General features: G+C 53.3%; 1 protein-coding gene across 1 annotated transcript; it reads right to left on the bottom strand.

The window, feature by feature from the left end:
- Positions 1 to 56,775: 56,775 nt before the first annotated feature.
- On the bottom strand, positions 56,776 to 63,362 carry LOC122389164 (uncharacterized protein K02A2.6-like). The gene is made up of 3 exons (XM_043380904.1): positions 63,170 to 63,362; positions 59,854 to 62,647; positions 56,776 to 56,857 (listed from the first exon to the last, which is right to left on the bottom strand). Exons 1-3 carry the CDS (start codon positions 63,360 to 63,362, stop codon positions 56,776 to 56,778), a joined length of 3,069 nt encoding a protein of 1,022 aa, XP_043236839.1.
- Positions 63,363 to 72,089: the final 8,727 nt, after the last annotated feature.

Here is a 72,089-nt window from a genome sequence, read left to right as displayed (position 1 = left end):
TCAACGAATGAAGCTGCCACCCATCTCGTCGGTCCGCGTCTGTGACGCGTCAGATCCATCCATAAACGAGTCAGATTCTCTACACCATGTCCGGGATTCCTCACATATCCGAGACTCTCCCATTTGCCCCCGATGCTGACCTCTCAGCTGAAAATTCGGCGGTCCGGCTCACGAGAGACCGGTCCTCGTCGTGGTCTATACCGTGACCCTGCCGTGATCCTAGCCGCGGTCTCCACATGGCTCCCCACCACACCCCTCCGACTGTCTCTAACAGAGCCCATCCTTACCGCCCAGCTCACGAGTGGCCGACCGGCCTCAGTCAGTCACGCCCAGGTCAGGCCGGGTCACTCGGGCCGAGCCGGGCCGGACCCTCAGCAGGGCAGTGGGCCAGTCCGTGGCCGGACGCACCATTCCCACGGACAGGGACGGCCGGGCGCTAAATAAGGAATGAATCTGCCTCTCCCTCCACGTTTGTTTCATGTCTTAATTAATAGTGTTGATGGAGGTGTTTGATTAGAATGAGCTCGTCACTGATCTTGCAGAGCATACAAAATTATAACATCATGTACGGTATAATATACAATCGGTAGGTATGTGATCTATCACTAAGCAGTAAAAAGTTTATTTATAGATGCGTCACCCAATATTTACTCTCAAATTGTATGGAACATTTATGTGATGCTTCGACATCATTCATGTGCATTATCACACTTCATTTGCTGGTAACAGAGAAAAGCCAATGATTTGAAGAGAAAAATTCGATTTGTTTGATATCGGAATAAACTCTCACAACAAACATCCCATAACTTAGTGCAACACTAGCTCGTTGCAGTATCTTTTCCAAATGATAATTAGGTGTCATAATCAGTCGTCGTTTGTGCTATTTTTACTATCGTTAATTATGATGTGCTCAATGAAAGACCATGGAAATCACATCAAAGTCAAAGTCGAGAAATTATGCCTAGTTTTTCTCACAAAGTGGCTATTGACATACGTGCTTCATCACCCGATGAATGCAAGCGTTAGGTATGATGGGCAGCTTTCTGCCTTCGACCAGTGCCAGGCGCCGGGCGATACTCTGCCTGGTTATCGCCCAGATCCCCAAAACGTCCCTGGTTTAACGTGTTATCCACCACGGTAGCCTTCACCTCACTGCTCGGTATGCAACGGCTGGTAACATCGTCGACGGAAACAGTCACCTTTACCGATCTAAACTTGGACATGGTCAGACAATCCCATGCCTGCGCAGTGCGCACGGCCCCACCGCAATGCCACACCACCTGAAGCACACGACAGCGTCCGTCGCCCGTCAGTAATACACAGCTCCTCTCGGCCGGAGCTCATCCAACAAACAGGTCGGCGCCGGGTCGTCGAGGGCGACTTTTTACGGCCCGGAGCCGCCCTTTCTCCGCCTGGCTCTGTCAGCTCATCACCGGACCCAGTTTGCTTTTCCCATTATGCTGCGGCCGCTTTATGTGTGGTGCGTGCGTGCGGCCGGTTTCGTTGCGCTACGCACAGCGCTCGTGACTGTCCGGCGGTGATGGCCCGGCGTCGGTGACCTGGGGTGACCCGAGACGACCCCGGCCCGGCGCCGCCCGGCCCTCCGGCGCTGCCATTGGCCGCCGGGCTGTCCGCCGGCAGACCAGAGCCGGAGAAAGTGGCGACTGACTGACGCCTCGCCGCCGGCGGCGCCGTAACGTCGGTACCTAGCCGGTACTGTGAATTATGGACCCAGAGGTCAGGATGATTTGGAGTTGAAAGCTATCGCTTTATTGGAAATGAAACAGAGGCATGCTCGCTAGCATATGTCGCGGAGGCGCGGAAGGAGAGACGACTGAGCGGGCCGAGGCTTGTATTGCAACTGTGGTTCTGATTCTGATTCGCCAGTGCCTGTGCGTTATATGCAGGGTGGTTGCACAATCAAGGACCGGTCCGCCGACCCGCCGGGTCGGTGGACGGTGCCGACACGTGGGGAAAGTGACGGCTATTTCTATGTAACAAAGCTTGAACGTGTACTCTCTTTATCATGATATGGAAGAAGGGAATCGGTCCCACATTATCTTCCCTCCCCCAGGGAAGCGTAGGGAACCGAAGCGATCATAACAAAGAGAGGAAACGTTTAGCTGACGGAGAAAGAAATTTCCATATGAGCGTATCACAAAATGGTATGAACAGATAAGTAAGTTTCGTGACAATTACACCTACTACCGGGCGATCCCTCCGCACTCTTGGCGGGGACCGTCCCTGGGCATCTCCATGGCCCTCGGCATCTCTGGCCGAATATCAATACAATATAATTTCAGTGAATTGACCACGATTAACGTATTTGAATGTTCATACCGACTTCAGAATATGCTCTTTTTATGCTTAGGTACTAGTGTCAAAATGACACGGCAAAGTGCAGGCAAAATTTAAATGCACTTGCAATTTCTCCGTGAATTTTGGGGTGTGCAACCACAATGAAGCGCAACAAACGACAGAACACTGACGAAAACGGATAATGAAACAGTACGGTTTTTGAAACACATCGAAGTTAAAACAAATTTCACAGCACAATTTCACTGTCACTTTTTGACGAAAATACAGCAAAAGTTCATAATGGGTGAATTTTCTTGATTTCGGTGCCAATTTGTCTTGAATTTAGCGTTGAAGTTTTTGTTTTATCTTCTCTCCTCCGAGCTTGAGTCCTTCAGCGAGGTGGTGTCCATCACTCGATGATGCTGAGGAGGACGGCGCGGGCTGATGAGCCGTGCGCTGTCGGCGGGCTCCGTAGTAGTCCAGGGTAGCTGATGACCTTGCCGCAGGGCAGATGGTATTACCGGGCAGAGCCACTCACTGGAGACGGTGATGTCGGACGATGACGAGTCCAGGATGGTCAGCTCCCTAGTCGATGACGTGACGTAGGGGCGATACACCGTCACGGAGCACGGACTAACCAGACTGCGATGTCAGTGCAGATGTAGAGGCTGGGGTCCGTGTTGAGGGGCACAAGTCCCCTCGACCGCCGCTGCCACCATTGTCGCGGAGGCGCGGAAGGAGAGACGACTGAGCGGGCCGAGGCTTGTATTGCAACTGTGGTTCTGATTCTGATTCGCCAGTGCCTGTGCGTTATATGCAGGGTGGTTGCACAATCAAGGACCGGTCCGCCGACCCGCCGGGTCGGTGGACGGTGCCGACACGTGGGGAAAGTGACGGCTATTTCTATGTAACAAAGCTTGAACGTGTACTCTCTTTATCATGATATGGAAGAAGGGAATCGGTCCCACATTATCTTCGGTAAGTGAAAGAGTAGGGGTATCTATCATCTTTGATTTTCTGATTGAGGAGACGTAAATCGGAAACTAATCTATATCCACCTGATGACTTTTTCACCAAAATAATCGGGGCGTTGTATGGAGAAACAGCGGGCTCAATTATACCACTTGCAAGCAACTTATCCACTTCTGATTTGACTATGTCACGGTGAGCGAAAGGTAGTCGATAAGGATGTTTAAATGCAGGAGTCGTATCCGAAAGTTCAATGTGATGCTCATATACGTTAGTAAATTTAATATCTTTTAAATCATTGCCGAAAGCAGAGACGTGTTTTACCAGCATATCGCGTAACTGAGATTGATAGGGCTCTGGGATGTGGTCTATCTTGAAGTCTTTTATGGTAACTTGATTTTCAGAGGAAGTCGCTGCAGAGTGTGCGACATGGTCAAGGTCGGGCTGCACGGAGCCGGGCTCATCAGATGGTGCAGCTGCAGCGGGACTGAATTGCGCAAGACGGACGTTTTTGCGGAGCAGAATCGGTGCATCAGTCACATTGGCAACGCGAATAGACACTTGTGGACGATTGACAAATGCAATAGCACGAGCTACCTGGATTCCAGCCAAAGATTGTTCAACGTGACCCTGAATGAAATACGGAGTTTCACCTGGGGTGAAGTAGCGAGGGAGCTTCATCCGAACGAACATTTCTGAGAATGCTGGAATTTCAACTGACTGTGACACGAAAAGAGGAAACGTTGTCTCATCATCTATGGTAAATGCATTGCTTTCGTCCGTAGCGAACAAGGGATTGTCAGAATCAATCGGGCTAGGGCTATCGGTTGTGCCTAGCAAGAACTTCACTCGTTTCCTACGTTTTGGACTCAGGCGGTTTGTTGACTTGGACCGGATGGATGACGTTGCACAGGGTTGAAGAAATGTAATTGCCATTGTCGCAGGACTGTACATCAACTGATGCTGAATGATGAAGTCGATACCAAGAATGATGTCACATCCAAATGAAAGAGATTTCTCTGTGACGTAGAATTTATGTTTGATAGTACGGTCAAGAATCTGGATATCTATGTCAATTTCACCAACAATGCGAATCGCAGAACCGGTTACACCCCGCTGCCACCATTATGTCGGCCGGTGGAATTGCCGACTTACTTGGAGGTTCGGTGTGCCGATGCGTCCCCAAAGCCGGTCTCGAGCACTCTGTGTATTTGATAATTCACGCACGCTTTTATACAGGATCTTGCACGCACAGCGCGATCATATAAGGAGCGTCATGCGGCAAGCGCATAAGCTTATTCGAGGAACGACGCGGAAACCTCTGCAGAACCGGTCAGTCGTTGAATTAATAACCCGGATCTGCAGCGGGCCGCACGCACCTGAACAAGGCCATACGCGCTTGTAGCAATAGTCCTTTGAGCAAAGCCTTGCGACACATACTTCTGAATCTGAATTGGTCCTGTTTTATTTAATTTATTAAAGACGGCAAATATTTCCCATGTGCTTGAACATTAAATGCCACTCTGTCCTCTCGCGTTTATTGGCTATAAATAAGTCCCCAATATTATATGCACCTCGAAATATATGACAAGACAATGTAATTATGTTAGAGCGGTGATTGGCTTGCAGTGCCTGTCTATGTCGATGAGCGACGTCCAAGATCGAGATATGGCCCGAAGTGGGTTCAACGTCTCAGTGAGTAGCGTGTGAATTGTAAAGTGTGACCGGGCAGACACGAGTCTGATGGGGAGGCAGATGCATATGTGTGACCAGGCGTCAATAACGCGAGCGAGAGGCGATGTCTTCTTTTTTTTGCAGCTGATGATGCAGGTTGGTTACACGTAACCACACGTAATGTACCCAGCAAATATTAATGCTAATGCAAAGGAATCGCGACATCTTGGTTATTCTCGAGTCCCCATGGTCACTAAAGGCTCAGCATCTTTATAACTCAGTCCTGAGTCCACGCCTCAGCCGTTCGCCTGGTTTCCCTGAGGTCTGCTCGCCATTTTTCGCGGTCGGCCGCGCCTGGAGCGCTCCGTTTTCTGCCGTAGGGTCGGCGCCCCTCCCTCCGCTGCCCTCTCCGCCGGCTATTGTGATCGACTCCGGACGCGGTCGCGGTTTAATGCGGAGATTATTTAGCCAGCGGCGTCGGCAGCGGCCGGTCCGGTTCGGCTGCCGAACTGATCGGTAATTGATCGCAAGATGGAGCGAAGGGCGCCGCATGGTCAGCTTCTGCAGATGGCGGCGCTGCTTGGACTTCATGATAGACTCACTGAAGAGGCTGCGATCGCAGGAAATCCTCAAAGAGAGGGAGGAGAGATGAAGAGGGCAGGAATGAGAAAGTAAGAGAGAGAGAGAGAGAGAGAGAGAGAGAGAGAGAGAGAGAGAGAGAGAGAGAGAGAGAGAGAGAGAGAGAGAGAGAGAGAGAGAGAGAGAGAGAGAGAGAGAGAGAGAGAGAGACAGAGACAGAGAGAGAGAGAGAGAGAGAGAGAGAGAGAGAGAGAGAGAGAGAGAGAGAGAGAGAGAGAGAGAGAGAGAGAGAGAGAGAGAGAGAGAGAGAGAGAGAGAGAGAGAGGAGAGAGAGAGAGAGAGAGAGAGAGAGAGATGACTTATTCCACTCTCTCCTTCATCATCCTGCAGTATAAGCACTGTAAGCACACCGTTTGTCCACCGTTAGTTTACCAACCAACCACCGACTGTCCACCGACTGTCCACAGATTGTCTGGTGTCCACTGTCCACCGCCCGTCCGAGGCCATGGTGACGCGGCGTGTCCGGCGCCCGTTCGGGACACAGAACTCGGTAGCACTGACCGCCGCTGCCCGGACCATAGATCATCGCCGATCACGTCTGGGGTTGAGTGGGCCGTAATTTCCGACAATGGTGCGTTTCCGGAGTGGCGCGGTCGGCGACTGGGACCGGTCGTAACTCTCGGCCGGCCACCCATTACGGTCGGCAGGTCATAACGGGCGGGCGAGTGTGAAAATCACTGTCCGCTACTGGTCGGCGATGGCCGGTCGGTCGAGCTGTCATGTGGAACATGCAGTTACTGCCATATGGGCCGCGGTCACAGGCTACTGACATTGCCGTACGGAAAACGGTCACTGCCATATGGACCTCGTCATTGCCGTACGGACTGACATCGCTGTTATGGAAGACTGTCACTGTCACATGGAGTGCATATGTGGTCATTTCGATATACGGACCGCACTCACTGTTATACGGAAGAGGGTCAATGCCATACTGACTGCGATCGTCGCCATACGGACTATGTCACTGCCATTCTGTAAGAACAGACTGCGGCCGCCACCACTATTTGGACTGACGCCAACAATCGAGCAATTTTGATCCTTGCGAGGAGCTTAAATCCTTTAGCAAAGGTGATTGACATAACTTCAGTGTCCAAGCCAGCCAGTAAATTATCTATCTTCTTCCTGTCTTCAGCTCACTGTCCAGTATCTCGCCTGCACTGTCTAGTTTTGTGTCTAAAAATGAGTGTCCAGTATCTCGTCTCACTGTCCAGTGTCCAGTGTCCATTGTTCAGTATCCACTGTCCAGTGCTGCGTCATGATCCACTACCCAGAGTCGGGCCGATCTCCTGTGCCGCTGTCAGCGGGCTAATGGCCGCCGAGGGCGCGGCAGGCGCGTGAGAACGAGCCGACACTGTTTGTGTTGTTCGCATGCTGGTTCGCAACGGATCAGTGGCTGTGTCCCGGCCGGCCGACCCGGCGCGCCGCTCTGTGAGAGGCCGACGTCCGGTCAGAGGGCCGCTGACACTGACCCAGCCACGCACGGAGTGTCTGACACTGACCCGAGCCACGCTCTAAGTATCTGACGCTGACCCGAGCCACGCCCGTCGCACAGGGTATCTGACCGAAAGGAACCGCAGGGAGCTAAAGCGGAGTTTGCTGCAGACTGACTGTAGGAACAGCGATGAGTGAGGGATGCGTGAGGATCAGGTCAGTGTCGGCACAAACATTCGCTGCGGGCCTTTACTGAGAGCTAAGCTGACAGGATCTGAAGGTAGTCGTGTCACGGCCCAGCCGGCCGCCAGCTCTGTATCCAACTCAGTGCAGTGGCCCCTGTAGCTGCTTCTGGCCAGGTCAGCGGTCCCTGTCGGCCGGACACGGCAGCAGTTACCAGCAGCTCACCGAAGCATCATTCATAGTCCGCAGTATGAGCTGTGGGTGTTCCCAGCGGCGACGGCCTAACATGTTACGGTGGTCGCCATCCGTGGCACCAACCGCCGGGTGCCACTGTGTCCCTGTCGTGGAAACTGACCAGCTCGGGTCCATAGACCAGAGAGGAACGAGCGGGCGCGTCGTCTCGGCGGCCGGCGGCCCGTTTGCGGTCGTCCGCCACGGCCGGGCGACCACTCGGAGCGTCGACCAAGCTGCTAAACATGGGAACCGAGTGGCCATTGCATGGGAATGGTGTGCTGCGGCCGGACCTGGCCCGAAAATGTCACGGTGGGTGGGAGCTGAGAGCGGCCGGTGACCTATGGTGGCGGTCATGGAGCGACTGGCGCCTCCGGTCACTGTCCGGACCGTGCCGCCGGTCACAGCGCGACTAGTGGCAGCGGTCACTGTCCGTGTAGTGCCAGCGGTCATAGCGCGACCCGTGTCAGATGCAACTGTCCGAACCGTATCAATGATCACTGCCCCCCCCCTCTTGTGCCCTGGTCATAGCGTGACCCGCGCACCCACAGCTGGTCACCATCCGACCAACACCCGACCCACGCAGACCCAGCCAGTGGTCAAAGCCCACGCGCTCTGAGACTCAGCCCGTGTCACCACGTCGCAGTCCGATCCGAAACAGACGCCCGACGGTCGTGCTCGGTCGCTGCCAAAAGCAACAGGCTAGGCATGATAGTGCACTTTTTATTATTATTACGTCGTGATCAGCAGCACCTCGGGAGCTAGCTCATCGATGACCTAAGGGTTGGAATGTGAAAGCCTTGTACTTACATAAATATTAGTTACTCATCCTGCCGCTTATGTTACAAAGGTTTCTTCGAGTAGAAGCTCACAGGGTCATCGTATGCACTTCGCAAAAAAAGCATGTTGTTTGATCAATAGCATCTTTTAGCAAAATGTAGAGCTGAGCTGTCGAGGACCAGAGCTGCCGACGAGGACATCTGCCCGATGGCGAAGCTGCCCCTCTGTGACATGAGGTGCAGAGCTGTGCGTTGACAAGAACTGAGTCAGGTGACGTGTCGGCGCCGTGCTGAATAAAGCTATTAGTATCTGCGTGACAGTCACCTGGCGTGACGGTTGCGTGCTGCACACCGCCGCGCTGACGGAGAAGTTTGCCGCCAGCCGGAGCTGCGGCCATCACTGCAGGCCAGATCACTGCACAAGACACGGTGCACCGCAGCCAAGCTGTGCACAAATCTCGACGGAGCGACGACTGACTCATCGCGCCGCCGCGTCATCGATTGGAGATTGGCAAGCAAGAGACGTCGGACCTGACTCCAGCCTAACTAAAGAAAGCGACGACTTTGACATTTTCATAAATGTATTAGCCAGACAAGCTCAATGTGCAGAGCCGCGGGTCTTAGCGACAGGGGTCCACAATGGGCCGTCATCATGGCCGTCTTGTGTCCGGGCCCAGCACCCTCGGCTGTCGCCGTTGTCTCGCCCCCGCTGTGACCTACGGGACAGCCGCACTGCCGGATAACACTTGGAGACGAGTTACTGACAGTATCGCACCGGCTCGACATCTCCATTTAAATCTGCAGAGATCTTATCACAGTACTTTCTAGTGTTGCAGCGCGCTGGTAAGATCTGCGCACGCCGCTCGTGTCATGTGCGGACGGCAATGGACCCTCTGGGTGGCTGTGCCCGCTCTTAGCGCGACGGACGTATCGCGGGAGGTCCTCAGCCCAGAGCTGGTCTCGGGTCGGGTCGTGTCAACAAGGCACGCTCGGGCCGTACCGTCTGTGGTCAGTACGGTCTGTAGAGCCGCTAGCCCCTATGCCAGTGTAGGTGAGCTTGACGAGGGATTACAGCCAAACCCCGACTCAGCGGCTGGCCTGTCTCGAGTCAGTACACGAGCGATCCGACTGGCCCAGCACCGCAGCTCCCCGTCAGACTTACCGACCCCCTCCAAACCCACCGAGCTCGGTGCCCCCTCCCCTCCCCTCCCTGGCCGCCTCTGTCGGACAGCAGTGCCTGCAGCCGACGTAAGACCGTGATGCATAGCGTATTCCGCTTAAAATTGGATACTGCTGCCTGCAATAAGTCACCGTCTGACGGTAAATCCTGCGCCTGAGACTGGCCCTGACACCACATCGCCAGACGTCTACCGCCGCAGTCGCTGCTACTGCCGCAGCTGCTTCTGCAAAACTGAAAGAGAAGCTTTTTAATCTAGCTCAAAAACGTACTCAACTGAGCCTATCTCGATCCAATACGAGATAAACGATGGTTGCATCAAGAATGCGTCTTTATTTGTTTATGCATAAAACCCGCCATTATAATAAAATGCAATTTTGATAACAAGCGATGCATTACCGGATGTGTGACAGGAGGCTTATAGTACAGTTACATGGTCATTATAGTCGAATCAAGCGGTATATGCGAAAGTTCGCCGTATAATTGCCTTCCGCGGCTATTTCTAACCACGGATTCCCAGCAAACGTCATGGCTGCTGAGAATGGACGCGCGGTGTTTAATTTGCCTGCGATGAGCCGGCGGTCGTGGTGGTCCGGTGGCGGCGACCGCTCCTCCGTGGGTGCTCGTCTGTGACTGGAGCTCGGGGAGGGACCCCGGGACCGAGTGAGGTCTGAGGTCACTTGTTCAGCCTCTTCGTGACATATGAGTCACAGTCGGCCGCTATGTGGATAGATAGGGCCCACCATCGGCCACCCCGTGACAGGCATAAGGTCAAAGACGTTTCGTGACATACCTACAGGGACCATTGCGACTATTCCGTGACATATTACAGGACGCCCGTGATCATCCTGTGACACATACAGAACGACTGTCGACCACTCCGTGACATTCCGTGACTGTCGACCACTCCGTGACATTCTTTGACTGACGACCATAAATGTACAGGGACCAATGTCAATCACTCCTTGAAATATACAAGGACCCGCGACCACTCCGTGAGTCCTGCAGAGTCACTGTCGGCACGCGCGCTGACCAGCCCCTCAGGCGCTCAGCGTATCTTGTGCAGTGTGCAGCAGAGCAAATTACCGTTCCAGCGCGGAAGAAATGAATGCGAAACTGCCGCCTGCTGGCTGTATGTGGAGCAGGTGATGGACTGCTAAATACTCCATTCATAAAAATAATGCGCAATAAGTGGCCTGTTCCTGACGCATGGCGGCGGCAATTTATCCCTAGCTCTCCCACACTGAACCGTTACACATACCTACATATGTTTTAACAACAAATCCACAAAGCGAGGTAAATGAATAAGGTGCCTTAATGCCTTAAAGGTGCCTAATAAGTGCCTTAATATATCAGGTACCTATTTATGTAACGTTTACCTTGAAAAGCATCTATTTATCGTGCAATTGCTTTCTAAAGGTTTCTTTTTGAAAAGGTAGTGCCCATGAAGGACCGACGAATCATTTCGCCACTAACGTAATGGTGAGCACACACAAAACAATAAAAAAAATCATTCAGTAGGTAAAACAAACGAGAAGACAAGTGTGGAAGCCCGAGATGTCTACTGTCCACTACTCCTGTCTAATGTCTGTTGTCAGTTGTCTGCCACCTACCGTCGGTATTTAATTCCGTCATGCACGCTGTCGGTTACCTTCCTTACACCTGAGTCGTGACCAGACGTCTGCCTACCCTATTGGTATGCGTCCTTAGCACCAGTGAAGCAGTTCCCAGCACGGTGGCAGTCTGGTCCGAGCTCGATCGTGCAGTACCAGCCGACGCTCCGTTACTTATTACCAGCATCATGCGGCCTGATGGAACGCGATATACACCGGGCATTGGTTAGAAGCATGATCAGTTGCCAGCTAGCACACATTTTATCTCGTTTTATTTTCTTTGCAGCTGTCTTCAGCCTGTCTTTTCTGTGTGAAGAACACTGATCACATATATCACCGCGTTGGCGGTCTGATTTGTCGGGCCCCGCTCCCCGCCGCCGCGGTCGTGTCTCAATCGGTCGGCCAGGTGCGCAATAGACAGCCAATGGAGGTATTGCCATCATCTGTGTGCACGGCCGGCCCTCGATCGATCATGTCACGTGACAGTCGGCGTGGCTGCCGGCTGCCATTCGTCTTGCGCACGTGACCCGGCCGGCTGGGCGCTGTTGCTCGTTAGTCGGGACCGGTTCCCACGGCTGGGTCGGCCGCGGCGCTGTGCCGAGCCCGTGTCGGTGGCCGGCGACGCTGCTGCCGCCCGCACCACCCGGCCACCGGTCATGGGAGCGAGCACACGGAGCCGACAGACGCCTCCTGACCGCGCCGCCCACTTATAGGCGCAACTTCACAGGAACGACCCGGGCCGGAATGTAGCGGTACCGAAACGCAGCCCAGCCACGTCCGCTCCATCGGCTGCGGGCAAATCACTGCACAGCACCGGGTTCCCACGAATCTGCATGGTTATTTCAGGACACTATTTGCCTTCAGGCGCTTCATGTCCTGCTTTAGCCTCTAGTCCCACATCGGCTGAATCAAATATGTAATTATGTAAATCTATTTCTGTTCACTAGGCGGCTGAAACCGACACAGACGCTAACGTATCTTTACTCCTACTGCTGTTGTTCCACTTAGCTTCTTTCGTTTTACTTGTTTTCTTTTTTTTTCTAAGGAGGTCCCTATACTCCGCGTGGCAAGCTCTTCTACTCCTTGCCCTTACCAAGCTGTTATAGCTAATGCCAAAACACTTGTCGATGTGAAGAAAACGCGGCTGGGGAGGAGATCAACTGAAAACAACGGCTGAGGGATAGGAAGAGACAAACAAACAGCCAGATTAAGCAGCGTCTGACTGTACATACACTATACAGTGTTCAGGTAATGTGTGCGATTCTTTGTTTACCACTGGACGATGACGCTGTACCTCGTGATGCGGCGAACTGTCCTACAAGTCGTGCCACAGAAGCACGGCTGGCTTTGCGTCTCATACAGACAGCTGGCTCTGCAGGGGACCCCCGACAGACGTAGCGCGGCGCAGGCAGGATGACCGTATACCGAATAGACAGCCTTCAGACAGGATAGTCGTATACCGAACAGACAGCTCCTCAGACATGATCGTGGCGACGGGCCGGGCGGGGCGCGCGGCCAGTCGGCTGATTTTATCACAGGCGGATACACGGTCATAACCAGCCTGGTACCGGCGGGTCATCGGCAACCCGCTCGTAATCCCGCTCTATGCGGTGTGCCGCCGAGCTAAAGCCGTCTCCCGCCGAGAGAAAACGTTCCACCTCTCAGCGAGGCCGAAATGTTCAACACACCTATCATATTTTGCTCGAAGTTATGCCTGTTACCTACATGCATTGGCGTGGAAGTGTTATGATGAGCTTTATATTATATGAATTAAAGTGGAGTTGAATGAATTAGAATAAAAATAGCGTAAATTGACTGGATGGCCATCCCCAATCTTTTTATACCGCAGGTCTCACTGGAACCGCGCATTTGTGTGCACTTTTCACCGCATTTTTCCGCTGTTAACCCGCGCCCCACTGGGGGGGGGGGGCTATTTATAGCCCCCCCTCCCGTTTTTCTGCAATAACTTCCGAACCGCTTGACGTATCGACGCCAAACTTTCAGTACCTTCGGCTGCATCAATTTGACACCTTGTGTCAAAATTTGAACTTCGTACCTACCATAGGTCGGCCGGAAATGACGTCAGAGTGACGTCATGTTCGGCCGATTTCGACGCAAAACATTGAACCACGGCAATCGCTCCCAAGAGCTCAGTTTTTAAGCTAGATCCAATTTCTTTGCATGAGAGGACTCAGAATAGACTGCGCTATCAAACTGCTATCTCGGATGTTCGAAATTTTGAAAATTTCGAAAATTTCATATAATAAAATTCAAAATTTATATTTTACATTGTTTTCAAAAAAACTTTGACGACTTTTCGAAAAAAACCGGAATATATGTGATAGAACGCATTATTATGACTAACTCTAGCAAGTTTTAGCTAAATATCTTCACAAATGGCCAAGTTATACGCATTATTGCAAAAAATTAACAATTATTAATTTTTCAAATTAATTTTTCAGCACGAATTTGACATCGTACGCCAATATAAATAGCACCATCGTGTTCCTGAGCTCAAACGGCATCCAATAGACACCTTTTTTGTTGAAAAATTTTAACTTCAAAATTTGACCTTTTTTTACCTGAAAGTGACCTGACCTAAGCTAAATTTGACTCAAAATGACCTCGAATGACACCGACGACATCAAATTCGAAATGTTTGGCCTAAATGGACCATAAAACATATGTCACGTGACCGACGGATGATATAATATTTTCGTGACCTGTGATGACCTGACCTTGACCTGAAAATCAAAGTACAAGTTTGGTACCCTCAGAGTATCTAGAGCATCTGTTTACGAGTGTGTGAACCAAAAATGAGCCTGATATGACTTGTAAGACGGCGGCCAGAGCCCAAAACGTGAAGAAGCCAAAATGCTAATAATTTTTACTTTGACCTGACCTGTGACGTCATCAGTGACCTCGAGGTCAATGAAATTAGGTTTCGCTCGACAGTTTTTCCGGGGCTATCAGACGCCGTTTGAATTTTGACGATCGGCCCAGTAGTTTCGGAGTTAGGAGGGGGGGCTATGAATAGCCCCCCCCCCCCCCCCAGTAGGGCGTGTTATACGCAGACCCCAGTGGGGCGCGGGTTAAGTTACATGGCAGCACGTAACAATCAGTTCCGGAACTCCTGTACGCCGGAGTTGATTTATCGTACGATTTATCGCGGGTGGGCACGATGCGCGTCGCACTGGCGGTGTTGGTCACTGGTGGGACACGCTCCCACCGTCCCCGGTATACCGGGAACCTCCCCGCAATCACGACCGGCCAACGATCATCCACGGCATGAGCGTCCTCGGGAGCCATGGATGGCGCGAGGCCATCTTTCGAGTCACGGCTGGGCGCCGCTTAGCCACTTTCTGAGCCACGGGCTGGCTCAGGGTGCCGCATAGCGACCTTCTGAGTAACGGGAATCGGATTGCGCTTACAAAAATGCGGATTGGCGACAAAATTGCGCCGCTACTGGACATGGTGCACCTCAAATCGACTGCGCCCTCAGTCGACTGTCCTCACCCATGGATAACTAAGTAGTGAGCCTGAACGCATAGGTACTGCACCACCGTCCCAGCAACTTACATGAATATGTCGTATCGTTCAATGCCCTTGGATGAACGCATTCACCAAAAAGAATGTGCATGTATCATCGGAAGGAATTCGTCACCCATCTTCAGATACGATCGTCTAGGAGCATTAAAGCCATTAATCGCTTCCAAAGCCACGGAAAATTGTTTGTGTTGATCTGTCGCTTATGCAGGGGGCCTCAGGCACCAGTGCAGTGCTGGCGCTATACGTAGGTATGTATGTACATACCAAAAATCCGTAACACCTAAGTATTGATTTGTGATTGTACCTATCTCAACAGATCCTCTACGGCCGTGGAACCACGCAACCGAGCGTCTTTCGCCGCAGCGGGAGATCTCACCCGCTCCTCACTCCTCCCCCTCCCGTGTCGTAAACGGCAGCCGCAGTGCTGACGAGCTGGGAAGGGGCCGCCACCGCCCACCACAGCCACTTTATGACCCTTTGTGTCAAACCGACCCCCGCGATCGCTCACGCTTTCTCGGCGGTGATTTACAGCAGAGGCACGATCGGCCCGAGTCTGTCCCGAGAGTCAATAGGGGCTGGCCACCGGAATATAGGAGCGACGCATTGGGAGACAACAGCGCCCGGCGCACGGCTCGGCGGTTAGATTGAGGACCGGCGCAGGGAACAGGAAGGGTCAAAGAGGCTGGAAGTGGACATGAAATGGACAAGAAATTGGAGCGCCTGGTCAGTAGGATAAAGGGAGGTCGGACAGTGACGTCTTACAAAGAAGATGCAGAGGAGAAATGCAAAGGTCTAAAACAGCAGCGGTAGCAGCATTCTCCACTTATACACACACCTAATCAAGTGTAACACCAGCTGTAACCTTCAGCTTCGACACCAGCATTCGGCATGGTGAAAACGGTATGTTCCCCAGCTACAGCTCTAAAGGCTGCAGCAGGTTGCATCTCCAACACATGCACTGCAGTAGCAGTGGCACCCACGCCACATCTGCCACCAACTGGGCGCGGCAGCGGCGGTAGCAGCAGCCCTGGCAGCAACCAGCCTCCAGCTGCCACACAAGCATGAGAAACGGCGATCCAAAGCACCGATAAGCGCCGAACTTGGACGACAAACAATGCACAGATCAACACTAAACACAATTGGTGAAAGGGACGGCCGCCCGGCGCTCCGCCAGGCTATTAGTAAGCGTGTTTTCATCTGTTGAACGGTGCGCAAGAGAACGGGGTTGAATAAAGGTCAGGCTGAAAGCATTCTCTCCCCACGAGATACTAGAGCACGAGACAGGCGTGGGGAGCAGCATTCTCTCGGCATGGGGCATTCACAGCAGGTTAGATGGGGAACGGAGCAGTAGAGGTCTGCACCGGCCGGTTGCAGCCGCGGCTGGCTGCAGCCCCACGGCTGTGGGCCGGGGCGGCTGCAAATATCTCCAAGAACACGGCTACGGCTGTGGCCACGGCTGTGAGATTTCAAGCTCAATCTTAAGTACTCAAATATAAAATTTTAAATCCTTAATCTTACATTCTGATAAGCAGTCTAGCCTGTAAAAATCATGCAAAGGATGCCCAGCAACATTGAAAGTGGTGAAGCCTTTGAAAACCTGTAATGGTTTTACCATTTGCTGTAGGGGAGTTTGCACTCTGGTACAGAATACTAATTATAGGTAGGTACCAATTGTTCCTTCATCATCAAAAGCTTGACAGTTTCAGAAAATGCAACATGTTGCATTGTCACATCCCTCTCAAATCAATCCCACCTGGTCATTAGGAGAGCACCTTACAGCTATTGAAGACAAGCGTTCAATAATTCTTTCGGGTAATAGAAAAAGAAATTACGCCTAGGTAAAAGCAGGTAAAGGCTTCATAAAATATTATCTAAAATAACTCTTAGATGTATTTCTGGATTTTCGGCAAGTCCAATTACATAATACAAAACTGGCGCTTTATGTTCTAACTGGTGTGTGAGTGACCGCTAACAGAAAATGCTGATCAACGAAGCCAATGGAATTAGATTATAAGTGAGCATGAACCTTACTTACGGTTTATTCACATGATGGTGAAAACCCTGAACACGTAATTCACATGACGGTGAAAACCCTGAACACAATATTTCTTACGCGAGCTGTTGACTTTACTAATAAAATGACGTCTTTTTCTGAAAATGTAAAAATTTGATACTTAATCTTTGTTTGAGAGTAAGTTTTTAACTGTGTAGCATTACTTATTTATTAGTTATGATTTTTATGGCTGTTTATAGTTACACAAAACAATTTATTGCCACTTCTTTGCTATTGACGTCATTAAAAACTCGAGTAAAATGTTTGATTGAAAGAGGCAATTTTGGCTCGCACGTCCTTGGGGATTTGAGCGAAGATCATTATTTGGAAAAATCAAAATAGATAAATGTTTTTCTTTCTTGGATGCTCACTAGTGTTTTGATGCCTTGCATATCAAATTAGTTTGAGACTTGCTCAGAAGGCTGCTTCAAGCCTGGCATATCACACCCCAGAAAATATGCAAGGTAAGAAAGAAGCAAGAGTTTTGACTAGACAATCACTGTTTGACAGTCCATCAACTTCAGTTTCATTTTCCATACCTAACATTGATAATTAAAAGCATCAGGGTCTATTATTCTGTCCCACAACCATGCTTCAGGATTTGGCATTAGATGTCTACACTGCTAGTGCTTCTATTCTGGTTCGTTGTTTATGTTTTCTGTTGATGTAGGTACCTACCTACCCATCTTTCTTAACCCCTTGCAAGGGCTTGCGTAGGCATGAGTTGCGCATCAGGCTTCAGGCCTTCTGCCTAAAGCCAGATACACAACCACTTAACCTATGATGCTTCATGAGCTTGAGAATCTATAGCCCATTGCAATGTGCTTTTGGCTATATGTTTCAACTAAAAACAACTTATTATATACTATTTGGTTGCATTTCATTGAAAGTATCCACGGCCGGCTGACGGCTGGCTGCCCACAGTTTGCCACGGCTGTGGGTGGCTGTGGCTGTGGAGCCGCGGCTGCGGGGCGGCTAGGCTGTGGAAAATTGCAGCCGTGCAGAACTCTACGGAGCAGTTTCAGCATTAGTCGAGCAACCATATTTCGATGACATTGACGCTGGCTGTGCTACTTTGGCTCGTTCTGCAACGAACTTATTTTTGTCCTCACCGTCGCGACAGTTGCAAGGCATTTTCGCGCATGTTGTGGATGGTGGCTCATATTGTGTCCAGTGAGCCACCTTTATTCAGCTTTATTCACCTTTATTTCAACCCTTTCGATCCCCAGCATAGTTCACTGTCAGAGGTGTTCGCTGCCCTCTCCGCTCGCCGCCCCGGGCGACGCTCAAAGCTGACCGCTGGCTACTCCTCCCGAAGGACAGCGTCCCCGCCGACACTCGGAGCTCGAACGTGCCGCCGAGCTGCTCCGCAAAAACGCCACAACCGCCGCGGGCGCGCCCTGATCGCCGCTGCGAGGCCTTTTTGTCGCGCGATAATTTGGCGCGACTTCCGGCGGCCGGGGGCTGGGGCCGCGGGGCGCGGGCCCGGCTGGACGAGGGTCACCTGGGGCGGAATCGGCGCCGGCCCGTGGGACACTGCGCCCGGCTGCAATTATCACATCACCAGCACGGCCGGATAGCCGGAGAGCAATCAGGCCGGCCGACAGGTGATTTAAATTGTGAGCGCCGCGCCGGCGGCGGGGGAGGGCCGGTGGGAGCGTCCCGGGCCCGTGCTGACACCCGCTGACAAAAAGGCCGCCCGTGACCTCCGACCGGTGCGCAGGGCGGCAGTGATTGACAGGCCACGCCGGCGGCGGTCAGCACTGACGTGGAGACATGAGGCACAAAAGTAGAGCACCGAGTGGCCTATAATTGAATGGGAATACATACCTATGTCATTTTTTCAATGTTTACGACAGCCACGATTGTTACATTTACTTTGAGCATCATGCATCTTAAATAGGCCTGAAAGTAGTTCCTATAATTATGGGCATCCCTAATTCTTTATAAGCAGTAAGCACGATATGCTGGTACGACGGCAATTTCCTATTCAAGTTAAATCGTTATTTTCTGCTGTAATGCAGTCTCGATAAGATAAGCGATTATGTCGGTGTTCAGAATGTCTAAATACCAACCGATAGATACAAGTCATGGTGTTATATTATTCAGTTATCTACACGATTCTGCGTGACAGCTCCCACTTTGTTCGTTAAACCATTCTGATGGTTATCTGGGACGATGTGTTCACTTTCTCCGGCCCGCCGACTGGTCCATCGCTGCCCCGCGGCTAAGCAGTCGGCCGTGGCGCCCATCACCTGAGGGCGCCGCGCCCATCACCCCTGAGGGCGCCGAGCCCATCCCGGGGCGCCGGCCGCTCGTCCCGGGGCGTCAGCCGCTCGTCCCGGGGCGCCAGCCGCTCGTCCCGGCCAGCGACGGCATGACGCCATTAGCGTACAACCTGTGATGAGCGCGGCTAACTGACCAATCAATCAGTGACCCGGCCTGTCACTGGCGGCCCGTGCATGATGAATGGATCACGGCCGGCCTGCCGGGGCCGTCTGGAGCTGACGGCAGACCGGCACGCACGTCTGTTTGTCTCTCCAGAGGTTCACTACGGCACCGCACAGCACTGCACGGTACCGCATGGCCCGGTTCCCCGCTGACCTGGCCTGACCCCGGCCGGCGCGGCGAAGGCCTGCCGAGTGCACCGCCGCGCCGGCTGCAGCCATTGGTCATCGCCGCTAACTACTCGGGATCATTCGGGATGACTCATTGAGCACGCTGTTCTACTTAATTAAACCTTCACTTGGTGTTACAAGTTATAAAACATATTGTGTAAAATAGGCGTTCCGGTAGCCAATTGCGTAGGTTGTTCTGGGTTAATAATTAATATATATTCAAACTACTTTTGATGAAGGAAATCGTCACTTGACATGAGACGTGACTTCTTACTGAATCCATTACTTTTTCGATGAAGCAGATCACTGATCTCCGGTAGCGATCAGAGGGGTAACAACGTAAACCAGGATTGGGTCCACTGCACTGGGTGGAAGGCCCGGTCTGTGTCACGATAACGAGTCGAGTGCGACCCGATCCGCCCGTGAGACGTGAGCGGTGCACCTCAGAAGTGTCCCCGGCTCAGGAGTTACGGCGTCGATCCGCCCGCATGGTGCATGTCGCTCATCGACTGTCATCTGCCCCGCCTTCGAGTCAGAGTCTGCTCATCCTTGAGCCCCAGGCTCGGTCAGCGGGCGGTCGCCGCGGTACAGGGAGTGACCGCGATACGGGATGAAGACGTCAGGTCAGCCGGAGTCTATTGTTAATGGTGCTGCAGAGGACCGAGAGGTGTGAAGAAAGGGAGATACACTGAACCCTGGGACATGCTGAAGGAGACCTGGGACTTTGGTGAGGTATGAGAATGTTGAAGGGAGCTGGGCTGTGAGAATGTTGAAGGGACCTGGGGCATGGAAGATAGGAGGGGAAGACTGAAGTGGACGTTGGGTACACCGTATGAGCATGCAGATGAGGTGCAGTGCTGACCGCTGAGTATCTCACCATCGCCACGCCCACCGTCCACAGAGACCAGCGCGACACTGGCCCATGTCGTGAGACGCTCGCATACGTGTCTCGTCCGCAAACGACCCCCTGGATGACCACTCTGTCAGTGCCTGACGGCTGGGTGGGGCGTCGCCGGGGGTCTCTGCTTGTCACACGGGGCTGGGAGGTACTGCAGGACGTTGCACGGTCACTTCACTGGTGCACTGCAGGATGTCATATTGCAGTGACATTGCAGGATGTGGCATGGCACCTCGCGACATAGGATGTCTCATGGCAATATACGTGACATTTCAGGATACCTCAAGTTTCTTAACATTGCAGGAAAATGTGACGCATTTTATGTCACATTTTACCCCGTAGTCCGTGACAGTGCGGAATGAAGCATTTACTCTTCGTGACACTGCAGGATGTCACGGATTGCATGACACTGCAGAGTATCATTCCCTCCCTGGGTCGCGCCACGCCCCCTACCCCGCTCCCCCGCCCCATGTCACTCCCCGCCTGTCGACCTCTCTTCCCAGCGTTCCCCGCAGGTTTTCATTACGAGTTAACGCAACGCTCGCCACCAGCGTGAAAGTGTCGATTTATCATCGGCCATACACGACTGGCTGGCACCGCCAATTTAAAATATGAAGAAGGCACAGTCAGCGCATCCCAAATAGCCATGAGCATTGCCGGGGCGTGGCGTTGCCCAATAGCGCGAGTCCGCGACCCTCGCCCTGCAGACTGCAGAGGCCCGACAGCGGGTGAGGGCAAGGGTGGGCGGGACCAGGGTGTCATAGTTTTCTGGAAGGATCTTATACTACGGAACAACAGTACCACGGACCACGGTATTGAGATACCATCACCTATTACGATGCTAAGGTACCATGACATTTGCATGCTACAGTTTCAATGATGCTGCCAGCATCACTTTGCCACAGTATCACGATTACATGTTGATACGGTATTCTGCAGTGTCACGGTATCGTGACATGTAAATTGGCGCAGGGAAGCCCGCGCAATCAGTTCAAGACTGTGTGGGCCTTTCATGCATTCCGAAATACGCGCCTTTGAAAGGTGATTGGTATTCTGTAAGATGCTCTGGTAGTGGATGATGGATTTACAGCGACTTTAACATTATGTCTGACCGTGTCCAGCATTGAAAAGAGCTGTAAAAAGATCAGTTAAGTGTTTTCCAGTTGGTTTGCTGTATTGGTTATTGATTTCCCGCTGCTTTATGCCAACTAAGCGACGCTGTAATGATGCCTTTGCTGGCCAGTCTTAGTCTAAGACAAGGCCAGCATTCCATGTCTCACCATAAGGGGAGGGACATCAGTGGGAAGGCATCAGCACAGTGACGTCAGATGAAAGTGACGTCACACACTATGATAGGACAGTGCGTCAGAGGGTGCCACCGGGACAACGTCAGGAGCCAGCGACTTCACGACGTCACAAGAGTAGCGTCAGGAGGGTGACGCGGCGGTCGGCTCGTGCCCGACCACTTCAGCCACATTACGGTCCGGCTCTCAGAGGGAGCCGGCGGCACCGCGTCAATTGGTGGACATTACGCTCTCGATGGTCCACTCGTCTCGGCCGTCCAATTAAACCCATCTGCCTCTGTCGGCGCCGCGCGACAAAACACGACCTCCAGTGACCGGTGACTGGGCGACTTCCAGCGCGCCGCGTGTCGTCCGGCCAACGATCGGGGACGACGGCTGCAGCGAGCAGCGGATACCTCTGCACCTAGACAGACACTGCAGCGGTCAGTCGGCACCTCTGCACCTAGACAGACACTGCAGAGGTCCGAGGGCACCTCTGCAGCTAGCCTTATAGCAGACTGGCAGAAGACAGAAGCAAGGACTATGCAGGAACAGTGACTGAAGAGACGTGACTGGAGAGATGTAACTCCTTGCAGTTGCTGCAGGGGCAAACACAGGACACCCCTGTCCCCTCCTGCCTCCAGCGGAGGTAAGAGGTTGATTGTTCGAGATGAAGAGTTCCTCTCAACGCATGGAGCAAATACGTGCAATGACTTTGTCAGGGTACAAAATAATGTCACCTAATGCCACACGGTAAAATGAAATTGGAAAATTACATGAAAAGTAATTACTATTTTGTGGACGAGTTTTGCCGTTGAGATTTTTCCCGAGTTCAGGGGAGGTGCACTGACCGCGATGTCCACGTGAGGGCGTTGGCCGCTCCGGCTGCTGGAGCGTCGCTAATTGCCGGTATACCAGTGACATGATGGGCGCTGGGAGGAGCTGGAGCTGATGGGTGCTGGGAGGAGCTGACGATGACCGCACCTGTTGTCCAGTTCACGACAGCGCGGGCACGCCGGCCGATACGTGACACGACTGGGCAGCTTGATATAAATGGCTCAGAGACTGCAGCCACGCAGTCGATACCAGTCGATACGACATCTATTTGAAGCGTCAGACATGACATTTTAATAACCTACCTAGCATACTACAGCTGCCAGCATGTGCAGTGTGTACCTAACTATTATGTAAATCGTGCATCACTCGGCCTGAAATGAACGATGATGCTGCTTAGCACTGAATAGGCACGTTTAGTCTCTGACCATGGAACTTCATGCATGATTTTCAGCGACGATGATGTTAGAGCCTTTATACGAGCACACTTATGATCGTTCGACATTGTATCGTGTTATGAACCTTGTCTTTTGCATATTTTACATAAAATTTGATTCGGAACAAGAGTATGACTTATATCGAACATTTTCATAGTTGGAATTGGACGTTTCCCAGTGGGAGCTGTACTTTAAATTTATCATGACCTGGTAAACCACGAGCGAGTGCATCTTTGCGAACATCATAAGGTATATAGGTTGGTGTCTATAAACTTGGCTCACGAATTGGCTGACTCACCGTGCCGGTGACTACCCGCAGCTCTCTGAGGTGCCTCACCCGGGCCCACGGGTCCTAATGACAGACTGGGTGTGGGTGCGGGCCTCCAGGCCGCAGGGCACAGGCACCGGACGACCCGCCTCCGGTCCGATGGGCGCACACCCACCGACACACACGCTGTCATCAGGCCGCTCCGTCATGAGACGCACAATGGACGCGACAATTTGCGGCCGGCCGATACCAAAACTGCGCCGGCCGGCCGCGATTGTGTACCTGTCATTAGCGCAATCATTTGTTTTCTATGCGCAGGTCGGTCGTGTTTGCCTTCTGGGAACGGGCCGATCGTAAAGACGTCGCCACTTCCCGGCGAGCGGCCGGGCCACGCTCGCCGCCGCTCGCCGGCGCCTCCATTAGCCCTGATTCGCTTTTGTTCCAGCGTCGGAGGCGGCGTCGGTTAGCCGAAACTGGTCGCTCGCCGTAATGACGAGCCGGCCGGCCACCGCGCGACCGAGACCGAGACGAAGACGACCGGCTAACCGGACACAACAATGGCCCGATGAAGTGGCGCTCCCAGCCGTTGGGGGCTGATGGATCGTCGGGACGTGAAACGCCACCCGGCGCCCCCACCGCGCCCGGCCGGACACCGGTGGCAGTGACCGCGAACGACAGGCTCGGCTGCTGACCGCCAGCCGATGGTCAGCCCGCTGACGGGCGCAACGCTCCGCGGCGGAGCCGCTAAATTCGGGAGTGACGCGATTAGTGTCGCTGGGACACGGTGCAGAAAACGGCGGCGATTTACCGAGTCCGGTGGCTCGGCGCGGCGGTGTTCCGGTCCGCAGACCGGGTAATCGGTGGACTGTGGAACCCACGGGGCGGTAGGGCCAGGAAAGCCACAGACGCGGCCTGCAGCGGCCCGCCGAATCCCACGGCTAATTGTCCATGCAAATCACGGCGTCTGATTTCGCTCAGCAGTGAGCCTGGCGAGTCGGGTGGCTCGCCGATGCGGAGATGACGCGGTGGTCGGCTGCCGCGCCGGTCCGTGCCGCGCCGGCACAGGTCACAGGTCGCCGGGTCACCGTGGCGGTCACAGTGGCAGCGGCGCCCCGCCAGCCACCGGTGCCAGTTTTTACCGGAGCCCGTAATTTGGATGGTAAACAGTGCAGGCAGTGCGTGAGACGGTAGCCGATTAAGGATGGCCGAGCCGCGAGCCCCAGATCACGACAGCGATAGGGGGCCAGGGGCCGAGTTCAAATAAATTTCTTCTTCAAAACGGTGAAGCAGGATTTTCTATCATGCATCTTCACGCAGGAGCAACAATATCGGCTCTCACGTGGATCGCAAACAAAAACATAAGGATATCTATTTTGTGCTGCTCTTCAAGTGCATGCAAAGAATGGGCATGAGATCCAGTCCCAGGGCAAAGCAAAAATCAATTATTGCAGTAATGTAAAACTCACACCCATGCATAAGTGACCGAGCCATGGCACGGACTCCCACTCTAGTAGCGGCGCCGCGGTGGCGGGCTCCCATTCTAGCGGTGCAGTGGCAGGATCCCACGACCAGCCGCTGCGCCGCGGAAGCCATTACACTCGACATGGAAAGCAGGGAGCGCGCGGCCTCCCACCCGCTCCAGAGACACATGGTTTCCCTGCAAGACCACTTCCTGGCTGCGCTGTACGCAATCACCGCTCCACATTGAGGTCGTTGCTTCCTTCGCGCCGCCACTTTGGTACCGTTTGTACCGCTCGGGTCCTCACAACAGCGTATATTGCCGCCTGCAATGAGACAGCATACAGTCGCTCCACGGTGCTACAAACGAACCACATGGATCAAGAGGAGGTAAATGAGCCCGATCTGGGCACTAACGAGGCTCGGTTCTCGCGTCGGCCGGCCGCCGGCGCGTGCTCGCTTGGTCACGTCGGGTCGCCAGGGTCGTCGCAGGGCAGACCGTCGCGTCGACCAGCCCAGGCCTAGACCCGCCGAGGCACTTATCAGTCCAAACCCATACCCACTAGGGTGCTAGTGAGGGGGTACGTCGACAGCGCGTAACGCGGTGTCGGGTACGGAACGCGTCTGCTGGTGCGTGGGACGCTTCAATCGATTCATGCAGCGTCGCCCTTGGGGCGTGTTCGCTTATCGGCCGTCGTAAGGACCTGTAACGCGGCGCGCAACCGACCCATCTCCCGTGTGAATAGACACGTAGATAGACGTTGGAACTGAGAATGTCAGTGGTGGAGACCAGGATGAAATCTGAATGAAAATTCGGCTGAGACAGATCTCGGAATTAGAACCATCAGATCCGGTTTATGCTGAGTTCTACGGCATTAATTCTCACAACCATGCATAATGTGGCTCGGTCGACGAGCCTCCAGCCGCAGCTGCGAGTCTGGTAGGCCGACATAATACCACCGTGCCATTCGAGGCCCCTCCGCGCAATGACCGCGGTTACAATACGTAGCCACAGCGTGGTTAGAGTCCGCGGACAAGGCATGGTCACAGTCTGCCGCCGCTGCGCGGTCACGGCCGGACCGTCCGTAATTGAGACGTTACAAGGACCGATCATTGCGCCCCCACAGCCGGCTGTCGCGCCGCGATCGACGAGGTGCGACGAATCGCGCCAACTGGACACTATTGAAGCACCGCGCGGCCGATTACCATATGTGTGCGGCGGCGGCGGCGGCGCGCGCGCGCGCGCCCTGACCCGTTGACCCTGGTCGCTGGTCACTCCCCTGCCTTATTATCGCCTTTGTGGGCAGCCGGCCGCGCGCCGCGCTCGTACGTCATTCGCGCCATTGTGCGCCGCTATTGTGGCAATTGTGGCGCCGAGGAGTCGCACGGCACACGTCGCATCTGCCATGCGCGCTGCGTATGAATCCATACTGGTTTGATTAGCGGTCGTTTGATGGCTGTCGGCGGCATGGGGTGCCGGTTATGCGCGCTCGGACAACAGAGCCCGGTCCGGCGGGGCCATTGGGCGGCCAGTGACAGTGGACACAGCCGGACGGTGGCGCGCCGTCCCCCTGTCTGCCCGCTGACGGACCTGCTGACCGCAGCTGCTGCCGCTGCCGTCTCTCAATTACCGTGCGTCGGAGCGGTGGGAGCGGACGGACGGGCTGCTCCGCCGGACCGGCGCACATAAATCGCACCCAAACGTGAGCTGGCCACCTGCGACCAGAATGTGTCCCAGGTCCCTGGAAACTCAACTCTTCACAATACTCCCAACATTGTAAATGCGTCAGTCGTAGTATCCCTAGCTGCAAAAATTGCGTAAATTATTTCTTCATGAACTCATTGCGTGAAGTAGAAAATAAGTTATTCAAAATAATTTCCGGAGTCCAAATTAGACCATCATGCCCTCGACATTTCTAGAGTGCACAGATTCACCGTTTGGAGCAATCCATAGCATCCACAGCTTTAGAACTGGCGTTCACGAGGTCCAAATCGAATTGCAATTGCGGCGAACCCAATCCTCAACGTCCACACTCGCAAAGTAACAGCTAACGTATCACGGAACCCGATGGCATGGCGGCAGCCGAGGGCGGTGGCGGCAGACCCGCCGCCGCTATCAATAGCGACGACATTGACAAACCGACCGTCGGTGCCGACGAAATCAGACCGTCGGTGCCGACGAAATCCGACCGTCGATCGTCGTGGTCGTCGATCACGTGGCGAGTCGGCTGCGGTCGCACCTGATGCCTCGGGCTGGCCGTATAGGTTCGCCCGAGGGAGAGGAAAAGAGGGCGATAGAAGGCGTGTTAGGAAAGCACGAGAAGTAAATATGTACACATTCGTCAGTCGTTTATGCGATAACATATGCATCATCGGAGATCAATCGACAAGGAAAACATTCAAAGGGCTTAGGACTTAGGAGTTATGAAGCTGATACTAAAAAACTCAAGTTTTGAAACTTCAAAACATCAGTTTTGAGCTATCTGTTCCGTGCTATAAGCTGATGCATCTACTCGTAGGTTACAATGCATGCTTTATCTTCATAACCCTCAAACCGACTGTATTTTCACTGACCCATATTCACTGAGCGAGCTGGCTATGTGAACACTCAAAGCACGGACCTGCACAACTGCAAAAGACGGATTCAGGCGCAACTCCGCTCTCCTAAAAGGAAGGTATTCTTGCGATGCCATATGGCATAAATATCTCTGTACTGACTAGAACTGCTTATGTGGTCATTTCATCTGATGTGGCGGCATAGAAGGCATATCTGGAAACCAATCTCCATCAGTTTATGACTCTTTGAAGGTGGCAATTAAGTCCATAAGTACGGTCATCGCCGTGTGGCCGGTATTGCAGGCGGGCCATCAGCGGACCCGGTTCCCAGGGCCGGCCGTGCTGCACCGGCCACGGACGCGCCGCCCGGACCGGCCGCTCACGGCAGAGCGCTTCCCACAGGGCCGGCCGGCGCGCTCCAACTGCACATTGATCACCGCCAGGGAGGCCGCGACCGCCTAATTAACGCGCCGATATTAGTCATTACGCCCCAAACGAAAATCATCCCCGACTGGACTCGTGCACGTATTTGCACGTTCGTCTTGCACGGGATAAATAATGCGGGCCATTTGTCGTGTCGTGCCGGTTTGATTGGAGCGGCGTCGGCAGAGACGGGCGGTCGACATCTGGCGGCCATTTCTCCGTCCGAGCTGGACCGGCCACAGCGGCTCTGTTATAGATCGCCCCTCCGTGACAGGTGGCCCGCCGGAGCCATGCTGCATTATGAGGCAAATGGCAATCGAAGGCAGCCGGGCCGCGGTGGGTGGTGAAATGTCAGCGGGGCGCGGCCGTCCCCAGCAGCCGCGGCCCGTGACTGACTGGGAGACTCACCCACACTCGTCAGCCTGCTGAGCACGGGCGGGCCAGGCTGCCGGCGCTGGGCCCGCCGGCCGACCGCCGCAGCGCGCCGTGGCCAATCGGGCATCCCCGACTAATGACTTTCCGGACGAACTGGGTCAAATAAAATCATCATAAGCCGTCTGTCACCAGTCAGCGCACCGTCCCGGCCAGATAATGACCTCTGATGACAGAGAGCGGAGAGGTTCGCGGAAGGAGAGCCGGCCCACGCGCCGCCGCCGTCACCCAGCTGAAATTGGACAGACAGCTCGAACCTCACGCTCTCTCCAGGGGAAGACGTTAGTGATATTCAGCCAAACGTTTCAAATGTTTCATCTTTGCACGTCGTCGTCCATTCCATTCCATCGCATCGGTCCAATTTGCAACTAAAATTGGTTTATCATTGATTTCACAGGCTCGCCATGACATATTTCTAGACACGCAAGCCAATAATTTATCTTTTAGTCGAACGGGAGGGAGAAGTTCCGTGAGATTCTGACCACTGAGACCTAGCCCCATGGGTTTGGGATTCTGACCGGACCTGGTGTGGCGGACGTGACTGAAATTCCGTCAGTCCCGGATATTGTCTACGATGGGTATTAGGGTTTATAACTGACCCTGAAGCGGGAGAAGTCCCTGGACCTTCGACTGCCCTGAAATACGTATTTGAAGTGACTAAACTTCTGACCGGCCCCGGGGCACCGGAGGTCAGTGGGCGCCATATCGCTCGGTACCGTCTGGAGAAACGCGCCCACCGACCGTGAGAAGGGCCGCCGGCCACGCCAGCCGGCCGCTCGTGACCCATTACACTGTGCCGTGTGCCGGGGCCTCACCACTGCACTGCCCGGTGCTCACTGGGCGTGGGTACGGCACCGGCAGACGCTGCACGCGGTACAACTCTGCTACGCCGCGTGACGGCGGAGTACCGAGACAGGTTACCGGTGAACGTTGTGGGCAGCTCATTAGACAACCGGACATTGCAAAGTAGAATGCAGTCTATGGGCATTGCAGGGTTAAACTTAAATGATCAATAAATCCTCAATTTCACTTCCGTGTTTCCTATACATACCTATATGGTTAGACAGACGCAGTTATGTACACTGTACAGGCGGTCGAAGACCTGGTGGTGACGCTGGCGACATAAGAACATGACTTGCAGGTGTTCCGCTTGACCTGCCAGGGCGGCCAGAAGCCGGAAAATATTTTCCCGAAGGCTCTCACTTCCTTCTGGGCGTGGTGGTGCCATTTACACCTGAGAAAGAAACGCTGCTGATGGTTCAAAGGGTAAGCGTGATGACCAGGTTTCCTCGAACAAATTTATATAATTTCCGAGCAATATCGGCGTCCAACACGGCAACATTTTACAGTCACTCACTGCAATAGCTGGTGGGAGATGTGGCGACAGGAAAACGGTTGCAGACAGCTCAGTCAGACAGGCATTCAGGCAGTGAGCGGTCAATAGTCAGCAATCTACAAGCCAGAAGTCAGTATCAGGCAACACTGTTTTCAAACAGTAGGCAGCAGTTGCCAGCAGGATGAAGTCAGTAGCAGCCACGTCAGTCAGGCAGCCCAGAAGCAGTCTGCAGTCAGTGGGAGCCAACAGTCGGCAATCAGCAGCCTATATTTATATATGTAGTCAGTTGTACTTGTATAGTCAGACGCTAGGTACCGCGGGAGCTGCGGTACACATGGGAGTGACGGCGATAGTTCGGGTCACACCGAGCTGACAGCCGGTGCGTCGACTCCCAGTCGGCACCGGGCAGCGGCTGGGGTGGGCCATACAGCAACATCTACAACATGACCTGACTTCTGAGGACCGCCCCAGACGAGTCAGGGAGCGTCCCACCAACAGCCCCTCCGGCAGACACACCTGCGTTCACAGCAGCTCCGGTAGCCCCGGCGCTTGACCCCGGCCGCTCGTTTGGCTCGATTTTCCGTCAGATTTTCCACTCTATTTTCGATGGGCGGCGGACGGGCCATTTTTCTGCCATCTGTCGCCGGCTGCCGGACGCTCGGGCCTCGGGCGAGGTCTGGTCAGTGACCGCTCCACAGACCCGCTGCCGGCCAGTCTCCGGCGGCAAACACACACAGTCTTCAAACACCTGAAATTAAAGCATGAAATAATGTGCTACATGACTAGTATCTCGTGGAATGCATTTGTAACTATTATTGGGTTGGATTACATTTTAGCACGTGGCGGCTCTTCAAATAGTTTCAAGTCACCTTAGTGTTTGTCCGTATATCGGAAGAGCACTAAAGGCTGCATTATTCGCAGCGCACTTCAAAGTCGTCCCATCCGGTGTGTAGTTCATTGGATTAACTGCAGAACCGCTGAGTATGCATTTTTTTGTCATCTACTTTCACCGCGACACGACCCACTCCTTGTCATCTGCCTGCGAAACAATTGATGGGGGCTGAAGCGGACCGCCAGCACCCTTATGCGCATCAAAAATTTACCAGCAATCAGCAGTTAAAAATGCGCGGCGGGCGCTTAATAATGAAAGCGTCTCATTAGCCGGCGTCGGTGGCGGGCTGAGTGGTTGGAGCGGCGACTCGGCCCCCAGGGGAGCACCGCCGGTGGTCGGCGGGTACCTACTCAGAGCGGCGGCGGCGCGCTGGTGGCGGGTGAGTGTCAGAGGGAGGTGAACGGGTACGAGGGTACGCCAGACCTGCCTCAGAAGATAGAGCGACTTCAGACCGACCTCAAAGCGACAGTGATTTGAGTCTCGACTGATACTTTAGAGCGATCTCAGACCAGAGCGACCTAAGACTGACCTCACTAGCCTCAGACTAACCCCACACAAACCTGAGGCTGATTTCAAACTGCACCTTAGACCTCAGTGCGACATCAGCCATTTCAGACTGACCTTACACTGACCTTAGATTTATCTCAGACCGGCATCAGACTGATATCAGACTGACCTCAGATTGACCTTAGGCTGACCTCAGATTTCGGAGCTACGTCAGGCTGGACTCAGCACCAAGAGCTATACCTCAGACTGACCTCAGAAGTTCAGAAGCAAAAGCGATCACAGGCGACCTCAGACTGACCTCGCAGGCTTGGAACGACCAACTGATCTCAAACGACCGATTTCTAACCGATCTCAGAGCGATTTCAGACATCAGAGCGACCACCTTAGACTGACAGCAGACGACCTCAAACTGACCACAGACTGACCTCAGACTGACCTTAGTCTGACCCGGGCTGACCTCAGACTGACTCAGAGCGACCTCAAACCGACCTCAGATCGACTTCAGACCAACATCAGACCGACCTCAGCTGGCAGCATCAGTACAAACATCGGACTGCTGCTGAGCTCTACCAGGTAACACTGACAGAACAGGCAGAACGGGGCCATCAGTGACACTGAGACCACTGGCGGTCCCAGGGGGGGGGGGGGGCACGGGGGCCATGGCCCCCCCTTTGGTGCTGAAAGGTGGGGCCATACTATCTTTTGGCCCCACCTTTCAGATCGAACAAAAGTCCTAAAAAAGCTTTTCGTATGTTTCATTTTCTTTCTTGCGCCATCAAAGGACGTAAATTTCACTCATGAGTGGGCTCAGTTTCGCATTCTGTCAATTTGGCGGTCAGCGTCGCTGGCACCGGTTCACGAGTATGGCCGGATCTTATATGGAATATCAGCGTGGGTTTAATTGAGGCTCTCGTAGGCCCAGCAATGGCTGGAATGAGACCCGCTTCGGCAGTGGTGGGTGGGCCCTGCTAAAGGAGATTGGCTCTAAGACACTAAAGTAAGACCTCATGGGTTGGTGCTGTGCACCTCAGAAGCCCGGTGGTGACGCCGTATGCCGGCTTGGTTTCTTAAGGATTAGCGTGGGAACTCCGGGGCCTGCATAGAGTTTGCATGAGCTAGTATGTAATCTCAGGGGCATGTGTGTAATGTGTACACAGTGGCGGTCGCGGGGGGGGGGGGCATCAGGGCCATGCCCCCCCAAAGGTCAATAAAGGGGGCCATCATATCATTTCCCCCCTCAAACAACCAATGGGCCCCCATATAGGTGTATGGGGCCCTCGATCGTCACGAGGCTCAAAAAACCCACGCCCAGCTATTAATATAGCTCCCACACCGGTCTTTGAGCGCCCTACACTGACCTCTGAGGGAACTTCAGTGGCGGTCAAGCGCCCACGTTGACCGCTAAGAGCCTACATCAACCTCTGAGACTCCACATCTGGCCTATGAGGCCCCTAACCGGCCTCAGGGGTCCCAACCGGCGTCTGATGGTCTCACACCGGTCTCTGGTGGCCTTATTTCTGTCTGTGGTGTCCCAAGACGAATCTTTAGGTGCCAATGAGGGCCCCGCACTGGCTGCTGAAGACCCGATGCCGGCCTCTAAGGGCCTGCATTGGCCTCTGAGGAGGGCCCATCTTGGCCTTTGAGGGCCCTCTGCTGGCCTCTGGGGTCCAACGACGGCTCATGCCGGTCTTTTAGGGCCCCACGCTGACCTCTGAGGGCCCATGTTGGCCTGTAATGACCCACATTAGCCTCTGAGAGCCCAACTCGGTCACTGATTGTCTCAAACTACTGGCCTTTGTAGTTTGCAGGCCCTGTACTGGTCTCTGAGGGCCCTAAACTGGCCTCTACGTGAAAACATACATGGGTGGGTTTCTGAAGATCAGAGGGCTCACGCAGTTTCCGGCACAGCCTTACGTTGGTCCTGATCGAGATTACTTTACGTCCTGATGGTCCCGCGCAGATTCCCTCATATTTCGACGTCGGGACCCCATGAGCCGGTGTGGGTCCTGGGGCTGGCAGAGACTGATGAATTCCTTAGGGTTCAGGGCCAGTCTTTTTAGCAGTAAGACTAGGCAGGTTGAGTGAGCCCCAATAGAGCCGTTGCGAAGCCCCGCAGGAGTCGCGCGCGGCACTCAGATGCCAATTTTGAAAGCTCGGAACCTGTGGGGGGTCTCCACTCTCCAGAGGTCGGTGTACCTACTCTCTCCCGCCGCCACACAACTAGATATGTTACCCATATGGGTAAATGCCATAGTCTGAAAATGCTCTCTGGGTTTCCCATGCTTGTTCAAAGCAAGAGGTATCTATACTTTTCCGAATTGTTTTATAGTGGTAAGGTCATGAATCCGCGTGCCTGACCTTCCAGTATACCTATGCTACACCGATCCGTCGTCATGGTGCAGTGGGCCGACCGGTGGAAGCACCGTGGGACGGGAAATGGAACTGGTGATTTTGCCTTAAATTGAGCTTAAAGATTTCACGCAAGAATCAGAAGATGAAGTAATGCCAACTGCGCGGCACCTCGTGGACGTAAAAAATTAGCCGATCACCCCCCCCCCCCCGGTGACGGATAAATGTTATGTCCCGCGAGTGTGACTTTGGCCCCCCCTTTTGCTAGCGGCTGCGACCGCCAGTGACTGAGACAGCAGAAACAAGGCTTCTGAGAACGGAAACAATACCTCAGCGGGACGTGAAACACAGGTGCCAGACAAACAATAAACAAACGCTCACAGCAGGCCCACATGACATGGATGAAAATGTAATGACTTATCCTAATTCAGCACGAAACCGGAGAGATTCGCTAAACAATAGCAAAGCGTGAAGTGCAGTTGAAACTTGAAATTTTGTATCTGACTTTGCCTTGCCGAATTGTATGTAGGTACTATGTAGTAATGAGCGGATGCTATTTAAAAAGAAACACACACACACATCACACACACAAACCCAGTGGAGTGCTGGAAGTGCAAGCTAAATATCAGCACAAGGCACAAGTGGTCGTCTAGCAGCTTCGTCGCGGCAGCTGCTGGGATAAAAAAGTTTAGAATGCAGTGCTCCCTGACGATCAGGAGTTCACCCCGTGAGGTGCCAACCACAAGCAGGCTCTCGGGGCACTCAGCTCGCTCTGTGGTACCGATGGCTTACTTCGTGGAAGCGATAGCTCGCTCTAGCTCTGGTGTACCGACTACCGGGCCAGACTGGCTCTGGTGTCCCAATGGCGGCCGCGACTCTTCCGTCTGTGTCATTCAGGTCGGCCCGTGACACAGTAAAGACGCGGCCCGAGGAATCTGTCCGCGTCAGCTGGCGAAGCACAGCAGATGGGAGGCCGCCGACCGGTCAGGAGGAGGTCGCCGGACGACAGACGACAGACAACGGATAGGCGACAGACGACAGACGACAGACGACGACCGACAGACGACAGACAGACGACAGACAGACTTCAGGCATGCGGACAGAGAGACAGACAGACAGACAGACATACAGACAGACAGACGACCGACAGACGACAGACAGACGACAGACAGACTTCAGGCATGTGGACAGAGAGACAGACAGACAGACAGACATACAGACAGACAGACAGACAGACAGACAGACAGACAGACAGACAGACAGACAGACAGACAGACGACAGACAGACAGACAGACAGACAGACAGACAGACAGACAGACAGACAGACAGACAGACAGACAGACAGACGACAGACAGACAGACAGACAGCCAGACAGACAATAGACGACAGATAGACGACAGATGACATACTGACGACAGACGACAAGGACAGGCAGACGCTTCGGTCTTTAATGATAGCAAATAGACCGACAAACCCATGGACGGAGATAGACGGACGAGGGACGACGACTAGGTCATAGGCTGACAAATGAAGTACCGCACGCTTAGATGAAGTAATATATTCGCCCGAGAGTCACTGTGGACTGTGGAGTGTAGGTAAATTGAACGTTCGAATGAAGCATTGTTTGAATATGCATGCCAGCCAGAGCAAAATATAATAAAGAAGGGAAACTTGGGAAATAATTTTGGACAAGAATCGAGATTGCCAGGTTTGAATGGTCCAGAACTCGATGTTCTCAGCCGTCCGAACGCAGCACGCCAGAGCTTTCCATGGCGTGAGGTAGTCGGCAGGGGTGGTAAGAAAGAGTGAAGCAAGTGCCCCTCCCGCGCCGCGCTGGCAGCCAGCTAGGCCGACCACCAGCGCAGCGCGCCACTTCAGGCCTCTGGTGCGCCACAGTATCGGCTGCCACATCGGCCGCTTTCAACAGGTGACCCCCGCGGCGTGGCGGCGCCGCCAGCGGTGCATCTGGGGTCATCGCGGGTCAGCAGCGCGCGCCACCCCACTGATCAGCTGTTAATTATAGAGGCCGGCTGACCCCCTCGGCAGGAAGGCGCTGACCCCTGGACAAAACAGAGCGACCCTTTCTGGGCCGCGCGCGGTGCGCCGGTGCCGCCCGGCCGCCTCCAGCGCGGATAGGAAGGAGGCGCCCCGCCGGGGTCGCCGGCCCACGTGCCGTGTCAAGGGGTCGTCCGGGGGTGCTGGGGTCAGCCCGCTGCTACCGACGCCCTCAGCTGGGTTAACAAGGGTCGCGTTTGACCCGCCACTTCCTTGTCTCATTCCGAACCGAGAGCGGAAAGGTATGCAAATTGACTGAACTGGTGCTCGAAAATCATATTAGTGATGGCGAGCAAACGCCTGCTGGTGAGCGGCACATATTCGAATCAAATGAGGTTTCAAATGTTCATGTGACACTTATTGGATCCAATGGTCTGAATCACGGCCATGCTAATGTGTCCGAAGAAATCCACACTGGCGATGCTGAGATTCGCATTTGATGTTCCCACATACAAAAAAAAGCATGTGACAGGGCTGCTTTGTAGTTTACATCCGTCTCAACATAATAGCATTTAGAAGTGGCATTTGTTTAAGTTTATCATGTTTGGTATGGCCTGGATCTGGAGGTCACCAATCAACAGGAACTATTAACGTGGTACCTTGTTATTTCATGTTTTATGCCGCAACCATGACCATCCACAAAGCTGGAATGCGATTGTAAACGTCCGCTTTAGCACGATCTCAACATAAATTACAAATTGTTCCAGTTTCCGCCCTTTAACGATGCCAATAATGGTGATAATTCCCATTTTCTGCCAGGACACTAATTATCATGAGATTGTGATCGGAGGCAGAGGGAATTATTAATGGTCGGTGTGATAGTTTAATCGCTGTTCGGTGCTGTTGTGCTCAGCTCTGGGCCGACCACCGGCGGGCCCGCACCCTGTGAAGGGCCGCTGCCTGCCCGCGGGGCGCACACGGTCCAATACAGTCCGAAATCGGTATACCTATCGGCTATACGCTCCCAAGCAATTAAATCGCACTTCCGAGACAGGTAACCACTAATTCTGGATTACAAGGACCGTTATTAGTATGATCTTCCTGTGAATCGTTTGGTGCGACTGAAAAGTTTCTCAATCGTTCCAACTTTTTGGGTCTCTGTAGGGCTCAGTGCCAGTGTATAGTTTTAAGCCTGAGCTCGCGCTGATGAGCTAAAAACGTCTTTTGACTGGTCATTGGTCAGATCTGTTCCCCGTTCGGAGTCTTCCACGCACCGGATTCACATCCACGTATGACGTATCGGATTTTTCGATAGCCCATAAGTTCTGAGGCAAGCCTGGTAAACAATAAATTAACGATGATAATAAAAGCTGAACAGATGTTGAGCAGCTTTGTTTTTGATAGGTAGGCATGGGAAAGCAGGCTTGTGTAATTTGACAAAAGGACGAGAAAAGACTACAAGATTGGCTAATAAGATCACTTAACCCGCGCATGACTGGGGTATTTTCCATAACGCGAGTGACTGGGGGGGGAGGGGGGCTCTCCAGAGCCCCCCTCCTATCTCAGAAACTACTGAGCCGATCGTAAAAATTCAAACGGCGTCTGATAGCCCTTGAAAAACTGTCGAGCGAAACCTATTTTCATTGACCTCGAGGTCACCGATGACGTCACAGGTCAGGTCAAAGTAAAAATTATCGACATTTTTGCTAGCTCACAATTTAGGCTCTGACCACCGGACCGCCGGTCCGATCAGGCTCATTTTTGGTTTACGCACTCCTTGAAGGATGCCTTAGATACCCTGAGGGTACCGAACTTTTACTTCGAATTTTTAAGGTCAGGGCCAGGTCATCCTAGGTCACGAAAATTGTAAATCTTTTATCGGTCACGTGACGCATGTTTTATGGTCCATTTTACTCGTAGATTTCGAAAATAGTGTCGTCTGTGTCATTTGAGGTCATTGTCAGCTGAATTTACCGGAGGTCAGGTCACTTTCAGGTCAGAAAAGGTCAAATTTTGAAAATGAAATCTTTCAACAAAAAAGGTGCCTATCAGATGCAGTTTGAGCTCAGGAACACGATGGTGCCATTTATGTTGCTGTACGACGTCAAAAACGTACTGAAAATGGATTTGAAAAAACATAAAATTGTAAAATTTTGACAATAATGCGAATAACTTGGCTATTTTTGAAGATATTGGGCTAAAACTTGCAAAGGTAGTTCATCAGTGTGTGTTCTATCACAGATATTCCGGTTTTTGCGAAAAGACAAAAGCGTTTTGCAAAAAATCAAAACATATAATTTTGTAATTGTAAATACATATTTTTCAAAATTTTCAAAATTTCGAAAATTCGAGATAGCAGTTTGAAAGCTACGTGTATTTGTAGTCCACTCATGCAAAGAAAACGGATCTAGCTTTACAACTGAGCTCTTGAGAACGTTTGCCGTATTTCAATATTTTGCAGGAAAATCGGCCGACATGACGTCACTCTAGCGTCATTATCGGCCAAACTATGGTAGCTAGAAAATTGAAATTTTAACACAAGGTGTCAAATTGATGCCTCTGAAGGTACCGCAAGTTTCGTGTTGATCCCTCAAACGGTTTAGAAAATATTGCTGAAAAACGGGAGGGGGCTCTGTAGAGCCCCCAGTCATGCGCGGGTTAATGAAATAGTTTAACATAGCGACTGAGATTGGTCGCTAGCGAAAACCCCGCACATGACCATCTCACCGCTCACACCTTATTTTGTGACCAGCAATATCGACACGACACTGAGGTTCCTTCCCAATGCCCAGCATGCGGCCCACACTGGTGACCTGAGCTGAGCCTCCCCTCCCCTTCCCCCACAGCAGTCGGTCTGTGACCCATGCTGCGGTGACCGGACCAAAGTGGCCAGCCAGCCTGGGAACAGAGCGCGGCCAGGCCCGTCCGCCCCGCCCCCGTTCCCACCAAAGGTCGCTCACCGCGCACATAATGCTAATTTGATTATAGACAAGCCATCTGTGAGAAATAGCCAACTGCTGAAATTGGAGTTGGCCAGCTGGTATTATAGGCTGCGAGCTCGCCCGCTCGGCCGGTACAACGCACTGGCGGGTATGGGATGGGACCCAGCTCGCAAATCTGTTCGAACGGGACTGGTGATGATTAGATGGTCTGACCCATTCCTATTCTAGGCCGAATAACCCAATTTTGCCAAAGTCTTGTGCATCTCTGAATTATTTGTGCGCACACGTCATATGTAAGAGGCTAAGTCACACTTATTACCGCAATGGAACGGAGGACAAGATAAGCGGCTGAGGGAGCACGTCACTCAATGCCGCACAGTCAATATCAGGATATCCTGAACAAAAACAATTGGTGCTTAGCGGTAATGAATAACTCTGATTTTCCGTCTTCGTAATTGTCGTCACTGGGAGTTTTATCAGCTAATTACATAAATTTTCCTCATGAAAACCCTAGCATTCATAGCGGTGATCTATGCCGATATTCAGTGACCTACTTGCGATAAGGATGCTAGCGGTGCCTCATTTGACGAGCACCTGCTGTAAAACGCACAGCTATCCCAGGGAATGCGGCGGGGAACCGCTAGTGTGGGGTGTTAGGCGGTCGGTCGGCGCTTCTCATGTGTTTCCTGTGCCGCCGATCAGAGGCAGGTGCTGCTTCTCGGCGTGAGTCTGGGAACCTTCATGGTTTTTCGCTTTGATGCTATTCATGACTCAAGCGCCGCAAGATTTAGTGTAATGTCATTAGCGTTTATGATCATTTAACTTCCTTTTCAATGCAATATCATATAAGCAAATAAATTTTACTAAATGATTAAGCCGATCTTAATCAAGCATTCCACTTTCAGGGCGTTTGGAAACATCTAATACACATTTGCTTATTGTGATGTCTTTAAGTACAGTACAAAATATGATTCATTAGGCGGGTTCGGTTCATGAGGTGCGCATGTCAAATGGGCGACTTATAATTCTAGTTTGTGCAAACGTCAAGTTCATTGTCATGAGGGACGTTTACAACCATCCTTTACATTTCAAGACGGTCTGCCGGTCGCGTCTTGCCAAGAGTGCCGTTTGCTTTTAACCATAAAATAAGACAATGTTCACTGTGGCGGCTCACAGCCTGCTGTGGAGGATCACAACACATCGTGGAAGCACCTGCAGTCCCTCAGTCCCACCTGCAGGTGCTGGCTCACAGCGCCTCTGTGATCGGCCCTCAGCCGACTGCCGCCGCCGATCGCCATGACTGGGACATTCCGGCGCCAGTGTCGCGCGGCCATCGGTTGCTCATTAGCTGGTGTTAAGCTGCGGATTCCCGGGATGTTTCCATTCAGTCGGCCGGCAGCCGCCGTTATAAGCTCCGGTTTCGGCCGGGTTCACAGGAGCCGACCCGGGGCGACTGACGGTGGCTGGGCGGCCCACCGAGCCGCGGCGGGTCACAGGTCAGCCGAGGTCACCCAGCACGCGCCGCCGCTGCCCGCTCCCGCACCGTCGCTCCGACTTTTATGGAGATTAGGAAAGACCTAAGCCTGATTCGTTGAGCTGTTGAGAAGAACGGACAGAGCGCGCATCATATGATCCGGGTGATTCAGGAGTATACAACCGCATGCGTATGGTCCTTAAAAAACGTCATGTGATATTCTCTGTGTCGTCATCTCACAGAACGCGTCGGGTCCATGCCATTGCCATAAAACAAATAATGCATAAAAGGGAACAAAATCAGCTTTGGCTTTCATGATGTTTCATGGAACGTTGTTAGGGAGTCTTGCACGAAAATCACTTGAGGTATCGCTTTGAGTGTGTTTCAAATAACTATTTTTTCGAACCCGCAAATAACTGAAACGCTTATGCCCTTCTCATCTTTGCAGAATATTACTGCCTTTGATCAGTTCGCATCCAATCACGTCGTCCAGCTGAATCTCAAGTTACGCCGGACTAGCACGGTGAAATACCCGCGTCTCGAGGCACGGCACCACGCCACCCACAGGTCACTGGCAGAATGCCATTCTTCCTCTCAGGGCGGCCATTAGTTTCGAGGGCCGAGTTTTTCGTGTCATTAACCTCTGACGCCGTAATGTGATTTATTGGTCGTATTGAATCGAAGCATTCGTGTAGTGGGTTTCTCCACACGGAGCTCTCGGAAGAAACTGACGTCTGGAAGACCAAAGCGCGCGGCGGGCAGAGCAGAGGGAGAAAACCATCCCTCGGCTCTGGCCTCCCTCACTCAGGTGGTGCTGGCTCGGGGTCACTCCGGTCACCGGCCGGCCACGACGACCAGCCAGCGCCCACGCGGCTTTTTGTGTGATCTGGAGCAATCGAGAAATAAATAATGGCATAATTGTACGTGCGCGCTGTCGAGAGCACGTCTGTCTTGGAGCGGCTTTTGTTGTGGGAGAGCTGTGTGGAAAGCACTGCGCCGCGGCATGGGCCATAATTTGACCAGCTTCTCGAGCTCTGGTGATGCGTCATAGGCACTGCAGAACAATTGGAGGTGATTTCGAGGCTTACATACGCAGAGAGACAACTCTTGACGTTTGGGAACCGGTTATGCTGTATCGAATTACACAAATATTCGACTGGTTATTGAAGAACAATTTTCGACAAGCAATAATGATACCAGTTCTTGTTTTTCATGGAATGCTCTCGGATCATTTAAGAAAACATAGATGCGTTCAAATGACAAAGCTTTGCATTTTCAGGTATTTTCATATGGATTATGCATCGCAATAGCCAGATACAAGACTTGCCGACACACCGCTAGTTTTGCTTTTGTTTTTCCTTATATTTGCAGCAATAAACTTCGTAGAATAAGAAATCGCTAAATCGCCATTAGATAAAGACAACGCACCGTTTTACCATGCTACGTTTCTGCAAAAGAAGTTGAAAGCTGCAAAAGAAGTTGAAAGATGTGCATAATGACACTGTTTTGTGAACGTTTCAGGACAATGTCCGGTTTGCTAGTTATTTATACATCGTTTATAGTTTGCTCCCAGATGTGCACACGAGTGCACATCTGGGAGCATAGCAGAGATCACGATTGAGCAAAGATGCATTTCATTCCAATAATTTCGTAAATGTTATCTGAGCACTTTTTCGGCGGAAGACCCCCGTTTAGTGGTAAGTTGTTATTGGAAACAGCGGTGGCCTGCAGATGAAGGGTGGCCACCAGCCGGACCCGTCCCTCTCCCCGCTCCCTCTCCGCGTCCTGAGGAGCGCCGGTGGTCCCCGCTGCTCCGCTGCTGACGTCATAGCGTGCCGAATGCACCCAATGATCGATCCAATTGTGCTGCCAGCCGTGATGGATCGAAATTGGGCCGTTATTAATTTCTAAATTGGTCGTGAATTAATCCGGCGCGTCGTGACCATCGGCCGGCGTCTCTGATGGATCGCCGACCGCCACAAAGGTGTCCGGCGACCGGACGGCACGGGGGTCGCCGGGGGGTCGCCGGAGGGTCGCCGGGGGTCGCCGCCGGACCGCCGGCCGGGCGCCGCATTGTCTGCCTGCGCGCCCGGTTAGCACATGTCACACGGTTGCCGTCTGCGCCAGTTTCGCCGGCCCCTGACGCGCCGCTGCGGCACGCTGACAGCGGGGGGCGCCGCCGTGGGGGGCCGCCTCGTTACGGGCTGGACGGTAGCTGCTGTGGGCGCCGGAGGCCCTCTGTGGACGCTGTGGGCGCCGGAGGACCCGCTGTGGGCGCCAGAGACTCGACAGAATTCCGCTGTGGGCGCCGGAGAACCCTCTGTGGACAACAGACTCATCGAAGACGCACCTTACAATACAGACCAATAGACATACCAGTTAGCCCAACAGACGCGTGCAACATTATAATGTGACGTTCAATACGCAATAGGCATGGACGATGTTTTATCCACTATTTTTCCTGTTTTATTAAGCTGGTTTTCGCCGGCAAGTTGATCCGGTAAAACATCGCCGAACCCGTAATCCATGTGCATTTTTGCCATTGACCTCTATAATATAATAGGTAAGTATAGAGGTCAATGATTTTTACCATTTTGACAGGAATTGCGTTAATAAGCTTCATGCGTCATACAAGCAGCGTTTCACTCAGCAGTTTTTTATTCTTCTTTGCGGCAGCAGCAAGTTGCATGTGCATGCGTATACAATATTGCAATTATGACCGCCACATTTTGAGCCATGCCGTCTCAGTGCACTTCCTTCCTGATGCGTTTGAGCTAGAGTTAGAGAGATCACCGACTACCGAGTCTTCCGGTGGGTGGTGCCTCAGAGCTTTGAATGGCATCACGATTCACTAACAGAGCTCCATGAATCACGTTGATTTCTCTCGGAGCTGCAGGGGCCCGGGTGAAGAATCACGCGCTAACGGCGTTCGGCGTGCGGCGGGTCGGCCGCTGAGCGCGGCGACTCCACCAAAAACAGGCCACAAATAGCCGAGCTTATTCTGTGCTGGCAGCCCGGTGGCGCGGCGGCGGCATATATCAGCTTCATAGCGCTCGGCCATCAACACGGGCCCACATCGACGCACCTTCTTCACGCCTTGCCGCGGCAACAAACAGACCCCCTGGGCGGGCGGCCCGGCGGCCCGGCCCGGCCCGCGGCCCGCCCGCCGGTCTCGACCTGGGGTGTCTGGTTCGGTCAGCCCCCGCCAGGGCGTGACTGACCTGTGGGATCAGCCACATTCTACTAAGCCCGCAGAGGCATCTCTCTGTTTGATGACACCAAAAAGGGGCTAGTCAGTGGCCACTGTCTACTGCCCTAAGAGAGACTGATCACCATTTACGGACTCGCATGAACGAACACTGTCAACTGGCTTACGAAGGGATGGTCGCTGGTTGTTGATTCCAAATTTCAGCAGAAGGGTGGAGATCTCCGTCAGGCTGCCTAAATACCGGTGAACTCCCTTACCTTTCTTTCTTTTTGGCGGCGTGTTGTCCATTTCATGGAACCCGGGGCCCTCCAGTAATCGCAGCACCCTCATCTGCCTCCGGGGGACCAGCAGAGACCCGGCCACCTTCACCTCCTCTCGCCCACCACTCTCGGTTTCGTCGGCGTCCCGTCCCGGCGGGCGCGGTTGACCTGGGGTCCTGACCGGCCACGGGGTCGGCTGCCGTTCGGCCCGTGTGTCAAGGTCAGGCGGCGGCCGGCGCGCGCCGGTATGCCGGGGTCGGCCGGCGGCGATTCGGGGTGAGCGCTCCGGCCGCCGGGGTCACCAGGCCTTCCGCTGCTCGCCATACGACGTGTTCAGGAGCTGCCGAGGAAATGGAGTACCGCCGGCGGCTCCGGACGCTATTTTCACCGGCCGGTTCATCGCTGGTGATCTCTGAGGTCATCGCACCCGGACGGTTGTGATTGGTACCGCCGCCGGCGCCGGCAGTATTTTTCACGCGGCGAAACGCAGCGCCTTATGGCGAACACAGTCATTATGTTTCGATTGGCACTGGCCGACAGGCTCGATCGGGCCGGGTCGGGTCGGGTCAGATCGCTGGGCAGCATTAGAGCAGGATGGTATGATGAAGTCAGGTGATATACGGAGGCCCAAAGAGCTTTGTGATTGCTGCCGGAGCAGCTCGTGCGCCCGTAGTTCCCTTCTAGGCGACGCAATATTACCATTGATATAATGAATACGCAGTCCCAGGCATCGCCGCCTGTTTTCCGCATGAATAATCCATTGGCAGGGTAGATGTCGGCGCACGGGGCGTGTGATGTGTCGCCCGAGCCACCAGCTAATCTAGCCTGGTAATGAGTGTTTTTCTGCGCGCTGCGTCAGGAACGCAGCAACAGTGACGGTGCAATGCGCCGAGCCCCGCCGCCCCGCCCCTCCGAGACAGTGGTGGCCGGGGACAGACCCCAGACCCGGCGACCGCCGCCGGGGGCGGCTGACACGGGCGACCGCCCGCGGCGCGCCGGGCCGGGCCAGCCGAGGTCACCTGAAGACGAGCACCGGCTGCTGCGGGCCAGGAATAGTGCGGCGCCGAGCGACGGCGGGCCGATAAAAAATAACACCGCCGCCGCCAGCTGACGGCCGGTGACGCGCGGCACAACAAACTGCGCTGCGGGCCGCGCCGGCGGCTGAGCTATCAGTCGCCGGGGGGCCGGCGCCCCGGGCCACCTGGGCGCACCGCCCCCGGCTGCCAAACGCTACAGGACGGCGCGCGGGGAGCTAGACGCTCAGGGACTGGGGTGACGGTGGTGTCGTGGGGCTGAATGCACGATGACTGTCACTGCATTGCGTGATCACTGGTTAGCAATGGGGGAGGGGAAGGGGATGGCAAGATTTGGTAATCACCACACCACAACTTCCTTGGCATCTTCAAACATCGCCTGATACTTTGCAATAAGTGAGACAAGTGAATGTCTTAATTGTGAAATATAAAAGGTAAATTAAGTGTAGGTTTGCGACCTTTTCGCTGTGCCTCAGTCTACAATACCTAAGACGGGCGGATGGAAAACAGATGCGCAACGTAAAAACTGGTAGGTAGGTAAATAGTAAATACATTCTATATAATAAACGATCGCCCATTTGGCCTGTTCAAACTGCAGGCTTCTCACTCCTGCTGCACCGTCTATACCATGCCCGTTCCGTCGTTGCCTATACCGCTATACTGTCGCTGCCGGTCACCCGTCCCCGCTGATCCGCTGTCAGGACCGATTCGTCGTCTTCGTCGCATCGGCTCCGACGCTCTCTGCTGACGCAGCCGGCAGGCAGTCCGGCGGGGCCGACCCCACCGGGCCCGCCGCCACGGCCCGCTTTTTAGCATTTGCGGTGGAGAGCGCCGCTCAATGGGGCGGAAACATTGCCGAATCGCTGGAAATTGACAATAACTAAAAAGCTCTGCGCCGGGGTAAAAAGCCTGATATAGTGCCACTGACAGTTTTATTGCCGCACTCGGAATTCTGATTCCCGAGAGTAACAGGGTATCCTTTTTGTGATCGAGTGATGGCTGCCGGCTGGTCACGAGAGTTTTCGATGTTATGCTTGTGTCACAACGGACTTTTTAACGATCACAGGTTCGGAGACCGACGGTGCATATGGCCAGGAAAGGCTTTTAGATGTATGCAATGCAAACAAAACATATAGCTTATTATGAAAACCATAAAACGTAGTGATAGATTCAGAATGGAAAGCAGCAATGCTGAAATGAGACTTTACGGAGGATTGGACTAATGGCAATTTTGTTAATAGAAAATGGTACGGGATTCTGAAAATGGAATAAAATATAATCATAATTCCAAATTTTCACAAATCTTTTTCATGTTGAGCTGCCTTGCCTCAGCCGTCGCGCACGTCGGTCCCATACTAGAAAGGTTTGCCTCCGCAGCTCAAGGAGGGCTACCATTCCAGTGAACAGTGGCCACAGCCATTGAGTGGGAGCTGCTGAAATATTAACGGCGCATGGTGTCAAATTGTGTGAAACAGTGCACACGATGTAATCAAAATAATAAGCAGGATATTATACATTAAGTGCGATTATCTTGAATGTAATAAAGTAAATACGGCACCATTGGCCACTTAGTTCTCATACCACTGTGGTCGATTTATGCTTATAAAGCATGACTGAAAGGCTGAAAATGTGGGTATGTGACTCGCGTATCTCGCGCCGTGTAAGTGGAGTTTTAGGACGGTCATTTTCACTCGCCGAGTGACCGACTCGAGCCGGGTCGACGGGAGAGGTGCCGGTCCGCCGCCTGGACCGCTGACACGGCACCAAATATGGAGATTAGCACACCACGGCGGACACGTCCAGTTATTGCCTCAGCCTCCATCGGGGAGCGGGGGGAATGAGTAGGATCCGCCGTCCACAGACAAAGCCAGCCGGCAAAAACGCCAGATTTCCATTTTATCAGTGTCGCCGACAGGGCTTTTCTGTCGAGTCCAGATAAAAGCCATATTTTTTCATAATACCTCCCGACTTCGGACGTCCACCCTGCTCATAAAACACAAAAATTAATGCGAGAGCTTTTTATTATGTGGAAATGCGTACGATAAGCGGGCGGCTGTATTCTGGAGGGCCGCCGTCCGGCCGAGAAACAGCCATCGACGGCTAGAGAATAAATCACACCGGTCGGGCCCAGCCTCGGGGGGGGGGGGGGGCTCGCTGAGTCACGTGACCCGTGGCTCGCTGGGACTGAGTCCAATATCGCGGCCAGTGTATTGTAATGGACTCTGAACCTTCGCTTCTTGTATCCTGACTCTGAAGTCGCTCTGGAAATTTCCAGACTACCGGAACCTCGCACTGGTGGTATTTTTACCGGCTGTGTGGGCAGCGTAAATGAGGAAGTGAGCGCCAACCATGTGACTCTTGCCGGTAAAAAGAACACTAAACCTTGCACCACCCACTTTACAGGCATTTTGCGGCTTGTGCATTCTCATCCCTTTGTTAACCCGAGACTAAATTTAGATGTGATGCGTACATTGCATGTCGACCGCTTCGTTCCAAGCAGCTTTGCCAGACATGAGAATTGGTAGGTGGGGATTTGGCTTTTTCTGAAAAGAAAAGCATTTTTTATATAAAAAGTTGCCATCAACAGTCTGGAAAATTATTATTTTTACATGAAATTGACAATTATAATGCACGGAAATCGCAGAACCTTCACATATCCATGCTGCTGCGAAGTGGGAACTATTAAATCGAACGGTATTAGATTAGCAATCAAACATTTTTGTTGATATGATGAGGCCTTCCGCCGTAAGCTCTCACGGTTCATTACGATAAACTAGCAATTCAGCCATGTGTGATCACTGTACCGATTATTCAATCTATGTAGTTACGGACAATTAGGTATGCAACGATTTAAAAAAAAGAAATCGATTGAAAAGCACAGATTCACAGGTGCTGCTTGCCTGCTTTTTCTAAAGGCACTCCTACAGACCATCACATCGAAGCATTGAATCCTTAGGGAAGAGTTTAACACAGTGGCGGCGGAAGGTGTTCTAGGATAGGGGTGCAAACGATATTGAAGCGCCCCTTCCCGCTGGGCGCCCCTTACCATACCGATGCAGGGACGGCCGTCCCTGCACTGGAAAATCAGTTTCGCCCCTATACAGGCGCCCATAGAAGTTTGCAGAGTGCTATTCCTGGTCATAATCATCTCCCCAGTAAAAAAAAAAAAAAACGCAAAATACGCCCTAGCGGCTAGCACTAGGGGTGTAACCGCCCATACGGACAGTGCAATTTTACAGGCCCCAATCTCGGACTTCCCTTAACATTCATATGTTGTAAACGGCAAACCGCCCCCGATAAATGTTACACAAACTAATTTCCTCTCACATATCGGCCATCAGGCCGATATTTTTGTCGCATGGAGCCTGCAACGCTATAAGCCCTCATATGTTCGTGTTGGCGTTCGGAGGCTATCGCCTTCAAAGACGTTTCCATAAATGTTTCTTTTTCGTCCCACACACAGGCGCCCCTCTTTCGCATGCAGGCGCCCCTCTTCCGATGGCGCGCTTCTCGAGTGGCTGCGCCCTCCTAGCCTTTATCGCCTGGCAAGATTATATTCGACAGGGTCGGCAGCATCTGCCTTTGTTTCAGATAAGGATGCCCTCCACTCTTCAGCATATCAAAAGATACTTTTCCCACGTCATTGCCACCCTCTTCGTGTCACAAGTGCCTTTATCAGTTGCGGTGTCGCACTGCTCAGCTTTATGGCTGCCGCACCTCTTAACTTCCTGCCTCCTCTACAGATTTTCGAGGCGCCCCTTTCCATAGCTTTAGGGTGCAGCTGCCCCCCTTGCCCCCCTGCTTCCGCCTCCACTGGTTTAACATCATTGGGCTAATTTTTAAGCGCCTATGTTTTTATTATTTCCCACTGTACCACCAGCTAATGTTGGTTCTCAAGCCGTGAGTTTTTAATCGTGATTTCTGAGTAAGCACCGTTTTGCTGGTTCGTCGAGGAGCGCAATAAGCTTCAGATTGCCAATATCGTCCGTTGTAAATCACGTCAGAGTTTTGTCGGTTATAGCGGAGCACTTTGAATTACCGTGATTTCCCCGCGGAGCGCGCAGCTATTAATCAGAATCGTAATTATGGCCTGCCTCAACATCAATACTGAGTTGACTGACATCAGTGTTAATCTTTCCTTCAGACTGTGAATTAAAAACTTTCCGAGCGCCCGCTGGAGCCGAGCTGTATTGTGTCGCGGTTGTTCGGCGACGCCGCTAGGTGGCGGTAGACGGTGGGTGTGAGTGTCGACCCGGGCTGGACACTGGATGGTGGGGCACCACAGGGTTACCCCTGACAGGGTCATAGAGGTGACTCGAGTCATCTAACCCAGTGACTTAGTCACAGAGAGATAGCTGAAAGTTATTCAGAGCGTCAAGAAAAATCATAGAATTGAAGCCGAGCAGGCACTGATGAGCAATAGTCAATAAGTGCATTTTCCGCAGTTCTGATGAGCGTTATTCAATTTAGAGTAAAAGATGTTTATGGTTAAATTTAAGGAATGTGTAACAATGAAATGAATCGCAAGCTATAGTTTTTACTGGAAACTACCGTGGCAGAGATGTGTCTTTACGCCCACCTTCATATATTTTTTCCAAATGAATAAAAACGTCGACAATCAAGCTCAACCGTTTTTGGCACATCTTTAGATGCATCTTTTCCGTAGGTAAAGGTTATGAAACTGAAACAAAGACATTCAAAGCCAGGCCACCAGGTCCATCAGGTGACCCAGCCTACGACAGAAAAATGTAAACGTATTAAACGTTAGATTAAAAACGTAAGATTAAACGTTAAATGTAAACGTAGATTAAACATGACTTTCATCTACGTCATGTTATTAAACATGACGTATTAAACGTAGGCATGTGACGTATTTATTTATATCGATAGGTGAAGCATTCTGCAACCCTTTAACCCGCGCGGGGCTGGGGTCTCCAGCCGAACGCGCGGGGCTGGGGGGGGGGGGTAAATTTTACCCCCCCCCCCTGTTATCTCCCGAACTAATGGTCCGATTTGGAAAATTCAAACGCCAATCGAAAGCTCTCATCACGAACTACTAAAAACATGTACTTAATTTAAAGTTTGAGGTCAAGGTCAAGGTCAGGTCAAGGGTACAAATTGCAAGTTTCTACAGTATCGGCCTTGCACCGTAGTTGCCGAAGAATGGAGTCATGGACTGAGACTGATCGCCCAAAACGTGTTCTTAGGCTACCAAGACAATATTCGTTGCATACAATATCATTCAGAGGTCAAGGTCAAGGTCAGGTCAGGTCAGGTCAGGTCACCAAAAAACAAAATATAGAAAAGGGCATGTGCGACACATGTTTTATGGGTCATTTTACTCATAGAATTCAATAGGCACACTCAATAAGTGATATGGACCACCTCTGGATGAATTTCAGGTCGAGGTCAGGTCAAGGTCAGGTCAAGTGAGGTCAAATTTTGAAGTTGGTTGTTAAGGCCTAAAAAGGTGTCTATCTGATGCAGTTTTTCACGGCGAATCGAATGGTGCTATTTTTGTTTCCGTACGAGGTCTAGAACTTCCAAAAAAGTCATTTTTCAAAAATTTTGTGTGTCGTGACGTCATAAAATTTTGAATAACTCCCACATTTTTGAACCGATTCTTCTAAAATTTGGTATGTAGGTGCACATAGACCACTTCTCTGACATATTTTCCGGTTTTTTCGATAGACTTAAAATTTTGGATTTTATAATGATTTTCCCAAAAAAGTCAGTTTTTTTAATAAATTTAGGCCAAAATCCAAAATTTTCAAAAAACCGAGATAGGCATTTGATAGACAAAGTAAAATTACGTATAACCTTTTTTGTTACGTCTTGATTCCTTTAAAAATGAAGATGTTAGCGGCGTTTGAACTTTTGCCGTTTTTGAGGCGAAAATCGCGAACATGACGTCACTAAAACGTCAATTTCTCAAAAATTTTCCGACGGATTTCGCTCAAATTTTCAGGGAACGTGTCAAATTGATGTAAGAAAAGGTACTGAAAGTTTGGCGGCGCTGCGCGCCGCCGTTTTTGAGATATGGCAAAAATTCGCGAGGGGGGTAAAATTTACCCCCCCCCAGCCCCGCGCGGGTTAATCTACATAAACAATGTGGGGAAATTGAGCTGCGCCTTTTTTGGACAAGTCATACCTGCTAAATGTTCGCAAAATCATGTAGTTGGTGATTATTGTACCTACCCGTGGGGCGTGGCCCTGACCTTATACCCTTGAGCTCATCCAACTCATGAAAGGTCAACGACAGAGTTGGACGATAAATATTGTTAGATGAATTACAGGAAAGTAACGCTTTGGGTATATTGAGCAAATATACAGATGTGACTACCGAATACCGATGCAGGCTAGCCTATCGGTAATTAGTCCACAAGCAGCTATACCGATGAATGAGATATGCAGCATGACCTTCATGAATGACATCGGCTTTAGATCATTTTTTGAGAAGTTGTCCCTAAAAGCTTAAATAAAGGTTCCTTCGACGCGTCTTGACGAGAAAAAAAAACACCATATCACTAAATCCACTGCATGAAAATCTTGTGACCAAAGCTCTTACTGCAGAATTTTTTTCCACAAAAACGTCAAATTTGACAGTTTTAGGCGAAGTGAGATTTGGCGGAGACCAAATAAATTTTGCTATAGACAAACGCTGAAGACAACGTGTCACTTGCCTAATAAAACGGGAGCCGTGCGTATCACACAAATCACAATCCCTTTTTTGCTATCCTTTTCATTAAAGCTAGTGATTTCATGGCGTCGGTGAGTAGTGTCTAAAAACTAGGAACTAACAAAGGGCGTGTCACACCGAGGGGTGCCGGCCGCCACTGGGGCGGGCCAGGGGTACGGAAGTCGGGTCACTTCCCTACCGGCCCGGTGTCCGGCACTTCCTGAGCACACCGGCGCTCCGCTCAGCCAAAACGGGCCGGCACGAGAGCAGAGTTTTTAGCGCGGCGCGCGCGCCGATGCGGCCGGCGCGTGCGGCGCGCGTGCGGGCCGGACGTCCGGCGGGGGGCGGGGCGGGGGCGGGGGCGGGCGGGTAAGCGCCGCTGGTTAGTGCGGCCACATCCCGGCGTGGCGGCCGTGTCCGGCTGATAAATCAATCTGCTCGATGGGAGCTGATTGGAGGCGGCAGCCGACCGTGGCATGACCGGCCGAGTCGTCACCTGTGTCCCCGGCGAGTTGGTCGCCCCCTCCCCCCGTCCGACCGCCGACTGCCGCCACCGACAAAGGGCGGATATCAGACACAGCTGTAGGACACACGAAAAACCACCTGAATTAGGCGACGGTGAATATGGCTCGGCAGAGAGACGTCCGTGGGCCCTCGACGCTATGTCGTTTCCGACGGACCGCCCCGGCCCTCACCCCACCGCCGGGAAAGTCGCCAGTCGGACCGCCATCTCCGACCTTCCCAGCCGCCCAATGGCTCCAATAAATATTCAGAGAATGCAAAAATGCCCGTCTCTGCGCGTGTAACGAGCCGTGCAGAGCGGCGCGGCCGGCACGGGCCGCCGGTCGGGGTCCCATCCGACGCCACTCGCCGCGCAGTCGCCGCCCGCGCCGCCGTTTTATTGCCGCCGGGAAAAGTGCGCCCAGTTTTATTCATCTCCGGCAAATGAGAATGGATGACGGCCCGGCTGTAATTAGAAGGAAAGTTGAAATGGCAATTAGCGAGGACGACGCGCCAGTCAGCGGCCAGAAAAGTCTGAGCAGCAATTGCTCGGAAAGCGAGCAACTTCAGACAATTTTTTCTTGTTAGGGCGGGTCTCGTAATTGTGTTTGAAATGAGATCTACTGCAGTGGTAAAAATAAGTTTGAAACGCGAAGACCTAGGTAAAACAATGGAATAAGAAATGAGAAGGCGCAACTTTACTAGTGTCTGATTCCTACACTTGCTTTCGGCGCCTTTTAGGTAGGTTTATACTTGATTTTATACCTTACCAGATATTTCGTTTGCCATTCCAAAACTTCTCTCGAGAACCGCCATAGATCGATGTAGCTGTGCAGAAGTGTCGCCAGCAGTCAAATGTATTCATTTCGCCTTTGGCGTGGCCCCATTGAGATGTTGATCTCATTCGGATGGATTCGGTCGTGTCGTGTCGCTCGCCGACCGCCCTGGCACGGCAATTTGTGTTGGAGCACTGATAAAGCGTCTGCCAAATGTAAACCATCGCCGGCCTATCTGAACGAGTGATCACCCGAGGGCATACAGTCGAGCCCCGCTGACGTCGCTGCAGGCAAAGCGGCGCGTGCTCCTTTGAATCAAGTTACATAAGCCCGCGAAACATGCGTGCGATGATGGTGCACAACGCACATGAGTTGCCTGATTTTGCAGCTAGCAGAGGGCTCACCATTGCCGGCACCGATAGTCACAGCCGCTGGTGCTTCGTCGCAATAGGGGAGATCACCGCCTTCGCGGGGTTCGACTGTATCAACCCGTTCTCACATTGGGATCGGCCCACTTAGCATAATGTCCCCGGGCGGGGGCCACATCAGATCGGGCTCGACTTAAACTCGACTTTTGGAATCAGCCCGTCGCCGGAGATGGGCTATAAAATAAATGTGATTGCCGCCGACTGAGAAATCTCGAGCTCCAAGCCCTGTTAGAGGAACGGGGGGGGGGGGGGCTCCACCTTTGTGTCCAAGGGGATGACACTACTGAGGAAAACGGGCTGATCCTCGAGATAGGACTGATTGTCTTCACCGCTCTTTTCCTAAACTTACTTTATTTTCTTTTACTCTTTCTGTTATGAATAACCATTTAGGGTCACATTTAAAATCGATTTCCCTAATGTGTAGAGCACTGAGCAGAACGCATGCAAAATTCACAGTTCACATGAGCATTGATTATGCATTTCTGTGCATTGATTATGCATTCTGGTATGTATTTTTAATTTATTAAATTTTAGTAGAAATAAATTGTCGCCTGTCTTGTGAATAGTTTTGTGAAAGAACTTTGTGAAAAATAATCAGATTTATTTGAAATTTCTAACCGTTCTAAATGATTATGACAGTGCGTTTGAGTAAACTCAAAAACAGCCGTACCAAATTCGCCAATAACTGCAGTGCTGGCTGTGATTGTAAAACGTTCCGAGCCAGCCGCGCCCAGCGGACCAATCAGTGCGCAGTGGCCGGTGCAATCTGATATGGACGCCCTTTGACAGGTGACTGGCGCCGTGTGATATTGTTTTCGATCGCCAGCATGATTAAATAATGGCGGCCGGTGCACTTTTTGTCGTGTTGTGTGCGGCAGGCGCGGCTGCCGACCGCTGGGCGGCACGCGGCGCCTTTGTTTCGGCCAGGTGGCCGCTGACCCGGTGACCTGACTGGTGACCTGCGCGTGGGGTCAGCGCGCTGCCGCTGCTACCAGCTGGCTGCCCCGCTGCCCCGGCGGCACCACGCTGCACGCGTCCAGGCGGAAGCCGACAGCGTCCGATCGAAACTCATTTAGTCGCCGTTTGCCGAGCAAAGAACGGCCACAGAAAAGTGTCAGCGTGGCACATGCGATCATTGTTTGACACGGTAGCCATGTTGTTTTAGGACATTTGTAATTCAAGTTTCAACTGATCAAAATAGAAGCTTTCTTTCATGATGTATGGCAGGCGGTGCAGGTACCTTCTATACGAAAGCATGCATGCCAAGCATCCCTTTGCAGGTAATATCATTTTCTACAAAATGTAAAGTAAAAGTGAGCTCCCATCAGCTTACGTGTACCCACTTACCGTCGCATTAATGTGCTCGGGTGTTCTATGTTTAATCTGAGCGATACTACCACTTAATACCATTTGATTTTCCGAGCAACCAGCTGTGTATCCCGAAGTGTGACAGATCACAGATGTATTCACGAAAAGTGAGTTGTTTTTGATAGGCGTCTCTTCAGCATTTCCGGAACGTCTACTCTCCATACCGTCGCATCAAAGCGTTCTCATCCAGTTGCGATGTTGTGCGTTCAGCGCCCGCTGCGGTGCTGTGCGTCCTGCACTAACCACCGTCCTCTCTGCGCTCGGATCCTGCGGCTCCCCGCGCCTCCCACGAGAATAACACGTCGGTCGTCGGCGAGTGTCGACATCGACGCACACTTTATCATCGGCGCGGCGCCGCGCGGCCACAATGCCGGCGAAATTGACTTTATTTGAGCCGCATTCGCAGCCAGCCAACCAATTCAAGATTGTGACACGAGCCGGCGCGGCGGCGTTCAGGTTACGGGCATTGTCGGGCCGAGATAGCGCGCTGGCGGCCGGCCGGCGGCGGCGCGTCGTGTCAAACTCCGGAAATGTAGCCACTGCGGAGGCGCGTCGCTGCCGTCGGGGGCGCTCTCTGAGAGCAATATTGTCCAGAAGGCGGCCAGCCCGCCATTGTGAAACGAAACCCCCAGTGGCTTTGGTGTCAGCGGTTGGTGGAATAAAGAGCCGAGTGTGTCACATAGAGAGAGAGAGAGAGAGAGAGAGAGAGAGAGAGAGAGAGAGAGAGAGAGAGAGAGAGAGAGAGAGAGAGAGAGAGAGAGAGAGAGAGAGAGAGAGAGAGAGAGAGAGAGATAGAGAGAGAGAGAGAGAGAGAGAAAGAGAAAGAGAAAGAGAAAGAGAGAGAGAGAGAGAGAGAGAGAGAGAGAGAGAGAGAGAGAGAGAGAGAGAGAGAGAGAGAGAGAGAGAGAGAGAGAGAGAGAGAGAGAGAGAGAGAGAGAGAGAGAGAGAGAGAGAGAGAGAGAGAGAGAGAGAGAGAGAGAGAGAGAGAGAGAGAGAGAGAGAGAGAGAGAGGATAGATATAGTATAGAGTGATGAAGAGAGTTGTAAGTTAACAAACTTATGTACAGGTCTCGCGAGATTAAGAGGTAGGTTTTGCACTTTTACATTTCCGCTTATATCTCAGAAACTAATCGATCTACGATGAAGCCATTTTACACGATCATGGCCGGCTTGTTACCCAACAAGTCGATCGCATCTTCAACACTTAAAAGCTTAAGACGACGAAGATATAGCCTGAAGTACACTAAATTTTCTAGGTGCAAAACCTACCGCTAAAACCCGCGAGACCTGTACCTAGGTGTAACTTTTATTATGAAGTAATTAATTATCGGACAAGGGAAAAATGTGGAGATGATAATGCGAAAAACATGTTTCATTACCTACCAAGCATAATTACAACTTACCTACAATGAGTCCATTGCAGATTCAGGCAGATGGCAGTGCACTGAATATGGTCAAAGTGGTTAGATCAGCATAAGTAAAATTAACAAACACAGGAACAAGACCGCTGCTGCCTAGTGCGTAGTTTCAGTGGCGAAACAACACACAAGAGAGGCAGGTTGTGTCTGTGTGTGGGCGGCGCGTTTATGTGCCGCTGTTACAGCTCGGCCCACTCTCCGGCCGGGGTAATGCGGCCCAATTAGGCCCATCGGCCTGATGAGCTGCTCGCCGATGAGCGGGTCGGTCGCAGCTCCAACTGAGGCCGCCTGTTTATCAGCTGGGCCGCAGGTGGCGATCGCAGCCGCCGCGAGCCGTATTGGTCCCGCAGGAGGCGGCCCATTGTGGCCAGTGGAGGGAACACTGGCCGGGCCGAGGGCTCATCAGCGGCAGACGTGTCAGCGAGGACTGCAAACGGCTGCATATGGGGCGACAAGGCGACGAAATGTGGACGGGTGGACGGGGTGAATGAGGACGGACTGCCCTGTAGATATTTACATGCCTACGGAGCGATATGGAAACAGCTGTATACAGATCGACTGAGAACGGACGACGGACGGCGTGTGTTAGTCTCCTGAACCATCCTAAAATGTTTGATAAGTGAGACGGTTTTCTCTGAGGTTTTAGCTGAGTTTTGACTTAATAACACTGGCGGCGCGATTGATATTTCTATGGTAATTAGAATGATAGCATAAATATCGCAGGCGGCATAACGCTTTCAAACAGTATTGATAATGCTCACGGTGTTGAATCGATGCATCTAGTGAGCATAGAGCAGCATATACATTCTAATTTCTTATTTGTATGATGTCGATTTCAAGTAACTTACAATCTACAGACCCGATCACTTTAAACCCAAAGAAATGCAATCAATCCCTTTATCATTCCAATGGTTCTGGCATGAAGGCGCCTTTTTCACTAGACATCAAGATATGGTCCTGTGACACCTCTTCTCTATTCGTGTCGCTATGTCAGAGGTCAGGTCAGTCGCCGCAGCACAGACGGTGACACGAGTGATAGCTCAGCCGTCTTCTCTATCCGTCGTCGGGCAGCGTTGGCTCGGCTCCAGGCGATCCGGCCTCCATCGACTGATCGACGGCCGTCGACATCGATGACGGAGCGGCGTCGGGTCGATAGCGACTATCGGTGTCGGCTGATGAGCCACGTAACGAGCACCGAGGTGATGCCGTGACGTCGGTGTGACGTCACACCAGCAGCGCCTCGCTGTGCCGCGCCGCAGGTCTGCAGGTGAAAATATAGCCAACCCAGCACATTTTTATTTGCTCGCACTCGGATTTTCGACGATAAGTAATAATTTTAAACCAGCTAGATATTTTTTTTCGTGCTGACAGATCTGCAAGTTTACTCGGATGTTCACTTTTTCATCATACTAAAGAGATAGTTTCTGGAGATAGTTCGATTATGACTAAGGGACATTGCAGAGTCGCCTTGCATGTTAGGGCACCTGGCCCTTCAAGCATGGCTCCTGTCGATTCGGTGACGCCAGCCCCCTGAACGCGGCGCGGTGATCGCTCTCGCTCACCGACCGGTGACCTGGCGGCCAGGCCGGTGACCGTCGCGCCCGTCCGTCACCGATCCGTCTCCCTCCATCAGCGCGTCGACCGCGACGCAGCGATAAGTTGGCGGCGTCGACGACAGGTCGAGTCGCGTGTCAGCGACACGGGGTGTCGGCGGCGCCAGAGGTGGCCGCCCTGGGGCGCGAGCACGCCGCGAGCACGGCGGGAGCACGGCGCTACGCCCCGCTGACGTACCGGCACGCCCGCTCAAGTGTCGCCGGTGCCCGGCGTGCCACTGGGCGCCGGTTTCCGGCGGTGGGCTGACGGATCGGCCGGTGCCAGTTCCGCACTGATGGCGGGGTGGGGCCGGGCGTGACCCGGTTCACAGTCGTGCACAGTGCATCGCCAGTGCACAGTGCACACGGAGCACGCCTGGGAGTCACGCCCGTTACCGCTCTCACAATCACACCGTTTGCCGGCGCTTGATTGGTGGTGGCATGGGTACTTGTGTCAAATGATTTGCCGGCATATATCGCCCAGTGTCATAAGGGCCTCACCCATCAGGGAATATTGCATGCGGCGTCATCAGTTGCCTTCGCCTGATCCGAAAGCTGTCCCAGAAACGGCGCAGCCGTCTCTTATCTGTGGGAAACAGGATGATTTAGAGTCGCATTTGCTGAGTGCGGTCAGGTAAAGGGCAGGGAGTTATGACGCAATGCCTAAAAGATGTATCCTTAATGTTCTGGATAATTTGCGCACAACACGTTTACCTAACAAGTTGGCAACAAGACGCCTTCTCACCACATTTTTTTTTACACTATATTTGCAAAACTAAAATGGATGTAGCCAAGATGTAGCTATAATGCCATAAAATGTGGCCATCTTGCTATTGACCAGCTTTCTTTCGCATTACGTACTCTTACTTTTACTCAACTGCCAAAAAATCTGACTAAATTCAACACCAAATTTGAACCCTTAGTTGAAGGATGAAGCAACAAGGTCCGGGTCAAGGTAAGCAGACTTTCTTGGCTCGGTGATCAGCCTTCACAGCTGCATCGTGTCGGCCCTATCATCGGTGCTGTCGGATGCGACGCAGCCCCGTCGGCCCGCGCGGCCGGCGGTCGTCGTCGGCGGCGTCGGCCATTTTGACCTTTTCACCCCCGCCTCTCACCTGTGCTGACCTCCGCCCCCAGGCTGGCCGGCCGGCCGGCGGCCACCAATCGGGGGGCGCCGCCGATGGCCCGCGGCCAATGGCAGCCGGCGGGGATCGCAGTCTCCGACCCGGGCGAGCTCAACCGGCCGCCGTCGGCGCCGACGCGCGTTCCGGGCCGCGGCGCCCGCTCCAACGGGGCCGGCGCGGCGCCAGCGCAGCGTCCGCCGCGGAGTTGACAGTTCCATCCGACGGTAACCTACCTCCCTGCCTCCCTGGGCTCCGGGGCACACTGGCGGTCGCAGGGGGGGAGCCACGGGGGCCATGGCCCCCCCTTTGGTGCTGAAAGGTGGGGCCATACTATCTTTTGGCCCCACCTTTCAGATCGAACAAAAGTCCTAGAAAAGCTTTTCGTATGTTTCATTTTCTTTCTTGCGCCATCAAAGGACGTAAATTTCACTCATGAGTGGGCTCAGTTTCGCATTCTGTCAATTTGGCGGTCAGCGTCCCTGGCACCGGTTCACGAGTATGGCCGGATCTTATATGGAATATCAGCGTGGGTTTACTTAAGGCTTTCGTAGGCCCAGCATTCAGCAATGGCTGGCATGAGACCCTCTTCGGCAGTGGCGGGTGGGCCCTGCTAAAGGAGATTGGCTCCAAGACACTAAAGTAAGACCTCAAGGGTTGGTGCTGTGCACCTCAGAACCCCGGTGGCGATGCCGTATGCCGGCTTGGTTTCTTAAGGATTGGCGTGGGACCTTCGGGGCCTGCATAGAGTTTGCATGAGCTAGTATGTAATCTCAGAGGCATGTGTGTAATGTGTACACAGTGGCGGTCGCGGGGGGCCGGGGGGGGCATCAGGGCCATGCCCCCATAGGTCAATAAAGGGGGCCATCATATCATTTGACCCCCCCCCCCCCCTCAATCAACCAATGGGCCCCCATATAGGTGTATGGGGCCCTGGCAATTATTCGATCGTCACGAGGCTAAAAAAAAACCACGCCAAGCTATTAATATAGCTCCCACACCGGTCTTTGAGCGTCCTAAACGGACCTTTGAGGGAACTTCAGTGGCGGTCAAGCGCCCACGTTGACCGCTAAGAGCCTACATCAACCTCTGAGGCCCCACATCTGGCCTATGAGGGCCCCTAACCGGCCTCAGGGATCCCAACCGGCGTCTGAGGGTCTCACACCGGTCTCTGGTGGCCTTATTTCTGTCTCTGGTGTCCCAAGATGAACCTTTAGGTGCCAATAAGGACCCCGCACTGGCTGCTGAAGACCCGATGCCGGCCTCTAAGGGTCTGCATTGGCCTCTGAGGAGGGCCCATCTTGGCCTTTGAGGGCCCTCTGCTGGCCTCTGGGGTCCAACGACGGCTCATGCCGGTCTTTTAGGGCCCCACGCTGACCTCTGAGGGCCCATGTTGGCCTGTAATGAGTAAGGACCCACACTAGCCTCTGAGAGCCCAACTCGGTCTCTGATGGTCTCAAACTACTGGCCTTTGTAGTTTGCAGGCCCTGTACTGGTCTCTGAGGGCCCTAATGTTACGCCGCTAGTATCCGCGGCTGAGTTCGTTCCAGCTTCCGGGTCCGCGATCTCGGTCCGCGATCTCACACAGCGTTCTGAATAACGTAGTCCTGTATTGGTGATCGGTATCCGGCGGGGGCCGCTGCCCGACTGCTGCACGGCCGCATCGTGCCCGCGAGCTCAACGAGGGCAGCGCCACCTAGTCTACTGCACAAAGTTCAGAGGGCAAGGGCTACGTTACCACACACTACCCCCCTCAACAGGAATGACAGTCGTGGCGAAGCAGACAACACAAAAACTGGCCGAAATAAGACTAAACATCCGTCTAAAACTATTTCAAAGCAAAGCCAGTCGCTTCGAACACGACTTTGTGTCGCCGTCACATTTCGGCTATGAGGCGACGTGGCTGCTTCCGCTGCCTGACGGAAACACGCTGAGCGATGCCCCCAGTTGCTGATCCAGCTCCTGTTCCTGTCGCCGATGAGGTCGCACCGCCACCTCTGCTGACCTCCTCCTCGGCACCAGCGTCGCCGCCTGCAGCTACCTGCGCTTCCTCGGAGCTGCCACCGGTAGCGGTAGCAGGTGCTGTCACAGCATCATTGCCCGTCGCCCCCGGCCTGTCTTTGGCCGGTGACCTGACCGTCGTTTCCGACCCGCCGGTCACACCTGACCCGACGATGACCCCCGGTCTGATGGTCACCGGTGGTTCGCCAATCCCTGTGGGTGCCACCGGAACCTGTCCAGTACGGTTCGGTGCTGCCACCGTCGGCTGCCGGCTGATATCCTCCGCGCCATCGGACGCTGCAGCAGCCTGTTGGGTGCCCGCCAGACGCAGCTGGTCGGCGTGCCGCGACCAGATCGCGCTCCCCACGTCCACTTCGAACGACAGCGGGCCCGTCCGGGCGGTGATGACGCCCCGCCGCCACTTGGACGGTCCACCGTAGGCCCGTGTCCAGACGTGGTCTCCGATCGAGAACTGCCTATTGTGACCTGGTCTACCGGCCTGCCACTGGCGAAGTTTTTCCTCGCGCTGCCGCACGTCCACATCCGGCTTTAGGAGGTCCAGGTTGGTTCGCACGTTCCGTCCCAACATCATTTCCGCTGGAGACCTCCCCGTGGTCGCGTGTGGCGCCACCCGGTATGCCAGCAAGAACCGCTGTAGGCGCTGAGAAAGCGTTCCTCCGTCCTTGAGTGCAGCTTTCAAGCCATTCTTTACGGTTTGCACTGCGCGCTCCGCCGCCCCGTTGCTACTTGGATGCCACGGCGCTGTCCTGATGTGCCGAATCCCATTCGAGTTCAGGAACTGGGAGAACGCAGTGGCGGTCAGCTGGGGTCCATTGTCGCTGACCACCTGGACCGGCAATCCAAACCTGGCGAACATTTCGCGCAGAACACGCACCGTGCTTTCCGTGCTGGTCTCACGCATCGGCACTGCCTCCACCCAGCGCGAGTAGCTGTCATACACTATCAGAAAGAAAGAGCCCTGGAAGGGTCCAGCGAAGTCGATGTGAACCCTGAACCAGCAGCTGTCCGTCGGTTCCCAAGGGTGTAGTTCAGCACGCGGTGGTGCCCCGCGCTTTTCCATGCAAGCCGCGCAGTCACGCGCTAGGGCCTCCAGCTCGGCGTCCATGCCAGGCCACCATACGTATCGGCGCGCCACACCTTTCATTTTGGCGCTGCCCAGGTGACCTTGGTGCAGCTCTGCCAGCACCTGTTGCCGAAGGCAGTGGGGAACCACCGTCCTGCCACCCCAGAGCAGACATCCCAGGTCCGTGGAGAGCTCATCCCGCCTCTGACGGAACGGGGCCAGTTCCTGCTCCACCTGTCCGGGCCACCCACTGTGCACGTACGTCAGGACGCGCGACAGTACCCGATCGCGGCGTGTCGCAGCCGCGAGTTGTTTGGCCGTCAGAACCGGAGCTACTCCGTCCATGAACAGCAGATACGAGCCGCCGCTGGTGTCGTCCTCAGCGTCCGCTGGCTCTACCTCTCCGCCTGGCACTGCCATACGAGACAGACTGTCCGCCAGGTGCATGTCTTCTGATGGACGCAGCTCCACATCGTAGGTGAAAGCCGCGAGCTGCAGCGCATACCGCTGTAGCCTGGCCGCAGCCAGCGTTGGCAGCTCACGCTCCGGACTCAAGATGCGCGACAGCGCCCTGTTGTCCGTGACCAGGGTCCACCTCCGGCCGTAGAGAAACTGACCGAAACGCTTGACAGCGAAGGACACCGCCAGCGCCTCCTTCTCTACCATTGGATATTTCCTCTCCGTTTTTGTGAGTGTCCGAGAGGCGTACATCACCGGACGCTCCAGTCCTTCCTCGTCAGGCTGCAGAAGCACGGCTCCCACGCCGACTTCACTGCTATCTGTGACGAGCTTGAGCGGCGCCTCTGCATCGTACCGCTTTAGGACTGTGTCCCCTGCCAGCAGTTTCCGCACTCTGACCAGTGCGTTTTTGTGCACATTAGTCCATTTCCACGTGGCGCCCTTCTGTAAGAGCTCGTACAGCGGCGCTAGTTCCGTGGAGAGGTTGGGAAGCACGCGCTGGTAGTAGTTGATGCTCCCCAAGATGCTGCGCAGACTTTTCACATCCTTAGGGTCCGGCATGTCGATCACTGCGTCAACTTTCTTCTGTACTGGACGCAGCCCCTGTGCTGAGATGCGCCAGCCGAGGTACTGCACCTCGTCGAGTCCAAGTTGACACTTCTCCCGTTTCAGCTTCACTCCATGAGCTTCCAGCCGAGTTAGCACTTCATCCAAGCGCTCGCACAGGTCCGTCATGTTCGCCGCCGTCACCAGCAGATCGTCTTGATAGGCCACACACCCGTCTATGCCATCCAGGATGTGATCGATTGCGGCCTGAAACACCGAACTGCACGCCGATATGCCGAACGGTAGGGATTTCATCCGATACCGTCCTCGGTGCGTGACGACTGTTGTCATATCCCGCGATTCCTCCGCGAGCTCCAGCTGCAGGAAGGCGTCTTTCAGGTCCAGTTTGCAGAACCGCCGTCCTCGGACGCTCGCAAAGATGTCCTCGGCGGATGGCGTAGGATGTGTCGCCATTTGCAGCTGCGGGTTTACCGTCAGTCGATAATCACCGCACAGACGCACGCCGCCATCGGCACGTGGCACCGTCACCAGTGGTGTTCCCCAGCCGGGCGCGTCGTTTGGACCGACTTTTTCCGCGATCCCGGCCTGCACCCAGCGGTCGAGCTCCCGCTCGACGGCCGGTTTCAGTGCATATGGAGGCGAGCGCACCGGCCGTGACACCGGCCGTGCATCCGGTTTCAGTGTCAGGTGCGCCGTTACTCCACTGATGCGCCCCGGTGTGCCGTCAAACACCGACTTGTGCCTATTACAGACCGCCTCCAGGTCCGCCGTCCCTCGTTCCGGCGTGACGTCCATCACCGCCGTCTCTCCGCCGCCCACACTGATGTCCAAAGCCCGCAGCCAGTCGCGGCCTAGCAGACGGCGATCGTCAGGCAGGTCCACCACGACCAGTCGCAGTCGATGGTCCCGACCGCGAAACCTTACAGAGACGTCTGCCTCACCCCGGAGAGGGATCCGGTGACCAGTGAATGACGACAGCTGTAGCTGAGTAGGTTTCAATCGCAACCGCGGGATGACCGTGTCCCGCCCCACAGCAGTGATAGGGCTGCCGGTGTCCACCACCATTTTGATGGCCACCCCGTTCACCGGTAAAGTCATTTTAACCGCCTCCGTTAGGTTAACAGCGTTTATCTGCCCCAGCCCCCACATGTCCGCCGTGGCAGTCTGCTGTCGGCATTGACTGCGCAGATGTCCGATCTGCTTGCAGCGGTAGCACCGCCGCGTCTCCGGTGCCGGTCTGACCCCGTCGGACCCACGAGTGTCAGATTCCCGGCGCCCCGGCCCCGTCGGCCGCCGTGACGCTGGTGCCGCACGCGCTGACTCATCCGGGCGTCGGCTCTCCTGACAGTCCCGCTGAAAATGTCCCGCCGCACCGCAGCGGTAGCAGCGGACCGTGCGCCGCTGGCGGTTCCGGTTACCGTCAGCCGTGCGCTGTGGCCGGACAGCGTTCAGCTGATCCGGTCCCGAGGTCACCACATCGACCTCTGGCCGCTCGTCCAATGCGGTAGCTGACCGTCCGACGCCGTCCGTGCTCAGAGACGCGTTACGGAACTGCGTCACTAGCATTTGCGTTTGCTCGTATGCACGAGCCGTAGCCTGCAGATCTTGCAGTGAAAAGTTGTCTCCTTTGGTTCCGACCGTCTGCAACAGTCGCTCCTGAATTTGTGGAGTCGCGCCGGCCACGCTCCTGTCCCGGAGCTCACGGTCGAGGTCAGCCGCCGGGAACCCGCACCGCCCAGCCACCGCCCGCAAACGAGCCAGGTACGCGTCGAATGACTCGCCGGCGTACATGCTCGTGCGGTGGAACGTTACACGTTCCGCCATAAGGTTAGACGTCGGCTGCAGATATTGGCGTAGTTTAGCCACAGCGGTGTCGTATTGTGACGTTGCAGCCGTTGCAGCCGCGGTCGGCTCCGGCAGGGTGTCGAACACGTCCTGGATGTCCGGCCCCATTAGATGGAGCAGGACTGCAGTCCGCCGCCGGTCGTCTGTTATGTCCATCGCCTCGGCGTAGAATTCCAGACCCTTCAGCCACCGGCTAAAGTCCATCCCCTTTGCAAAAGGAGCCACGCTCGGCAGTCCGGCCGCCATGTTTGCCACCGCCCCGAGGCTGCACCGGGGTCAGGCACTGCACACTGCACTGACCGCGCTGACTCACCAGTCACGCCACACCGAGCAGAGTCCAAAGTTCAGAGTCCAGCGGCCGCCGTCGCCGCCCGCACCACTGTTCACCCAACACGGAGGTGCAATACAAATGTTCCCAACAACGATACAGCGAAACGCAGCGGCAGAGCTGACAGCGTTAATGCACAAAATTATGCAGCAGTATAAAAAAAAGATACTAAGCACTAAGCAGAACTAAGCACTAAGCAAGATCACCCGGCCCGACGCTGTCACTTCACCGTGATGTATATCCGCGCCGACCGCCGCGCACTGCACCATCCAGCACGCCAAACGAGTTTGTCCGAGTCCCGACGCTGTCACTTCCCCGTGACGTATATCCGCGTCGGCCACCGGTGCCGCACCACCAGAGCGCCAAATCCGTGAGAACGCCACTTGTCCTTCCGAGATCACCACCAAACGAATCTCATCCTTGTCGCCAAGTTGTTACGCCGCTAGTATCCGCGGCTGAGTTCGTTCCAGCTTCCGGGTCCGCGATCTCGGTCCGCGATCTCACACAGCGTTCTGAATAACGTAGTCCTGTATTGGTGATCGGTATCCGGCGGGGGCCGCTGCCCGACTGCTGCACGGCCGCATCGTGCCCGCGAGCTCAACGAGGGCAGCGCCACCTAGTCTACTGCACAAAGTTCAGAGGGCAAGGGCTACGTTACCACACCTAAACTGGCCTCTACATGAAAACATACATGGGTGGGTTTCTGAAGATCAGAGGGCTCACGCAGTCTCCGGCACAGCCTTACGTTGGTCCTGATCGAGATTGCTTAAATTGCTTTACGTACTGATGGTCCCGCGCTGATTCCCTCATATTTCGACGTCGGGTCCCCATGAGCCGGTGTGGGTCCTGGGGCTGGCAGAGACTGATGAAGTCCTTAGGGCTCAGGGCCAGTCTTTTTAGCAGTAGGACTACGCAGGTTGAGTGAGCCCCAACAGAGCCGTTGCGAAGCCCCGCAGGAGTCGCGCGCGGCCCTCAGCTGCCAATTCTGAAAGCTCGGAACCTGTGGGGGTCTCCAGAGGTCGGTGTACCTACTCTCTCCCGCCGCCACACAACTAGGTACCTATATGGGTAAATGTCATAGTCTAAAAATGCTCTCTGGGTTTCACATGCTTGTTCAAAGCAAGAGGTATCTGTACTTTTTAGCGAGAGGTACCTACCTATCTGTACTTTTCCGAATTGTTTTATAGTGGTAAGGTCATGAATCCGCGTGCCTGACCTTCCAGTATACCTATGCTACACCGATCCGTCGTCATGGTGCAGCGGCCCGACCGGTGGGCACACCGTGAGACGGTAAATGGAACTGGTGATTTTGCCTTAACCCTCGCCCTGGCAGGGCATTTTTAACACGGCCTGGCAGGGGGGGGGGGGGTCGATGCGACCCCCCCTCGCGATTGGCTCCTATGGCACCTAGAAACACCAAATTTGGTAGGTAGGTGGGCCCCCTGGAGTTCTCGGCCCTGTGCAAATTTGGTTGCTCTAGGTCAATATTTAGGGGGGTTTTGGGGGGTATAAATGTAAAAATTTCGCTAAAAACAGGTCAAAAGTTTTTCGCTTATAACTTTTGATCTAATTAAGATAGAGCAAAAAGAAAAGCACCAGTGAACTCAGCACGTCAAGGCGCGTCGAATGATATGCTTTTTAGCTTGCTTAAGTGTACTTAAAGTTTTTCTTAAATTTTAAGTAAACTTAAATTAATAAATTAAGTTACAGTTGACCAAATTGCATCATATCGCATATCATTCGATTCGGCTGATCACCAGGAACACAATGATACCATTTTTGAAGCTCTAGCGTCATTATGTGCCAAGTTATTGGCAAAAACGTCATTTGACATCAGTTGACCTCATTTGACCTGACCCATGGATAAGTACACCAAACAAAGAAGCACCAAGTGACCTGCTGCTAAGTACTGTGGTTTCAAAGCGCAAAAGTGATAAAACGAAGCGGATATCTCCAGTATTTTCCGAATTTAGTATTTTCCCATAGGCTTAACATTACGACGTAATGACCTCTAACTGACCTCAGGTCAGTGACCTCAAAAAACCCGAACTATATGTTATACAACTCGGTGAACTTAGCACATCCTGAAAGTTTGAAGGAAATCAGTGCAAAACTGTGAGTTGGACAGGTGCAAAAAGAAAATTGAAATTTGACCATGACCTTGTACCGGTTTTTCTGACCTGGTGACCTGACCCAAGGTCACCCGGACCTGAAATTTTCAGGTCATATGTAAAAAGGTTGCCCCATAGGCTGTGCCAAATTTGGCGGCGCAGCGCCGCCGTTTTCACGCTATCTTCGAAAAACCTTAGGGGGGGGGGGTCGCATCGACCCCCCCCCCCTGCCAGGGCGAGGGTTAAATTGAGCTCAAAGATTTCACGCAAGAATGAGATGGATGAAGCATAAGTAATGCCAACTGTGCGGCGCCTCGTGGACGTAAAAAATTAGCCGATCAGCCCCCCCCCCCTCCCGAGGACGGATAAATGCTAAGTCCCGCGAGTGTGACTTTGGCCCCCCCCCCCTTTTGCTAGCGGCTGCGACCGCCAGTGCCGGGGCACGGTGAAGCTGCAGCGTCTCTCCGCTCTCTAGAACTAACTCATTCTCAGCGGCATCCGTTGACCATCCAACAACAACCGACCCAAAGGCCTCTCCAATCTCCACCTGACCAAACTTCCAGCTTTGGTGTTGGTCCCTACCCTCAGCCACGTTAAACACATTAAATTCATTTTTCACGTTCAAGTAACGACAGGGGGCGTTCCACGACAAATCGACAAGTGCCCTGCACCCTCATTTTTTATTTTTTGCTTAACCCATTTATGCCCAGGAATATTGACCATCATGAAAATCGATGAAATCAAGATATGTTACGCTTCTACCAGGGCCTTGCATGGAATCGAAAATAATTTTTGCCGGCAGCAAAAGTTTTTCGAGAAAAACGTAAAAAACGTGCGTTGCGAAATCGCAACGAAGGGCACACCGGGCGCCATCAGCGTTGCGAAAACGCAACGACGGGCACATCAGACGGACATAAAGTACACTAAACCGCCGTATATGCTAGTTTGTTTTAACATATATTTCACCAACTGTTGAAAACTATTGCTTGAGAATGCGGAACCGACATCCCTCATGCTTTATTACCCGTCTAAGAGCCTCAATGAGGGAGCATAACTTAAGGGTTCGCGAACGGGGATGGCAACAAACGGCCATTATCGACAACAATTGTCCATTTAAAGTACCTAGTGGTCGGCACGTACCCTGGGCGGTGCTTTCTTTTTGGAAGTTAGACAGAGCCATTAGCCCATTACCCTCTCATATGAGAACCCCAAACTGAAAACAATTTAACCGACACTCAGAAAACACTTTGAGAACATTTTTGAATAAGGGCTCATATGAGTGCCAAAACAGGGCTCAAATCTGTATGATTTTAAAATCGGGATCAGTTAGGCGCCCTTTTCGGGCTCAAAGTACATGAGCCCCGAAAGCGGCATCAGTTCGTCTTCCTTTTCGGGCTCAATTCGAGCTGCGTTTTAGGGCTCCATACGACATTCCGCCATTCCGTCTTTTGCTGTTTTCAGTGCCATGTGTTGGTGTACCTACCGCCGTGATTTCAAAATGAATGGTAAGTTATTAGTTATCAGTTATCGCTATCTTTTAGAAAAAATCAAGATGTTGATGCTCATGCCATTTTAATCCCTTATCACTTAAAATTGTGGTGGCATTTGTTCAAAAAAAGGTCTGATCTACAATTGTGATACGAATACGCACGGGTTTGATTATTCGTTTTTCTTGTATTTGCGCCACATGAAAGCATCAAATCTGGATTCAGGATGTCAAATAGTGTAAGAATGTGCAAAATTTTTGTCTCGTTCTTCGTGATGATGTGATTGAAGCAATGCTTTCAAGGGTAGGTAAGGATTTTGTTACTTGTTCGTAATGGTTATCTTGATGCTCAACTAAAATTAATCCTAACCTTGCCTACTAACCTATTAAGTTAAACTTAGTACCAATACCTACCAACCTACAACCTATTTGGATCTTTCATATACTTATAACATGCTGCTGCTTCTGCTAACATGCTGCGGAATGCTGGTTGACATGATGGAATGCTGGTATGACAGTGTTCCATGTTTCAGAATTTTAGGTGAATAACCACACATGATGGGGAAAATATTTTCATCCTAAAAATATGACAAGTGGCTTTATTTCATCTTTGCTAAAAAAAATATGTCAAAAGTTTGATTCAACAGCCAGCTGCCAGGTTACGCATGACTTGACAGTTGATGCATCTACTCTACATCATTTCATTTCAGATCCTGTGAAGGTTCTGACAAAATCTGAGGTAAAAAATGGCATTATGCAGTTTTGCGGAAAGACTAAATCTATCTCATTTTGTCTTCAGATTTTTTTTTTATTGGGACACCCAATTGAAATCCAATTTTAGAACACTGTGACACCATGCCTGTGTGCCAAGTACGAGGAAGGGTCTACAAGTATACATCAAGATAACCAATTATGGACAAGTTGAGACTTGAGTCATGAGCTCTTATTTGTGGTTACAATACCTTCAACTGCATGATTTTGCACAACTTCCATACAGGCATCCAGACTGGAAAAGGTTCAAGTCCATACTTATTCTGGTGCTTGAATATGGCAGTTCAAAGATGGAAGGCATATGATGCTACAAAATGAAAAAAGTAATTCAACTTACAAAAATAGGTATTCATATCTATCCTAAACTAAACTAACCTAAACTTACCTAACCTAATCCAACCCAACCCAACCACCCCAACCAGCCCAGCCCAGCCCAGCCCAGCCCAGCCCAGCCCAGCCCAGCCCAACCCAACCCAAAACCTACAGTCTAAAACCTAGAGCTAAAACCTGCAGCCCAAACTGGAAAACATCCATATGGTACGCCGGACGCCCGTGAAGCCGTCATGCGCCGAAGTTCGGCGCAAGCTATTTTGCAATTTGCGCTGAAATTTCTGCATTATTTGCACCGAAGGTTAGTGCCCTTTTGCGTCAAAATTAAGCCACTTATACAAAAAGCACATTTACATCTGCTGGCCAAGGTTTTATAAACCAGACAGAACGCTCTGGGCCTTAACCACTCCTGACTCCCATGTTTGAGCGTCCAAATTAGTTGATGTTTCCATGGAAGCTGAATACCACAATACGTGTAGCGCACTGTAGCATCGTGCCGTGAAATAAGGCTCGGGACGGAAGTTCCGGGGTCACAAAAATTGGTGTGGCGGTGTTGTCGCGGCTGGCGGGCTCCAGCAAGGGGTTTAAGTTTACGACACCACTCTTGTTTCAGGAGAGGTGTCAGCGATTCGAGACTACTTGGGCATGCGGGCAGCGGGGTCGGCGTGGCTGCCTGCGGCTGCGGCCACACATCTTGGCGTCCTGGAGGCGGAGATGCTGATGGTGGCATGAGTCATCACTGGCTGCCCGATTTCCATGCTCCAAGACTCGCCGTGAGGGCCGAGGCGGGCGTCGTGCCGATGGAGAGATGAGGAGGGATGCGCTGGCATCGCGCCTACTGGCGAAGGCGCTCTCCCTCCCGTCGGAGGACCCGCCGCGTCGTGGCGGAAGCCCCCCCCCCCCAACCGTGACTGAAGTCAGTGACCGGCTGGAGAGAGCGCGGGGGAGCGGTGTGGGACCACTGGAGTGGCGCTGCCCGCCGAGGCGCGCTTATCCACGAGACTGCCCCCGTAGACGCCAACAGACGGCGTCACGGTCCACCTGGACCTGCTGCCGATCGGGGCGTCCGCGACAGCGAGGAGGAGTGCTGCGGAGGCGTGACTGGGAGCGCTCCCCCAGCGTGCGACGTGGACCTGGGTCGACGGGTCTGCGACCGGGGGAGTAATAGGAAGGCGGCGCTGGGGTCCTCACCGAGCACCCAGACAGTACAACATTGGTACTGCGGGAGGCGGCGGGGAGGATTTGCTCCATTTACCGATCTGAGATGGTGGCGCCCAAAACGGCAAAGCAACATCTCCTGAAGCACCCGTCCTTCGAGGAAGACCCCATAATCATTTGCTCCGACTCGCAGGCGTCGCTGGCGACGCCACGAGGTGGACAAGTGGCCCAGACACCCCCCCCCCCGCCCCTCATCCCCTAGGTGCCGCCATCTGGGAGTATATGATGGCCCTAGTGGCTGTAGGGGGCCGAAGAATCCACCATAGAAGGAGGGCGGCGATAGCCCGATTAAGCTGGGCGTCCAGTGGAGCCTCGGCTCTATCATGGGCATTGGGCAAGGACTCTGCGAGCACCCCCGTCTCCTCCATCTTCGACGGCACTCCAGTCAGAAAGCTGTCCCCACCCGAGTTTCCCAGCAGCATGGGCCACATGAAACCGAACAGCGCCGAGCCGCTCGACGCTGAGGACCAGGCGAGAGTAACAGTGAAAAGGTGAAACGCTCGAAACGGCGCGCGCCGCCGGCCGAGGGCGCCGAGCCGGCCCAGGCCGGCTGCGGGTCAAACAGAAGCCGTCTCCGCGGCGGCCGCCCAGTGACAGCGACTCGGACTGACGTCGAGGCACCGCTGCCGCCTCCGCCGACCAACCCGCCGCCCAGCAAGGGCAGTTTGAAGGCGGCTGCGCCGGTGAAGGTGGCGCGGCCTGGCAGGGGCCGCGGCCGGCCCACTCCCAGCTACCCGTCCCGCGAGGTGCTCAGTACCACCGACTCGTCCGATTCTGAGGCAGCGCCGTCGGCGGGCCGCCGCCAGCAGTGACGACGACCGGCTGGCGGCGTTCGCGCGGGACTTGTCCGACTCCTGGTACTCGGACTTGCCGCCCAAACTGGACGCCGGCGGCGTGAGCACCAGCAACGCCAATAAAAAGTCCACCTTCATCCGGCTCTTCTCGCACCGTGTCAAAAGGACTACGCCGCGCGGCCGGCCGGCCAACTCGAATGAGCGCAGCGAAGGGCACACGTCCCCGACGGCGGCACTGGCGCCTCCCGCCGCGCCGCTGCCGGCGTTGCTGGCAACGCCGATCCAGGCCCATCGATTTCTACTGTTTTGTTGCCTACGTGCCGCTGCCGCCGCTCAGCCAGCACAATGGCGTGCCGGTGTTGCGCTGTCGGATCGAAAAGCGGCTCGTGCAGCGGACGGACGGGTGCGACCCGCGCGATGAGCCGCCGCCGCACACCGAGCTGCGCCGCGCGGACGTGAAGGTGGAGCTGGCAGCGGCCTGCTCAGTCCCCTCAACGGCGTCGACCGGCTCTCCGGCGATTTGCGGTCAGAAACGCCGCCGCTTCTGGGACCAAGGTGTCAGAGCGCGGCGCTGCCCGTGAGACGTTAAGTTAGCACAGGCAATGTCGTCTGCACTCCTTGCAGTTCATGTTGAATACACAACCATGTTGCGAAGTAATAGGAGCCGGGTTTTTCAGTTCATAGAACTTTTTCCCTGGCTATTACACCCCACAACCGAACACTGACACCTTGCACAAGTATGACTGTGTGTATGAATGTTAATAAATACATGAACCAATGTTGTGTTTTCGGTTCCAGTACCTTCTTTGGGCACCTCGGCAACAAGTAAGTAATCCGTTAGCTTTGCCACACCTAAGATAGGCTCCCACGTTGTTATTTGCTCCGGGGTTAACATAAACCGGTTTAACGTAACTTTTGCATCCCGGCCAAAATTGCCGGTTAATTGTCCCACCGCTCGAGACTGGCGCTAGGCTGGCCGAGCAAAAAAAAAAAAAGTTTGTCCGCGGCTTCGTCTTATTCGCAGCTGCTGGACACGGGGGAGGGGGGAGGAGGGGCTGCATCGGACGAAAAGCGGGCTCTGGTATTAACTGGATTTTTTGCCAGCTGGCGCCGTATGGTGGCGCTAGCAGCAGGGGTGGATTTTTTTGTTTTTTATTGGGGTTGCACAGCCCTGAAAGGGCGCCCAAAGCGGTTCCGAGGGGCGCAATAGTCCGGAAGTGGGCGCCACCAGGTACGGTCGTAAACTTGGCGTTGGGGGGGGGGGGGGGGCGAATTGGCAAAGGGGCCCCTGTAGACCCTCGCTGGGGGGCGGTGTGTTAGCTTAACCCGCGTACCGCGGAGGGGGGCGAATATCCGTCCCCCTCCCCCTGAAGTTTTTCGTAAGTAGCGGAAAACTTCTGAAACCAGTAT

The sequence above is a fragment of the Amphibalanus amphitrite genome, unplaced genomic scaffold, assembly GCF_019059575.1.
Source record: "Amphibalanus amphitrite isolate SeventyFive unplaced genomic scaffold, NRLGWU_Aamphi_draft 000346F_arrow, whole genome shotgun sequence".
NCBI lineage: Eukaryota > Metazoa > Arthropoda > Thecostraca > Balanomorpha > Balanidae > Amphibalanus > Amphibalanus amphitrite.
This window is presented reverse-complemented; position numbering and strand designations above follow the sequence as displayed.

Excerpts from the sequence above, each read along its gene's own strand:
- LOC122389164 (XM_043380904.1), bottom strand. The coding sequence starts at position 63,362 with ATGCTAGTGACGCAGTTCCGTAACGCGTCTCTGAGCACGGACGGCGTC. Across the intron at positions 62,648-63,169 it reads GGTCCGCTGCTACCGCTGCG|GCCGCGACTGGCTGCGGGCT; the intron begins GTGCGGCGGGAC and ends GCCGTCTGCTAG. Across the intron at positions 56,858-59,853 it reads AGACCGGGGGTCATCGTCGG|TGCGGAACTGGCACCGGCCG; the intron begins GTCAGGTGTGAC and ends CCCCGCCATCAG.